The following is a 72,089-nucleotide window of genomic DNA, read 5'->3' as shown; positions in this document are numbered from 1 at the left end:
TACATCAAAGGAAACGTGCAATTAAAGAACAGGAAGCCAGCAAAATAAACACCTATCCGTAAGGGGGCCTCCTTGGCTCAGTTGGTTAGCGCGCTAAGTCAGCGTAATGACCCAATGCGGTTGTTGTGTGTTCAAGTCCAGCTTGTGCTGGCTTCGTATAAGTGAAATATTAGTATATTAGTAAGAATCAATAGTATATTGAGTACGGCGTAAAACACCAATCAAATAAACAAATAAATCAATCAATATCGATCACTTATTAACCAGTAAGTTACGCGGTTTTAATACTGCTTTCACTCAATCTACCAGACCATAACTTGTGTCTATAAACTCCAGTGAAAACTGTTGGCTGCTCCTCTTTGCATGACTTCGTCCTAATTTCGTGCTTTTTACACTTTTTGAGTCTTGTAGTGAGTATTGACCTGGGACGTCTATATTGCTTGATGGCTGATATACAAATATCCGTTTCGACACATATATTCCAAGATATTGAAGCGTGTAAATGTCTTACCACCCTGTTTGCATCTGTGCAACACTCCCCGCCCCTCCATCCCCGAGCTCTCCCTGTACATCACAACTGGTTTGCACTGACCATCTGAATGATGAATGGCTTTACCACCTAATTTCAGTCTATGTCCCGTGACTTTTACATGAACATAGTGGGGCTCCATGGCCTAGGGCTTATCGTGCCAGCGCTGTGCTGTTAGTTCAAATACAGTTCAACCTGGCTTCATGTACGGTCGTCCGTTGAAAGGTGTAAGCAGCCTGGGGATGGTCGAGGATTTGCACCCCCCCCCCCCCCCCCCCCACTTCCCTTTCTCGCCACCCCGCCTCACCCTCTGTCCGGTTTCTTAGAACCATAATACTGACCACACGTCGTATAAGTGACATACTCTGAAAACAAATAAATATCAACATCAACATCAACATAAACACAGTTCCCGTTAAAAAAGTTTAAATGTCTTTACAGCCGACTTGAATGTGAATCCCATGACCTTTTCCAGTACATCATTTTTGGTTCACTCTGACATTCTAACACATCCCAACGTGTAAATGTCGTTAAAGCCAATATGCATATGTACTCAGCGACCTCTCTCAGTTCGCTATGAATCCTCTGATGCTTTTCAAACATATCTCGGCGCGTGAGTCCCATTACATATCCACCATTTGCATGTGTACTCGATGACATTTTTACCAAAAGATAGCTTATTCAGTCAAACTAAGCCCTGGATGGTTTGCACAGTCTAACGTCAGCTGAAGACCACGTGTCTTCCACCAAAATGGTAGTCATATCTGTTCGTAGCAATTGATCCACACCGTACAAGCAAAAAGTCAATAAATAAATAAATAAATAAATTATTTAGTTATGCATCAATCATAATTACCAAGCAGAAGAGAGGTTTTTAACAAGCGTGTTTCATGTAATGGGGTGATTTCCAATGGACTGAACTGAAAGTTTTATAAAGGTAACATAGTAAGCCTGGTAAAGGAACAATAACTGTCATTCTATGTCTTATAGATATTTTAGATCAGGGAGCCGAAAATGTCGTTCTCAGACAGTATGGTGGTTAATACTGGGTTTTCCTCCACTGTCTTATATTGCAGTAGTGGAATTATAGCTTACACGTCTGCAGATTAGAAAACAATTTGTTACAATCAAAACCATCAGAAATGTTAAATATATCGGAAACCCAGACGATTATGCGGAATGATACAAAATCTTTAGCGATCGTCCACAATTTTATCAATTTTTTGTCAAAGTACGACAATCATTACATCGAGTTTTGAATTGTTTTTCCAAAACAAGGCCTTTGATGTCGAGGTAATATTTTGAATATTTTAGACGCTGTAAAGTCAGCTAACAAAGTAAAAAAAAGAACAACCACTTTGAGATAAATCACGTCGTCAGGCTTGATGGTTTTAACGGCAAAAAATTGGTATTAATGGTCTTGACAGCATTTGAAGTTAACTGAGCTTTCTCACATGTTATTACGCTGCATTACCCAGTAACTTCAAAACCGTATCTTTCTGGAACTGACTATAGTTATACGATTAGAAATGATCTTTGTGTCATGATGATTATCACATGAAGCACATGCCTTTTGCAGAGTACAATACGAAAGATGGAATCTCAATAAACATGCATTTTAGGGTAGCTTTTGGAATTTCTCGGATTTGACTTCCGAGTAAATGCTTAATTTCAAGGTACACAACTGAAGGCAACAAGTTCATCTACTCAATCATGGTGAGACGAAAGCTCTGAAAAACTGTATGAATTGTTAATTGCTCAATATTTTTTATAAAACTGGTTCTAATTTTTGACGCCAAAACTTGTGTATGTCAATACAGTTGGTTGTCCATTATATATCACACGAGCCATGCTTATATACAAAAGCATAGTAGACTCTGCCCTGCTGCCTCCAACTATAATGCTGGCCGGATTCACATCAGTGAAATACTCTTTAGCCCGATGTAAAACTCAAACAAGTGGCTCGAGATAATTTTTATTGATTTCTGTTCTTTGCTCAAGACAGGTACTGAAGATGCGCCTCGTGTGTTCTAGAGCTTGGATGGCAAACGTTATACGCTTATATACCCTATATGAGCTTGTGTGGACATTACTTGTAAGTTTATTGCTAGCGCGTTTTCAAAAATATCCGATTTATTGATTTATTTATTTGAAATGAGACGAAAACAGTTGCCCAGCTGCCAAGGCTCCCAAAATGCTATCATTTTCTTATACAGGTTTAGAAGCAATGACCAGCGAGCTACACATGCAGTACAAGTTGGACGTAGGTATTGAGAAACGCAAAACTTTTGATTTATATTGGGTTGTAAGATTTATGATGTTCTTGTGTAAATTTTTTATCCCTTTGAAGAGATAATTATGAAAATCATTTGTCCTCTACTTGCTTACATGTATTATAGTCAATGCGTCCACAAACAAGAATAGATGTTACAGTTTCAAGCAGATTGTCATAACAAACATTTTATCACGGATGTGGCAGGGACAGATGATTTTGTTACACGATCTATAATATTTAGCACGTGGTGAGAGCGCAGTGTTCTTTCACAAGGGTTAACATTCATGGGCTGTTTCGAGGTTCATTGAAGCTTGAATTTCCCATTTTTAACATGTACGGGAATTTCGGGAAACCATATATCAGTAGAGTATAGATATTCTATAGGGACAAATTGTGGTCCTCTTTTGGTTGACACATGCCTGTTCTTGTATGAATACGACTATATGCAGAAACTTTCAAAGATCAATCCTCACCAGACCCAATCTTTCTCGTTCTCTAAACGGTATATTGATATTAAAAAATATATATCCCCCTTCTGTGGATTTAAAGGAAACCACAGACTATCCAGATGGTACATCTTACATGTATCTGGGTGGGTTTCCTCTCTCGAAGACTTTATTAAGAGGTTAAATTAAGAGGTTAATTTCAATTTTGACATCCTAAATTCTATTTCACAAGTACACAAGAGCACCACGGTTATTCCATCAAACGCCTTCATTCTAAAGGATCCTTTGCAACTAGATCGGAAATCAGGTCGATTGCCAACCTGCTTTCAGCGATTTCTTGGAAATAACACATACTAGCTTTCCTAGTATGCTGTTAAAGCTGTTATGTTACAGATTCCGGGTGTTAAAAAGGCCAAGCTAAAAGAATCGTTGATAAAGATCATCCTACTGTATGCCATTAAAAGCATAGGATAATATCCTTTTCCGTCTAATGTTGATGTTTCAAACAAGTTTTGTCTGTAACAGACATTTATTACGAAGCTAAACTGATAAACAGGTGCTCGTTTTTCAGTGTAATTGTACGATATGCTCTTATCAGAAGTAAAGAGCATTAAGCTTTCATTGAACGAATATTGTATATAATCTGTACAGGTCCGCAATAATATATTTAAATTGTCTAGCATTTACATTGACAATATATGAAGAAATATAAAAAATTTCTTGGGTGGTTCAAATTAATCCCTTCTCCATCACCTTACTTTGTTAGGCACTAAAAAGTATGCAATTATAGGAATCGAACTCGCTATCCTTTCATCTCAACGGTTCCAAAAAACACGTTAGCGCTGGACCAATTCATTCTTTCCAATTTATTAAAATATGATTGCGTGAACCAACACGATAGTTCGATAAAGCTTACTATTCCCTAACTAGACACCAAATATGTGGAAATGAGTTTGGTTCATGTAGTCATATTTCTATTATGAAGGGAATTCCCGCATGAAAATGCCTTGATATAAGCAAAATCTGCTTTTGACCGCCGTTTTGTGTTTTGATAAAACAATAAGTATAAAGGTCCTGTCAGAGTTGCAAGAGATCCTTTGGTTAGATAAACAATAAGTATATTTACTTCAGGCTGAAGATGTTTTGGCTTAAACTGACGCCAAAATATTCAACGTTCTAACAAATAAACTCTCGTTCATACATGGAATACAATAAACGCTATTCAATTTGTAGAAAACAATGTGAACGTATATTTCGGATTTTCGATTTGCAATTGAAAATCGCAATCGGCTATCTTTGTCTAAAAGATTCTAAACTTTGTTACATCTGTTTACAATCTGTAGAGACCGTCTGTGTGCACGGTGGATTAAAATGATTTTAGTGCCAAGCTATTTAAAAGCTGAGATTACCTGTAATATTTGCAAAGAGTGGAAGTGTCCAGGTAACATAGTGCCTATCTCAGATACTTAGAAACTTTCATAGTAAACAGGTTTCAGCTTAGATTAAAGAAAGCGAAATGTTGTTTAAAGATTTTTAGTCTGAAGGGTGCTGTCAATGTTTAAAGTTCATAGAGGCTTTCCGCGACATGATAAGCTCCATTAACCCGAAAATTATGAAACACTTAAGACTGGCTGGTTCTAGAAATAATGGCAGGATTGGCGACATTCGAGGCACATTTTTTTTTTTAGAATTAAAATCGTCGTATTGGGAATTGGCCTCGTGATTATTGACCTGGAACGTCCTTATTGATTCACTGCCGCAATCGCATGTATATTTCGACGCATCAATCATATAAATATAAAACTGTGAAAGCGAGGTTAAGGTAAATGTCGGGGATGGTATCTTAAAAAGTACTAAGTTTACAAAGCCAAGGTTTTACTTTAAAAGTAAAAAAAAAAACCTTTACTGCCATGCATATTAATTACAGTAAATATAAAATATGACTATTTAGCCGTATCTGTGTTGTTCAAATCGTAGTTCATGTAAATATTAGGGTGAGTTTCAAAAAGTACTGCATCTGTTGAGCTCAGGTTTTGCATACACGTAAAAACTCGAAGGGGATGGTCTGCTTATTATCAGAGAAAATTTGTTCCCTATTTATTTTAGCTTCATATTAAAACTTCATATCTGATAAGAAGTGTTTTTATCTATGCCTGTAAAACAAAAAATTATGCACGTTCGCTAAGTTAAAAATGTTACCCCTACTGAAACAAGTCTTGGATATTTTTTTTTACATTAGAGGCATTCTTGTGGCTTAAACGACATAGTGAACTTCGAAATGATTTCCAGACAAAGGTTTTTAAGATGAGTTTTAGTGATTCATTGACTGATTGATTAAGGCTATTGTTTTAGGTTCATGTTCAGATTAATCAGTAGTATTTAGGTTTTATTTGTTTCACCGAGGTTTAATTTCGAACCGGAACATTTGTTAGTTTACTATGACGGCCGATGTCACACTGCAGCCTACATTTTGAGAACAATCTATGTGTATCATATTAAACTCAACAAATTAATGTATCAATATATTGTACCTCCATGTACTTCTGCCAGCTCCTTTATAATAATCGTAATTAAGTTTATCCATTACTTTTTTTTACATTTTTGAAGATACATCTGTATCTCTTGTCTTCTCTTTTTACATCATTATTGAGTTACTCTGCACCTCTACCAGATCCTGGCGTGTAAATGTCCTTACTCCCCACACACCCACCCCCATCTGTACCCCACGAATTCTCTGTGAACATCGCCCTACCATATCCCGTGTAAATTTCCTCACTCCCATCACCCATTCGTACCCCACGACTTTTTCTCTTTACATCATCAATGACTTGCTGTGACTCTCTACCATACTCTGATGTGTAAATGTCCTCACTCCCCTCTCCCATGTATCACATGAATATCCCCTGAACATCCCCCTGCCATATCCCCCACTAACATCTGTACACCATGACTTCTCTCTGTACATTATCCCTAATTTGCTGTGACCCTCTGACATATCCTGATGTGTAAATGTCCTCACTCCCCTCTCCCATGTATCGCATGAATATCCCCTGAACATCCCCCTGTCATATCCCCCACTAACATCTGTACACCATGACTTCTCTCTGTACATTATCCCTAATTTGCTGTGACCCTCTGACATATCCTGATGTGTAAATGTCCTCACTCCCCTCTCCCATGTATCACATGAATATCCCCTGAACATCCCCCTGCCATATCCCCCACTAACATCTGTACACCATGACTTCTCTCTGTACATTATCCCTAATTTGCTGTGACCCTCTGACATATCCTGATGTGTAAATGTCCTCACTCCCCTCTCCCATGTATCGCATGAATATCCCCTGAACATCCCCCTGTCATATCCCCCACTAACATCTGTACACCATGACTTCTCTCTGTACATTATCCCTAATTTGCTGTGACCCTCTGACATATCCTGATGTGTAAATGTCCTCACTCCCCTCTCCCATGTATCACATGAATATCCCCTGAACATCCCCCTGCCATATCCCCCACTAACATCTGTACACCATGACTTCTCTCTGTACATTATCCCTAATTTGCTGTGACCCTCTGACATATCCTGATGTGTAAATGTCCTCACTCCCCTCTCCCATGTATCACATGAATATCCCCTGAACATCCCCCTGCCATATCCCCCACTAACATCTGTACCCCATGACTTCTCTCTGTACATTATCCCTAATTTGCTGTGACCCTCTGACATATCCTGATGTGTAAATATCTTCACTCCCCTCTCCCATGTATCACATGAATATCCCCTGAACATCCCCCTGCCATATCCCCCACTAACATCTGTACACCATGACTTCTCTCTGTACATTATCCCTAATTTGCTGTGACCCTCTGACATATCCTGATGTGTAAATGTCTTCACTCCCCTCTCCCATGTATCACATGAATATCCCCTGAACATCCCCCTGTCATATCCCCCACTAACATCTGTACCCCATGACTTCTCTCTGTACATTATCCCTGATTTGCTGTGACCCTCTGACATATCCTGATGTGTAAATGTCCTCACTCCCCTCTCCCATGTATCACATGAATATCCCCTGAACATCCCCCTGCCATATCCCCCACTAACATCTGCACCCCATGACTTCTCTCTGTACATTATCCCTAATTTGCTGTGACCCTCTGACATATCCTGATGTGTAAATATCTTCACTCCCCTCTCCCATGTATCACATGAATATCCCCTGAACATCCCCCTGCCATATCCCCCACTAACATCTGTACCCCATGACTTCTCTCTATACATCACCGTTGATTTACTATGAACTTCTAAGATATCCCGACGTGTAAATGTTCTCACTCCTCAATTGTGCCTATAGCCCACGACTTTTCTCTGTACATCCTCCTTGATTTACTGCGTCCATCTGACATATCCCGACGTGCAAATGTTCTCACTCCCCACCTACATCTGTGCCCCATGGCTTTTCTCCGTGCATTACCGTTCATATGCTTAGACCCTCTAACATATCCCGACATGCAAACGGCCTCACTCCCCACCTATTTCTGTATCCCATGACTTCTCCTTATACATCATCATCCATTTGATGTGAATCTCTAAGATATCCCGGCGTATAAACAGCCTCTCGCCATACTTGCCAGTTTAACGACAAATGAAATGACTGTCGCCATTTGACACATACTTTTTCATGGAAAATGCATCTTTTACTTAACATGGTAGGACTCTGACCATCTAACACATTCTGACATACACATGCCATCTCGTTTCATTTACATTTGTGCTTTATGTCTTCTGTCTATATATTATAATTCCTCCCAACACCATACTAGTATATTTTTTAGTTTGTGTATCACCGCACATCTACACTTTGCATTTGATCTTGGTATCCAAAAATCATGTTAATTTTTTACGTATAATTTAAAAATACAATTTATTTAATATACAACGGCAGTTTTTCTTATGTATGTTATTTCCGGTGATTTAATAGTCAGTGAGATTTGAATTTTTTTGATAAAAGCAAAATTTTTGGTATCGCCCAGAAAATGTTGATTTACATCTTGGACTGTAAAACGAGAACAAGGTCCAATATTTATCGTAGGATGTACGAGATAAAGCGGCTGAAAGTGACATTTCCAGACAGTTTAGTTAAGTATTAAATGCGTAATTAAAGATCGTTCAAACATTTCCCCGTCAGATAAGAGATAGTAAATAACATATCTGGTCTCCATTTGCTTACATCACCGTGATCGGACTCTAAATGGAGGTAATATGTCCAAACATAAAGAAAAAATCTCAAAACATGTTACATCAGAAATGTTAAATATACCAGGTCTAGATGATTTGATGGGATGATATGCAATCTTCACCCTTCATCTGGAAGCTCGTTGGATTTAAAGCGATTTTATCTCAAAGCTAAACAATCTCTGCCTCGATTTTGGATTTGTTTCTCTGTAATATCAAGCCACGTCACCAAATACATGAACTGATTCCTGATCAGAGCTGTTTAAAATTGTATCTAGTTTAATTATCGAATTTTTGGCCATAAATGTTGGCTTTTTTTGTAACCAAAGCTTTTGGCTTTTAAGGTGAATAAGGAGAGGGTCTACATGTCAGTATATATAAGCGTCGTCCGATATTCGTATACCATTTGCAGTCCATAAATGGCGTTCCAAGTCGATAATCGCAAGATCCATTGATGTCAGTATTTGTAGCTTTTCACTGTATACCACACAAGCCATGCCCATATACAATTACTTGTGGTGGGCTCTGCCCGGATTGCTACCACCTTAAAACTGACAGGCATTGTATAAGTGAAATATTCCTTGTTACGGCGTAAAACACAAATCAAACAAAAAGATAAAAACAAAATAAATTGAATCCATAAAAAACAAATTCCAGAAGTTCCTTGTGAAAGGACGGGGTTGAACCTGAGCTTTGATGACAAGCGTGGCGTGCTTATATTCCATATATGAGCGTGTGTGGATACTGGTTGGCTTCACGCAATCGTCATCAGGTTTGCAAAATTAACTGATAGCAGTACATGTGAGTGAATATACTTTAACTTATTTGACGTGAAAACAGCTGCTCAACTGGCACTGGCCTATTATGTCCTACCATTCTCTTGTTCTACACCGGAGTCCGTCGTGGGCAAGGTGTCTTTTGATATCCAGGTTTACATACAGCTACACTTGTAACACAAGAAGAAAATACATGTAACAACATGTACAGTGAGTTCTACATTATAACATGGTAGTGTATTGTTATGTATGACTATTTAACCCTCTCAGCCCGTATTCGCGATAAACCGGGAATGTCAGACTCCACTCTCTGCCGAATTCCCGATATAGCGGGATTGGGAAAACCCTCTATTTAAACCAGGTCAAACTCTAAATATACCAGCCAATCAGATCAAAGATAGGTCGCCCATGCTGCAGGATTTGTCTAAAAATGGCGGCAGTATAACCAGGGCAGTTTTCTGTGTATTTTGACGCAGTTTTTTGGAATATTTTCATCATGAAGCGAAGCTCGCCGCAACCAAGCGTGTCAGGGGAGCCAAAACAAAGGCGTAGGCTATTTACAACTGAGGAAGTGCTGCATAATTTGGGTGATTCTGACGGAGAAGAGCTTGAATTCGACCAAACTTATCCCGAGGACGATTTGGATTCAGTTGACGATGACAATTTTGATTTAGGCAGTGACTTTGACATTTCGCAAACGGATGATTCGGACGATTTTTCGGAGACAAGGGGGCGTGGTGCTTCGCCAGTCGCCATTACTGGGGCAGGAGATGCAGCGGACTTTGCAGCAGGTTGGAATGATGTGTTTTCGGAAGCAAGTAATTTACAGTTTGACAACAACAACATCGGACCACAGAATATTCCCGGATTCATAACGGACGAAAGTAAAGCTGGTGACTTTTTGTCTTTATTTTTTGATGATGCATTTTGGGATGGATTATGCACTATGACAAATTTACGGGCCCATCAAACACGTGAACAAAAGCCCAACTCGTATTATGCTAAGAATTTTTCTCCTGTCTCCCCACCTGAAATGAAAGCTTTTGTTGGCCTAAGACTATGTATGGAATATCTGGTTATCAAACCAAGCTATAGAGACTACTGGAAAAGTGAAGGTAGCGACTTCGTAATGTTCACACCTGGTTTTCGACAGGTAATGACACGTGATCGCTTTCTAGCAATATGGACATTTCTACATGTAATGGATGAACAAGACCCAAACATTGATAAATCTGACAAAATATACAAAGTGCGCCCAATGTTGAATGATTTGTTGGAGAAATTTAAACTGTACTATAAACCTAGTCAGCATCTCAGCCTTGACGAGGGTATGATTCCAACAAAGAACAGACTAGCTATCAAACAGTACATCAAAGATAAGCCAACTAAGTGGGGTATAAAGTCATTTTTATTATGTGATGGTGACACAGGATATGTACTCAAGGCTGAAATATATATGGGAAAAACAGACATTGTCGAGGAAAAGTTAGGCGTGATAGGGAATACTGTTGTTCGCCTAATTACATCCTGTGATCTTGATGGTAAATCCCATGTGCTCGTTATGGACAGATACTATAACTCTGTACTTTTAGCAGACTATTTACTAACTGTCTTGAAGGGTGGGGGTGTTATGTATGACTATTTAACGTGTCAAGTACTGATGACTGGTTTATGTGAATTTCAGCGGAAGTCACGTTTATTGGTGTTCGGATCTTTATTATGATTATACAGTGTGGACTGTGTAATTTGTTTAACACGCTGACCTCACCTGACCGACAAGGTCGTCAAGGACTCTAAACTGCAGTTTTCAGTTTTGCAAAGGACGTTCGTTTTGCCACAAGGTGACATTACTCTACGTCTCTGAACGGCTCGTTTGTGAGCTTCTGCGGGAGCTGTGACTGATCTGAAGTGGATTATACCTCCATGCCTGTATTTACCCTGTGTTGTGCTCTGCGGGTGTGACGTCATTCAAAGGCTTGACTGTTCCAGTTCTGTGTACTGTGTTCGCGTTCGCTAACCTGGCGAAGTACCTGTCTAGGACAATTTGTGACTTGTGTGAATTGTGTGTTTATCCCATGGTCTTTACGTTGGATCTCCTGGAACACGTTCCTTGAGAGGCAAATGTGAACTGGAAACTTTTAAAGACCGGTAATACTGATGTGTATGTTTTTTATGTTGTTGTTGTTGAACTGTCTGTAAAACTGTACGTCTCATTTTATATATAAAGCATTGTTTACATTGTAATATTGAGTCACTGAGTCTGTTTTCTGTTGCTGTTTTTAAATACCGTAACAGAAATTGGGGGCTTGTCCGGGAACTGATTGTTTCCCTTTTGTTTTGCACCGGATATTTGAAGTTAAACACATGTGAGAAGCGATTGCTTAATTTTAACGGTGAATGATTCAGTGGCTAAATATTTACAATGGGAGATTTTGATCCTAAACAGTTTGTTAATGCGCCCGATCAGGATGTTTTTGAGAGTTTAAAGAAGGAAGACTTGGTTAAGTTAGGGACATTTTTAGGTTTGTCCATAAAGTCTTCATGGAGGAAAAGAGATATGCAGTATACTTTGTTGCAACATTTAGTGGAGATAGGGAAGTTTGATAGTTCTGCATTATCTGATTATGAGTTCGAGGGTCAGTCTGATGCCGAGCTTAAGTTTAAGCAGTTTGAGTTAAAGTTGAGATTGGAGAAAGAGGAGAGAGAGAAAGAGAGGGAACATGAGATAGAGTTAGAAAAGTTGAAAATGCAGAGAGAGAGAGAGGAAAGAGAGAGGGAAGTGCAGAGAGAGGAAAGGGAGAGGGAAGTGCAGAGAGAGGAGAGAGAGAGGCAAGAAAGAGAGAGGGAAAGAGAATTGGAGTTCCAAATGAAAAAGTTAGAGGTAGAGAGAGATGAGAAACCGGGTCCTTCCGGTAGACAGGGTACAGGATTTGATGTGACCAAGTACATTCGGTTAGTTCCATCCTTTCAGGAAAAAGAGGTGGATAAGTATTTTCTGCATTTTGAGAAAATTGCAAATAGCTTGAAGTGGCCTAAAGAGTTCTGGACTATGTTATTACAGAGTGTGCTAATTGGAAAGGCCAGGGAAATTTACACTCAGTTAAGTGTAGAGAATGCTTCCAATTATGACTATGTGAAAGAGGTAATTTTGAAGGGTTATGAATTGGTGCCTGACGCTTACCGCCAGAAATTTCGTAACTGTGAAAAAGGTAGAGATCAGACATACGTTGAGTTTGGTCGAGCTAAGGAGCAGTTGTTTGATCGCTGGTGTATAGCCAAGAAAATAGGCAGGGATTTTGAAAGTTTGCGTCAGCTTGTGCTGGTAGAAGAGTTCAAGCGTTGTATTCATAATGATGTAAAGGTGTTCATTGATGAGCAGAAGGCGAGTACACTTGAAGAGGCGGCTAGTTTAGCTGATGATTATTCCTTGACACATAAGGTTACATACACGGGTAAGCCATTTAATTCATTTATACGTAGAAATACCCAGTCACATGCAACAGGTAGAGGTAGCTCTATACAGAAGAGTTCTACACCAGGCTCCAATGGTTCTACAGCTCATGGTTCACGTAGTTCAGATTGGAATGGTAGTCCTCGAAATAGGGTCACTTGTAATTTTTGCAAGCGGGTAGGTCACGTGATGAGTGAATGTTACAAGTTGAAAAGGATACGGGAAGCTCAGAATGAGTCTAAGCCCACAGGTCTTTGTGTTGCAATGCACAAAACATTGCCAGAAGTTACATCAGCAGTTAAAAGCAGATCTGAGTTAGCTGATACGGGATTGGATAAGATTCCCAAATGCTCTATGGATAGCTTCGCTCCGTTTATCAATTCTGGTTCAGTGTCGCTTAGAAGCGACATGTCTTGTGCTACCCCTATAAAGATATTAAGGGATACTGGGGCATCTCAGTCTCTGTTGTTGATGAATACTCTGCCCTTTTCTGAAGAGTCATACTCTGGGGTTCGTGCCCTTATTAGAGGCGTAGAGTCTAGTGACTTTGTCAGTGTTCCCCTTCATGATATTTATTTGTCATCAGATTTGATATCTGGACCTGTCAGGGTAGGCATTAAGTCTTCATTACCTTTTGAGGGTATTCATTTGTTGTTGGGAAATGACTTGGCACATGATAAAGTTACTGTTGATTCCTTAATGGTTGATAAGCCTTTACTGAATTCAGTCACAGAGCCAGTTGAAAGCGAGATAGCGGGTTTATATCCGTCCTGTGTTGTTACAAGAGCTATGTCTAGAAAAGTCAGTACAGACCAGGGTAGTACTGTTGATTTGAGTGAGACTTTTCTCAACAACATGTTGGATGGAGATTCTTCCAAATTAGACAGCCAGCAGGAAGTAGATACTAATTTTGTTAGTGGTGATCAGCCATTTTGTAGGACTGAGTTGATTGCTGAACAACACAGTGATCCAAGTATTTCTTGCTTGTTTAATGACGCAGCTAAAGATGGTGAATCTTTTTACCTGACCCATGCTACTACTATGTCAAGTCTGGCATATTGATGCGGCAGTGGAGGCCTCCCGATGTTTCGTTGGAGGATGAATGGGCAATTAAGCATCAGGTAGTTGTGCCCAAGTCTTATCGTAAAGACATACTGACCATAGCGCATGAAACGCCGTTAGCAGGTCATTTAGGTGTTAATAAGACCTATCATAAGGTTCTCAGTCATTTTTATTGGCCAGGAATAAGGAAAGATGTTACTGAATTTTGCAGGTCTTGTCATGCATGTCAGTTAGTGGGGAAACCTAACCAGACAATCCCCAAGGCAGCCTTGAGGCCTATTCCTGCAATTGGTGAGCCATTCAGTAGAATCTTAATAGATTGTGTTGGTCCGCTACCTAAGACAAAGTCTGGAAATCAGTATATGTTAACCATAATGTGTACTTCAACTCGTTTCCCTGAGGCAATTCCACTAAGGAATATTACTGCCAAGACTGTAATTAAGGCTTTAGTTAAGTTCTTCACCATGTTTGGTCTGCCTAAGTCAGTACAGTCAGACCAGGGTTCAAATTTCATGTCTGGTGTTTTCCAACAAGTTATGCATGAGCTAGGTATTAGCCAGTATAAGTCCTCAGCTTACCACCCACAAAGTCAAGGAGCACTAGAGAGATTCCATCAGACACTGAAAAGTATGATAAGAACTTACTGCTTTGAGACAGGGAAAGATTGGGACGAGGGTGTACCTTTGTTAATGTTTGCTGTAAGAGAGTCTATACAAGAGTCACTTGGATTTAGTCCATTTGAGCTTGTGTTTGGCCATACTGTGCGTGGTCCACTACAGTTGTTCAAGGAAAAGTTTGTGTCTGGTGATAGTGACAATGTTAACCTATTACAGTATGTGTCAAGTTTTCGTACTAAGCTCAACAGAGTATGTGAGTTAGCCAGAGAGAATCTTGCAGCTTCTCAGAAGAGTATGAAAACTAAGTATGACAAAGAGACAGTAAGACGCAGATTTGAAGTTGGTCAGAAAGTACTGGCCTTACTTCCAGTTAGTGGTAAGCCACTTGAAGCTCGTTATTTTGGACCTTATGTAGTAGACAAGAGGCTAAGTGATCTCAATTATATTATTTTCACTCCTGATCGGCGCAAATCTAGACAACTTTGTCACATTAACATGTTAAAGCCATATGTAGACAGAGATAGCACTGATCTCAATGTTGTACATCCTAGTGGAGTTGCTATCTCTTGTTTTCCAGTGCCAAGTTGTAAGAGAGAGTTAAAGCGTTTTTTGGGCATGGCAGGTTATTATCGAAAGTTCTGTAGGAACTTTTCATTTGTTAGTGAGCCATTAACTCAGCTGTTAAAGAAAGGTGCTAAATTCTTGTGGTCCATTGAGTGTCAGAGATCTTTTGATAGATTAAAGGCCATGCTAAGCAGCGGCCCCATACTTGTAGCGCCTGATTTTAATTTACCATTTAAGCTAGCTGTTGATGCTAGTGATATATCTGCTGGGGCAGTTTTGTTACAAGAAAATGAAACAGATCACGTTGATCACCCTGTATGTTTTTTTTCTCGCAAATTTGACAAGTGCCAGAGAAATTATTCGACAATAGAAAAGGAGTGTCTTTCCTTGATTCTAGCATTACAGCATTTTGAAGTGTATGTGACTTCGTCAAGTTACCCCATTGTTGTGTATACAGATCACAATCCCTTGACCTTCTTGCACAAACTAAAAGGTAAAATCCGAAGATTGTTACGGTGGAGTTTGCTTTTGCAAGAATTTAATCTAGAGATTAGACACATAAAAGGGAAAGATAATGTGATTGCTGATTGTTTGTCACGTTTCTAGTTGGTTTTCTGCAGCTTTGTTTTTATAGACTGTGGTAAACGTTATTATCATTCATGATTATGAATATGTTAAAGAAAGTTTTATGCAAAACTTTCTTTCCCTGAAGGGTGGGGGTGTTATGTATGACTATTTAACGTCTTCATGTACTGTTAGTCTGCGGACCTTTGTGAAAGCATAACAGGCCCTGTTATATATGTACAGCGCGGACCTGGCCGAAAGCACCTTGTTCAATGCTCTGTTTATTTAACTGGATGTTCATTGGCTGTTAATTCTGTGTCTAAGAATAGTTGAATCCACCTTGCACGTATATAAGCCGTGTTTTCTGTGCAGAGGGAAGGTATTTTTGCTGCATCCACTGGGAGCCAGGAGAGTGTGAGACGCTCTCGTATCGAGTCCATTTTATTTATATGAGCTGGTGATGCCAGTTTCATTTGGGAGGACAGATTTTTATGCCGGCACCGTTTGTGTACCACAGTAGTACTGATGTCTGGTTTATGTGAATTTCTGCGGAAGTCACGTTTATTGGTGTTCGGATCTTTATTATGATTATACAGTGTGGACTGTGTAATTTGTTTAACACGCTGACCTCACCTGACCGACAAGGTCGTCAAGGACTCTAAACTGAAGTTTTCAGTTTTGCAAAGGACGTTCGTTTTGCCACAAGGTGACATTACTCTACGTCTCTGAACGGCTCGTTTGTGAGCTTCTGCGGGAGCTGTGACTGATCTGAAGTGGATTATACCTCCATGCCTGTATTTACCCTGTGTTGTGCTCTGCGGGTGTGACGTCATTCAAAGGCTTGACTGTTCCAGTTCTGTGTACTGTGTTCGCGTTCGCTAACCTGGCGAAGTACCTGTCTAGGACAATTTGTGACTTGTGTGAATTGTGTGTTTATCCCATGGTCTTTACGTTGGATCTCCTGGAACACGTTCCTTGAGAGGCAAATGTGAACTGGAAACTTTTAAAGACCGGTAATACTGATGTGTATGTTTTTTATGTTGTTGTTGTTGAACTGTCTGTAAAACTGTACGTCTCATTTTATATATAAAGCATTGTTTACATTGTAATATTGAGTCACTGAGTCTGTTTTCTGTTGCTGTTTTTAAATACCGTAACAGTATGCTGATTTTCTTATTTGCAGAACTTATCAAAACTGCGAAAATTAAACACACCAAAACGTTTGTTCTTTGTTTTTATGAATTACAGATAACACCTCCGCATAAAAAGGGGAAAAATCAGAAAATAATATAAAAAAACTGTTATATTAGAAATAATAACTGTGGTGCACATAGACGATTTTGATACACAGCACATAATCTTCAGCGCTAGTATAGAAGCCTGACATGCTTTAAAGACGATTTTGCGTGATAGTTATCTTTTTTTGTTTTTCACTTTTTTTAAGCAATGCTTTGATACGTTGCACAAATCTGTCGTGTCGAGGTAATAAATTGCCTAATCTAGATGTTAAAAGCCAGAGAAAAAACTCTTTGAAACCACTTGGGCGTTAATCAACCAAAAAACATTAAGATCGATAGATACCTGTGTAAGAAGAACATTTAACGCAAATGTGAGGCTAATATTTGATGTTCAGGGGGCATTTTCATGTACTTTTGAGCTTCATTCGCCATACACCTTTGACAAACTCGTGCCCTTGTGGTGCCCATGGGAAACGATCAAGAACTATGCTCTTTCAAAATTACCGTTATTTGAGGCTGAAACGTTTGTATTCGTATTAATGTGAAAGCGGTCGTCAGGGTTATCCCACTGTTTTAGGGAGGAGATGCTCTTCGAAATATTTCTTTATGTTTTATAACGTTCTAGAGTAGGATTCAGATAACGCATGGGATGTAATTGCGATTTTAAATGGAGGCTCCTCAAATGATCACCATTGCCCAATCTCCAACCTTTTGTTCAAACGTTTCCACATGACATATACTCAGCAGCTTTTTCACTCATTAAAATCAACTATTCTATGTTTTCTGGTTGCCAGAGGCCAGTTTAATTAAGCTCATTAAGCTAAGCTACCCCTTATCTAAAATGACAACGTATGTTGTAGACATATTAAGTGTACTTAGCTAAAGGCAAATTAACGCTAAGTAAGCTTCGTGGAAGCGGTCCCTGATAACATTGAATGAGTGACTGAGTGAGTGACGAATGTCTGCCTGATTATTCAAGTTACAGACAAAATTGTTTACGTGCAGTGCTGTACAGCTTATAAAGTGAAATACCTATATTCTTGAAAAAATACGTGTTAAAACGTGTTAAAAAGTTATTCCTTTAATTAGTTGAGATAACTCGCGGAATGAGAGGGTCATCGTAAAATATTGCTTAGCATCAATAGCCCCAATCAATGGGGAACTGGGGACAGCAGGCCCTGTCAGTTGATAATGTATGCTTATATTCTTTTATCTCAATGTCGTTTACGCCATAGGCCTAGTCAAGAATTATTGACTAATTCCATGGCATTGAGTTTCATGAATGAAGAAAAATAGCATGCCCGGTGTTAACCATCGATCTTGGCCTGGTTATCCTCGCACTTTCTCACATAAGACACTGAGAATAAGCTCACCATACTGGTGGAGGACAAATGGTCGTCAATCATTAGTAGATCGCACATGTCGTCACAGAATGGTTGTTTACCGCCTATCTTCTGCCAGCCCCTCCGAACAGTGAATGCGGGGATTCCACAAATTCTTTGTCCAAGGCCGGGGTTGATCCCACACCCCGCGAGACATAGTCAAGTTTTGTTGGCTTGTATACTGCGTAGAAGTTTGCGTCAATACATGTTGACCTGACACTATAGCCATCAAAATTACTGTACAAGTGCATATGATAACAACGAAAATTGCAACGTAAAAAGAGATGCCCAGCAAGTACATACGTAAACCGTAGGCTACTAAACGACAGTTGGCTAGATTTCTGGTGATCGTCACTATTAGATGTAGTACAGCCTTGTTTTGCTGGCTTTAATTTATGTTGGGTAAAAAAATATACAAACGTCATGTCTTGTCAGTTTGAAGATATAATAGACAATACATTTTGGAGTATAGTTAATACGTCTACAAAATACCAAAAAATCTCACAATATCCTAAAGATGTTACATCAGGAATCCTAACCCTCCTACACCTATCCGTTTTTGTTTGACATTTCTTACACAAACGTCTTTTTTGACACCATTTTTTGTACAATGATATGTGAACATAAATGCAGTTGTATTTCATGTTACCACCTCAACGTTATACACTAAATTTACATAGTGTTCAACAAAATAGATTCTCATTGAAATATTTGTGTATTTATTTGATTGTTTTTTACGCTGTACTCAAGAATATTTCATTTATACGACGGCGGCCAGCATTATGGTGGGAGGAAACCGGGCAGAGCCCGGGGAAACCCGCGACCATGCGCAGGTTGCTGGAGCTGGAGCGCTAGGGTGTTAACCAACTGAACCACGGAGGGCCCCTGTCATTAAAATAATCCTTTTTGATATTTTTGTTTTGAACCGCGTGACTTCATAAACAAAGGATATCTCGTCTGCGGCGTTCTGGTCGAAAGAGTTAAATCCCGCTCAATCAATTGAAATAGGTGAATTGATTGAAAGATTAAGAGGCAGAGTTTTTGGCCAAATTATTAGCTGATTGATTTACTAACTGACTGTATGTTGACTAAATGGCCAATTGATCGATCAATAGGTTGATTGATTGATCGATCGATTGATTGATTGATTGATTGATTGATTGGTTCGTTCAATAAATGAATGAACACCTGATTGATTGCCTGATTGGCTTTACTGACTAAGTGGCAGGCCTCTTTGCGGAATGAATGATTGATGTTTGGAATAAATGGATCATCGAATGATTCGCTAATCCATTATTGGATAACGGCATATCGAGGAAAGTTTGAACTTCAAAATGAAGGAGGGAGGAGGGGGAGGTTGGTGTAATGAGTGGAAGTGGTCGGAGTGCAGTCATTCCTAAAGCAGCAGTCATTTTACCTGCACCACAGGGCGTTGAAAAGGCTGTCGTTGCTAGATGGCGCATGAGGGTTAAACTTGAAAACGGACGCCTTTTAAGACGAGGTTTGACGTGTCGTAAATGCGGGGCTGGTGTGCCATTAACGAATAAATGATACCTGGGGTGTTGTGTATGCGGGCGAGGTGAGAGGTAAGAGACGATGATGACACCAGTTTTCGGTCGCAGACATTGTTTAGAAAAAACTTATTGGACATGGCGTGAATCGGTGTATAGTTTACCATTTGTTGTCCTTAGATATATAATTAATTAAATTAGATAATATACCCGCCAGCCCAGTATAAAGAGAGGGGTTAAAGTAGCCACCTGGAGCAAAGTGTGGATCATTTTCTGTGTTAACTCAGTTTGTTTTACTATACATTCAAACGTAATGTATTCTGTTTCGTGGAATTTCCTTTGTCTTGAATATCAGTTCAATGTAAGTTATTTGTGTGATGTAGCAACCCAAAACAACCAGGAGCACCTCGGCTATGATGACTTTAAAACGCTGTTTTTTTTTTAATTTCATCCAACTGTGCCAGAAGATCAAAAGGAAAAGTTGGGAGCGTGTAGATGTGATCAAAAGATAATCTTCAGAATTTCCTCGAAACTCCATTATCTTAAAAAAGCCATTTTACGGTTTGTTACATCCAAACTGAAAATCTTAGAAGAAGAAAGAAAACGGTTGGAATGTGTAAGTATGCCACACGTGCATGGATTTTGTTTTGAAAAGAGGAGTTCACATCGGTAAGTCGTCATTTCCACCAGCACATTTGGAGAGCTGGTTGAGACACACCTTTCAATGCAGAGAGATTCTTTGGCATGTAAAGGTAAGGCTTGTTATAATTATTGTATTGCTGTTACAATGAACAGATCGTTTATACGACATTGATCAGTACATGTATTTACATTTATAACAGGAATAGCAGGATTGATATGTATCTTATGTGTGTTATCTTCTGAACTGACTCGGAAAAAACACACTGTTTTTAGTTTTCGTGGTGTGGCTTAACGTAAATTTTGTCTCGTTCTGTTCCCAGTTGGTCAACCATCAAGTCATGACTCGAATCCCTGTATTGCTTTTCCTGTAGATTGCCACAGGTATGTTTGATTTCCTTACGTACTTAAGTGTAACTGTATACAATACTTCTGTCTTACTTATTCAGGACCTCCGTGGTCTAGGTTTTTACGCGCCAGCGTGACACAATGATTCTCGGGCCTCTTACCAATGTGGTCACCGTGAGGTGAAGTTCAGCTCATCCTGGCTTTTCCGGCCGTAAGTGCGAAGGCCCTGTCACATCCTTCGGATGGTCCATTAGTTTCCCCTGTACTTTGCCCGTTTCCTCCAACCACAATGCTGGCCGCCCGTTGTATAAGTGAAATATTCCTGAGTTCGGCGTAAAAAACACAATGAAATAAATAAATCAATCTTATTTATTAATTCCCATCACTGCAGTTAGTAGTATGTGTACGAAGCAGTTGTTTTATTGTTTCACTCAATATTCAAGATTTTTCACGTCCATGACATTGTTTGTCATTTGTACAATAATGTTTGTATAAATGTATACAATTTTCGGATGACCGAAAATGTCAAGCCTAACATGCTTTGTTTCAGTGTTGCTGCAGGATGTCAGCGCACAAGGTGAGTACAGTGTGGAAGGTGAGTACATGACGTGTAAATCATTAGCACAAACAGCCGGGAAAGGAGGTAATAAGTCATAGATGAAGTTGCGGTTATATTGTGTTCTAGCATGTAAAATCTGTGATTTTTTTGACTTGTTTCAAGGACTTAATACTGGACAGGAAATGTTCTTTTTAGTTCGAATGGAAAAGGGATTTTGCTTTCCATTTGTGGAGTCGGTAATATATTTTGTTTGGAGTAGTAAATTGTGTGTTTAGACTGTTATGTTTATCACTGATAGGTAACATTAGAATTCTTTTTTCTAAACAGATTATCAGAGAGCCAAAAAAGTTCCCTGAGATTTGTTGTGTTGATTGAATTAGAATAGCAGTTACTGAAATTGTTCGTATATAAATTTTGCTTTATCGGAAAAGCGGTACATCCTACTCATGTCAGAAAGACTGTGTGCAGGGGAAATAGTCCGGGTACTGGGGGAAATAGAGAGGCCTTAACAGAGACTTATCTGTGGTCCATCAGCCAAATGCTAAATAAGGAACACGCCCTTGGTGCATCTTCAGGCCTGATTCAATGCAACATTTATCTAGCGCTATAATGTCTTTATAAGTGATCTGATCAGATTTTGCAAGGCAATCTTTATTCTTTTCGTTTGGAGGCGTGTTTTCCCTACATTTCTTTCCGTGTGTCCCTCATAATGTTTGATGTCTATCCCAGGGCCCCGTACACAAATAACATTCCCAACAATCACACCCATCTAACGGTCTTGGATCAGATATTTGAAGCTTCTAGTCGCTTTCCCTTTCAGTGTCTTGCCCACCAGATTTTCCTCACAGACATGCGGATTGCTGTTACTCAATTGAAAATTCCAATCTTATGGCGTTCCAAGAGGCTACCGATTTTTGTCAAGATAAAGGTGGAGACTTAGCGTCTGTATTTGATGAGAGTTCCATGGAGTTCCTTTGACGTATATTCATTGCCGAGGGTATATCACGTGCCTGGATTGGGTACAGTGACAGAGGATATGAAGGTATGTACTCATTACAGGATGTAGGCTTCATCCACTGAAGTAAGGTGCCTAGAAACGTTTTGTCGTCACAGCCGACCAGCCTCTCTAGCCAATGAAATCGTCGCCCAATTCTAACGGCTGCAGCTGTAAATCAATAGGTTCCCCAGGTAGCTGTTGAGACGGGATAGTTTACTCGGGGCACTCCCTTGTAAAACAGTGCACACAATAGCATAAATCAACTAGAGAGCTTCCAAGCAATCTTCTCGAATGGTTTTCAGCTTCTGGTTCAGTACAAAAGAGTTGGCGACATTACGATGTCGAGGCAGGCATTCAGCACAGGGGCGATTCTGACAAATTAACATACATAGCCCTTTTGGAGAAAAAATGGACAGTTAAATAGGAAGCTGAAGAGCATTTGGTGGCCTAGTAATCTGCTTAGTCTAGGTTAGCATAAAGGGGCTTAAATTTCCACTTTTGAAACAGTGATGTCATTTAAACACATATAGCAAGAAAAGTATCTCCTGAAGGTTAAATGGTTCAACCACACGTTAAGAGCCTATCTAGGGGCTACTATTTTTGTACAAAGTATAAATTTCTGGCTATCATAGTTTTTGATCTACAGGGTATTGAATTTACGTAATTTCAATGTCCTAAAAATAGTTTTTTTGTCTAGAGATACTTCCATGAAAGTTATAAAGCTTTGAAAGAATATGAATGTCTACTTCAGACTTTTTATAAATGGTATCGCTCTACACATATTTTAAATTGTCTGAAGCGTCCATCGGAAATGAGGTTTTTTAATCGTCCGACCAAAACAAAAAGTTGACCTCCAGTACGCTTAAATGTGGCGGTATATGAAACATAAAAACGAATACTTTCAAGTGTAGACTCACTGTCCTTTCAAATAGATATATATTAGTGGCGTGCCATACCGGAGCGTCTTTTTAATAGTGGATAAAACTGGCTATTTGTTGTGGAAAATTTACCGCAAATAAATACCGGAGCTTATACGTGGGTTTTTGTCATGCGCTCGATGTGCGTCTGTGGGGCAACACATTTGTCATCACGGACGTCTGCAAAAGTGCTACAAACTGACTCGAATACAACATACTCGTTCTGTTCTTGGATCTGCGTTTTATATATGCTTTGTTTAATACAAATCATGTTAACTGTTCTTAGGTCAATTCGTCTGGAACGACAACACCGCGTCTGACTACACAAACTGGAGGGATGGGGAGCCCACAGAGATCGATAAACACTCAAGAGACTGTGTTTGTCTTGAAAAGACCACAGGGGCGGGTTACACCTTCGCAGCGCGTAAATGTAACCTACTATACGGATTTGTGTGTAGCAAACGTGAGTTAAAGACGACTAATTTTGTTTGACATATGAAATGTGACGTTGAAGATATTTTACATATAGTTCACTGATATTAATATCAGGTTTCTGTTGTTGGCTTTCGAACGTTGACACGCATGTTACATAGTACTGCAGATATGTAGGAAAATTGGGCATTTGACGATAGCAACATGAAACATGGCACACAGTTGTAGTATATTGCCAATTAGATTTCTGGAGGTAGGACCATCCTGCATTTGCTATGTGATGGCCATCCTCCAAGATAGGTGTGAAGTTCCATTCGAAACAATGATCGGTTAGGAAGAAAATCCAGTGAAATCATCTGAGGCAGACTGACGGATTAACGGGCTAATGAACTGACAGATGACGGGTAGAGCTATAGTCCGCCTGTGGTCACTGTCATTCCTTATTTCCATTATAATGACTGATGGCAAAATTTGAATTGAGTTATCAGAGATAAAAAATCTTGAATTAAGTTATCAGAGATAAAACCTTTTCCCCAACGCCAGTTGACTAAAATCTGCTGACTGCCCCTTTTAGCATAAATCCGTCTTAATTTAGTACTTTATGAACTTTCTTTGTTTTTGATGGTATGTGCTGAACGTTGTCCTTGGGATTAGTGACCTGGAATATCCATCATGGCTGACGACTTGTATACAAATGTCTGTTCTGACGCCTTGTTTCAGAATAGAGTCCACCCGACCTGACGTCAACATGGCGATATAAATTACCATGCATGCAACTCAGATTTTATCCGTCAGTTTTGTTATCATTTACATCACGAATATCCTTACAAATAGTCATATTCAGTGTCTGCAAAGTTCATGGGGGAATGTTATGAAAAGTACATTAAGTAGCTGCCACCGCTTACTTGTATCGTCCACGGTATCTCTTCATGTGACAGCTTGGATGACTACTGCTGAGGTTACCTCATTCCTTCTCAACATTGTTCCAACCCGTTTGCTGTGAAACGTCATGTTCATCGTTTGAGTTTTAGGGTGACGTGCCTGATCAGGCCACAAGAGGGCCGCAGCATGGTACACGATTTGAATACTGATTTTACTCAGTCACCTAGAACATACCTTGCGTCTTTCCACATCACTGAAAAATGTGACTGCTTTTCTTTGCGTGATTCCGTTCTATTTCGTACTTTTATTTTTAGTGGTTTGTGTTATATCTCGTTTTTTGTGGATTTGGCTTTGCCATTAAAAAAAGGGGAGCGTTCTTTTTTGTAGAAGGTTGGTATACAAATGTCTGTTTCCAGGCACAGATTTTTGTTGGGTGTAAAGCGTGTAAGGTCTGTGTTTTTGAGGTAGTTGTTGACGCATTCCTGGATCCTGGTATGATCGTGCATGAATACTCTCAAAGTGTTCCAGTCGCCTTGCCTCAACAGTTGCAATCAAAGATACATATTTTATTATCCACAACTTTTATAATAGCACGATTTAAATATTGACATCACTCATTCAACTAAAGTATTCCTTAACATCATTTCAATCTTACTGCTTCTCTTTGCATGATTATGGACTAAGTTGGCACTTTCTTGGTCTTACTAAGTATATTTTCTTAGTCCTTTTGTGGTTTGTGGAAAACGTTGTTTAGTGAACTGGCCTTGCGGTTGTTGACCCGGAAGAATCTGTTTACATTGACGCCTGGTATACCAGTGTCTGTTTCGACACATAGAGTCTTGATCATGGCTGAGACTGATAGAATGAGTTATTTACCAACTGTTTGTGCGCCAGTGATGGTGAAAAAGGTCAGACCCGCTTGGTTCACTGAGTGGAAAGTGGACAAAGTTTTAATGATGGTTTCATTTAATATCAATGCGAACCAATGCCAAAAAAGAGACTGGAACAAAACCGTCATGGTTCAAATAAATCTGAATTTGCATTGAATATGCCCCTCCTCAGCATGTTACATGTAGCGGCCCTGGTTGGATGAACAGCGCCATTGCCATTTAGAGTGCGCGTGCGTTTTGTGCCTGTAGTCAAAAAATCAGAAATCCATACAATTCCTAGGATGCTTTCGACTCTTTTGCCCTGTTGTGAAAAGAGACCAAAAGCTCTGTATTACACTGGGGTAATAATGCATCCCGTACTCAGTTTGACAACCATTGGCTTGTACTACAATGTGTGGACGTACTGCTCAACTGAAATGCCAACAACAACATCGCTTTTTGTTGCATGTATGTCTCATACTCTCCACTTAACATATATTTTATATATTATATTTTTATATATTATATTTTATACCAACTTTTGACAATAATGGTAAACATCTGAAGAGAGCATTCAGAATGTCTCAAAATGGCGCATATTTATTCAGTAAGCTAGTGTGAATTTTGCGGTTGTTTATTTATTTGATTTATTTATTTCACTGGTGTTTTACGCCATAATCAAGAATATTTCATTTATACGACGGCGGCCAGCATTATTGTAGCAGAAAACCGAGCAGAGCCCTAGGGAAACCCACGAGAATCCGTAGAGTGCTGGAAGACCTTCCCACTTACGGCCGGGGAGGAAGCTAGCATGAGCTGGACTTGAACTCATAGCAGCCGCATTGTTGAGAGGCTCACGGGTCCTTACGCTGCCCTTGCGCGCTAACCAACGCTAACCAGGTCGCGGTTGTGATATATTAGGCGATGTGTTAGATTCTATTATTTATGGAATTCGTTCCTGTATGATTTACCTATCTGCTGTACTAACTACGGTAATAATATATATATATATCCTTTGTTGGTAAAAATGAAAATCACTAAAAACTCTCAGGTCGCTGGAGCGTCACATTCAGACTAAACTTCCTTTAAAAAATAGCGTTTGAACGTAGTTGTTTTTGTTTTTTATTCCCTTATGGCTGAGAAGCGTCAGTATTTAAATGTCGGTTGAATGTAAATTTTATTTAATTCAGCTTTCAAAGAAACTGTCTGCCCAAAAGGATGGCAGAGGTTTGGGGATTCGTGTTACCACGCCTCACAAGAAGAGAGGTCGTATGTAGGGTCCTACATACACTGCACCGCACTCCACGCAAACCTGGTCTCTGTTCTGTCAGAAGAGGAAGAGGATTTCATTAACGACAGGTGAGACATTTTTATGTTGTTTGAGTGTGGTGTTGAGAGATCATCACATAAGTCATGGTAGAGATGATGACAATAACACATATGTAAAGTCAGAGTCAGAGTGACCCATCAATGGCAGCCAAAATTGGACACCAAAAACCACGGACACTTCAACACTTATTACGATTTACTACATCAGGTCAGTGTATAAGTGAAAATTTTATGAATGCGACGTTAACCATTAATTGGTCAAGTAAAAATTATTAAAAATATATCATAAAATCCGTAAATGTTGCAGGTGTGAAAATGCAGGAAATATTCGTAGGTGCTAACATATAAACCTCGATGTCTTTACAGTTTGCTGAATGGAACGTTGGACACAGCGACTTGGTGGACTGGTTTGTCACGAGAGCTAACGTGTGGTGGATGTGACAGTCAGTATACCTGGTCAGATTTATCACCTGTGGATTACCTGCGCTGGGCAAAGAATGGACTAAATCAGAATACAACCGACAAATGCGTGTCCCTTGTCAAAGAAACTGGCTTACACGCTGTGAATTGCAGCTTTAAAACGAGGCATAACAGGTATGAACGCTAGCCGCACAGGGATGTCTCGTGTCTCGTTTTCTCAATATTATAGGCTTACTCACAATTATTGCTACAGAATGTATATCCATATGAGTTGGTAAATAAACAACGGCATAAATATCGATTCGAAAGGCCTGTTAAATAGGGGCCAGTTTACAGTTTTACACCGATAAGTAATACACCCCGTACAAAGAGAAAGCATGTCATCTGACAACTGGTTTCTCAGTATGAAATAGCACATAGCTGTGTTAACACGGCTCGGTGTATTAAATTGAATTCCTCTTTATTGCATTCTGATTCACGGTCTTGTTTAAGGAGAATTTTTATTTCTACAAATCATATCTCCAGTATTAAATTAAACAGCTTATGTTGTCTTTTCGGGTGAAAGTTTATATTTTGCTTCCATCTGGCCGAGGACCCAATGATCATTGTATTTCGACACACCAGAGCTTTGGGCAAGTCGCTAAGCATACAGGTCTAATGAAACTAATTTGGTTTGTCCCTGGTAAAACAAATTTCAGTGAAGGGCTTACCTGCTGTAGAGGCGTTGTTGTTTAATATAGTCGTCGCATCAAGAGGCGGTACATCATATACTGCTGCCAAAAAGGCTGTTTGTTTGCTTTGACGAAAAAGGCTTTGTCGTAACTTTCATGAAAGAATGGATAACACGTGACCAAGTGTGTAAACACATTACGGCCAGAACTACTTTTGCTGAGCTTTGTTATGTTTAACACCATGTCCAGAAAATAGTGTTCATGTGATGAGAAATATCGCTTCTCGTCGTGAATTTCGTTAAAAATAATGAGACGTACACACTCTTGCTACTTTATCCGATAAGGTGCAAGTCTCGAGATTTCGTCTTTCGTCAACCGTCGAGACTCCCATATATCGTGATATGGTATTGTTTTGCTTTTAGCTATGCTATTGTGTCCAGATCGCTCAATTCTGATGGGGGAGAAGTGTGTTCGGGTATACAACCAACGTTCATCCCACATAGATTTTGAAAGGAACTGTGAAATAAGGGGTGGCAGCCCGCTCAGCATTCATACCCAATTTGAACAAGATCTTGTTCAGGCATATCTGAACACGTAGTTCAGAGGGCCAGTTGCTTGGATGGGTAAGTCAGTGAAGTATTGCAGGAGGAACTATTTAGAGATGTAAAATGTAATTATAGTTCGGGAAATTTATTAGAATACGGACTGGTCTTTGTGTATTGTAAAATTACGTCCAAGAAATATTTGCAACTCTAACATGTTTCGTTTAAACCTGGGGTCCTCATGGTACACATGTATACAAAGCAGTTTAAAATTAGAAAGATTTCTCAAGTAGATCACTCCTCAAAACAGAAGTAATCCTCGCTGAAAATATACCTACATGTTTGGTTCCCAGGGTTTCTTACTTAGCTAAGCATGTTCTATAAAGTTTTATAGTTTTTTGTTGTTGCCCAAGTTAAAGAACTTTCTGTGGGAAATTGCTTTGATATGCGCTAGGATATAGAAAACCGATTGTGTTCCTAAGAATCTTTAATATCGCTTTAGATGACTTTATATCATTCAATGTACAAGAAAGTAAAGCGATGATGAGAAAAAGATGTCTTTCGAATGTGGCATTTTCGTGCAGTGTTACTAGCTATAAGTACTTCGAGTTTAATTAGTAATTCCAGTACGGAACACTCTGAGCTTTTCTTAAGACGAAGTGTGAATTTGTTGATAGTTAACATGGTTTGTACATTCATGAACCGTTTATAACAAAACGCTGTATGAAAATTAAATATTGCGGAATATTGGGGTATCTCTGGTGTTAATATCGTTGTATATGTATAGGACTAACGAGGACTGAAGACGAATATACATGGTCGGACATGTCGGACGTCAACTATTTGAATTGGCAAGACAACCCGCCAGAAATCCCGACGTTCTCTGGTGGACTACTAACTGGCGAAAATGTTCCATGGGTTATTGTTTATAACCCAGAGCTTTTTGCTCACGCTTGCCAGTTTGGTGAGTGACTATTATCCGTTAAAACATATTTAATGCATGGATCAGTAGTCTGGGTCGTCGCTCTGGCATCGGATGACGGAAGGTTTACCAATATTCTGGATATGAGACAACTCCAGTGTTTTCCACTTGAACTCTACTCCACTTGTTATAATACGAATGAATGAATAAATGCTTGCGGTTTAACGCCGTACTTTCAGCCATGACACCTCGCCCAGTCACATTATACTGACACCGGGTTAACAAGTCCTGTTTCCTTACTCTCTCCTCTCAGTGCTGAGCACCAAGCCAGGCAGCAGCAATTACCATTTTTAAAATCTTTGGTAGGATGTATTCAACCGGATTGCTCACTGTACCGTAATTGCCAGTCATACATGCGATTCAACGAATAATGCGATTCAACGAATAATGCGATTCAACGAATAAAGCGATTCAACGAACAATGCGATTCAACGAATAATGCGATTCAACGAATGCTAATATACTTCTAAAAGCAAAATCGGATAGGTTTTATAACGGGAAACGAGGTGCACGTTCAAACCCATCCTTGGGCAGAGTTTCTGTAGATTTCCGCTTCTTGCGGCATGTGGATGTTTGGGGACAAGAAGCGATCGATAATGTTGTCCATTGCGCAGTCTAGCATTCGTTGAATACCACTTATCTTCTTCAGTCAGTACGTCATAAGTGACAAATTTATCAGTCCACCTCGGGCACTCTACTTGGGTTTGCCCTACCCTTATCATTTAAGACTTTGTTTTCCCCTGTACATCCCATTATCTTATTTATTGGCGTCGGTATATTTTGGATAAATGGCACATAAAATGTATTGCACGTTATTTGTGTTTTATTGGTTTGAGGGACGACATTATATTTTGCCATTTTGCCATTTCCACATCGTACTATAGACTTTTTTTTATAGAATATTGTTGGCTCCATCTATTTTACAGACGCCCTTGCAAACTCTTCTAAGAATTGGTCTTATGGTTTTGCCAGGGACAAGTGCGGTATAGATGTTTGCAAGTGCGTAGACCCATGTAAGGTAAGCGAAAATGAGTAACGGAAATGACGTATACATAATCCGTCGCTGGGGAATTTGAATACGATTTTCAGGGCTAGGGGTTACGATACTTGTCCTTCAGTCCCACGGCCACACTGGATATTAGTTCAACTTCATTCTCGGACAGGGAGTCATTGAGATTTCGCTCCCTGCACTTTTCTGGGCTCTTTGGTGACCTTAGGCATTCTGGGGCTCTTCGCGGGCTATTGAGCTGGTTAGCACAAATTTCCTTGGACATCATTAAATCGTCTTCCATTTATGTAGCGTACACACAAGCATTTATGTAGCGTACACACAAGCATTTATGTAGCGTACACACAAGCATTTATGTAGCGTACACACAAGCATTTATGTAGCGTACACATAAGCATTTATGTAGCTTACACACAAGCCTTGCCCTACCCATTATATACTGAGCCTCATATTCTACATACACTGGCGATATATTTATTTGTGATTTCTGTTTTACCCAATCACTCAAGAGTATTTCATATATCTGACGGCGGCCAGCGTTGTGGTGGAGAGAAATCGCTTAGACCATCCGCAGGCTGCTGGCAGGTATACTCACGTATGACCGGGGAGGAACCCGGCATTCATTAATAAATTTCATGAATGAAGATCTGCCTGGAAATCTGATGTTTTCCATTGTTTCACTGGCCTGAAATGGATTTGTGTACTTGGCTTACTGCGTGAATGAGGTCGACAGTCAAACTGTATCTATGTTTTCTCTCCCAGTCAAATTAACCGATGTGTCGTGAGGGGAATGCTCTTGTTAATAATGTCAAACAAAAACCAAACCGGCGTAATGTTAGATTATTTCTGTTTTCTATAATTTGTTTGTCAACATCCTACATCGTATATCATTTTTCCCCTTTACTTGGATTGATTTCTGATTTCAGGACGTGGTGTGTGGAGCTTTCGAAGTTTGCAAGTTTGGAAAATGTGTCGGTATGTTCAGCGTTATCTTCCGGGAGGAAATATATGTTTTTGTCACACGGGCTTCCTATGTTTCATGTTGACAGAATGCTGCTCAATATTTCGTTCACTACGACCAGTTTGAAACGATAACCAGAGGCTTTATCTTAAACATGAACTTCATAAACATGAACTCAGCGCGTCATGATTGCTCTTACCTCCTTACAGATAATAAATTGTTAACTCTGCCCCAAGTGCCCTTTCAGATTGTTCGCTGGACACAAATTTGCCATCCAGCGCTATTTTGCCTTAGTTTATAAACTGTCGATGACCTTCATGCCATGGTCCCGGGAAAGTAAACACGCTCTCATTGTTGTACACATTGCCAGGCCCTGTATGTCCAAAATGTGAGTGCCAGCCGTGTAAAACTGGCTATGTCATCGACAAAAATGGCTGCCCAACGTGCCGTTGCAAAGACCCGAAATGTGAGGTGAGAAAAATGACCCAGCTCTGGGGTCTTCCTTGTTCCCAGATATACTGTCTTGCGTTACAGATACGTCGTCCATAGCTTTGGTATGAGGTCATAACAATATAATAACTCTGATAAAAACAACAATAGTAACAAAACTAACGACGATGCTGATTATGACCCTAAGGTAAATAATATCACAACATTGATTTTATTTGGAACGTATCTTTCTATTGACTTTTATGAAGTATTTATGGGGCTATGTTTGTCTGCTTCTTCACAGCGGGTCACGTGTGAGAGGGGATGCACTTGTATTGACGGAAAATGTACGTATATACTGTCACTAATATGGCCACTGATATTAAGCTTACGAATTAAGCCCATCTGTAGTATGATACTGCCAATTAAAGAAAGAATGGATGTACCACTGATAGCTCTAGGCCGGACTTGACCGTTTTACAATTGTTACTGATAGCTGTCGTTTAAAAGTTATCTCTGAAACGAGACTGTTTTACAAATATTACCGATAGCGTTTGGTTGAATGTTGTTACCTTGGCGACTCCTTTCAGAAATACTGTAGACAAAATCATTACCAGGTCAGTGCCTTAAAAACTACATATATTAACAGCTCTTGAAGAGGCATAAAGAAGCTGACTTATGGATAGCAACTTCTGATCTATTTTTACCGATGTTCCGATACACATTCTAACATGCTTAATAAAGAATGTACACCAAAAGGTCGGTAAAAATAAATCAAAAGTTGTTATCCATTAATAAACGTTGTGATGTATTAACAACATGGAATAGTATTCATTTTTTCAAAATCTTTTCCTGCAGCCCGTAATTCTTTTTTTAATACTATTATGTAATAGGCGAATGCCCCATTGTGGAGAAGCAACGGATTTAATAAAACCGAAATATAGAAGCGATATGCAGTGAGTCGTGGCATCCAATTTAGTAATCGTTCTAGTTAAATGTCTTCTACATTCTTTTAAAGAGCAAAACAGTCGAAGCTCGGCCTTGTGACAGGGCTATAGAAATGTGCCCAGAAGCTTCTCTCAGTATGCATAAACTCACATATTTACAGTGTGTGTTCAATACCATTTTCCAGGTTGTCCCAACAGCGCGTTGTCTCAGCCCTGTGAAGATCCGTGTGCTCACTACCACTGTGGCTTCTTCAAAGTCTGCAAGTGAGTAGTCTCAGAGACATTTTCAGCGGATGTAGGCTCTCAATGTTGAGAACAATAGCACTGATCCTCACCACATTGACAGAATCCCTTAGACATTTTTTGTATGTCTGACATAAATCGCTCGCATTTCAACAGTAGTTTGGAGTTTACGGCAAACGTCGTCTTCGGTCATTTTACCTTTTGAAGATCACATGGTGTGACAAAGATGTGACCGACAGACATTCAATACCAGCTACTGTAGGCGCTTGCGCTCAGATGGTAGATTCGTTTAGCCAAAAAATACATATTGGTGGCAATAAAACGACAGTCAGCCATGTTAACTTAGCAGTGACTGATTTTATTCTAAGGGTATGCGGCATAGAGGCCTTTTTAACTGCAGTAATTCAGACAAGAATACTTAACAATACATCCTTATTCTTTTCTATTTTCAGACGGTACTGTAACTGCTTTGCCAAGTGCGTCCGTCGCTTTCCACGTAAATGGGGCCGTGGTCGACGTCACCGTGGTTACAAACGTCACCGTGGTTACAAACGTCACCGTGGCTACAAACGTCGCGGAGGTCGCAGACGTAACAGACATCAGAGGCGCCACAGCCACTGATATGACCGCAATCGTTCAAACCTCCGACTGGACGCTAAGAGACGTTCGTAGGTATATCTGTCCTGTAATAAACATGACATTGACTACTGAGCATTCAAACTAACAGTCGTTGTCCATTTTCCTCCCAGCGTCCACGAGTTAATGCTTCTTCATATGATTTATCTTCAAATGCTTAGGTTTGTTGGTTCGAAAAAGACCCACTGTTATACATAAAAGACACGACCACCTGTTTCTCTGTTCCACGTGCGTTAAATACCTACAAAAATAAAAAGAGTTTCAATCAAACCGATGAAAACTCTCTCCGGTACCACTGGTTTCCTACCGATAACACCGACATATATGTACAACGTATCCATGACAATAATTGGGCCAGAGTAGAACGTGTTGTGAACTACTTTATCTAAGGCGGGTGAGACTAAAACGACGGTTATCTGCCAAAGCGATGCGGTTTCCTTGGTTTCCTTCCGGCAATTTAACCAATCGCCGTTGTTTCTGCGTAAAGAAAGTGAGAGTTATTATTAACAAATACCACATTTGTGATTGTCGCTGTGAAATAAGGTATGTACGCTATCTAAGAGGAATCGTTCCTGATCACCAAAGGGGTAGCGGGCGTACACGATTCAGACAAAGTTTACGCGCGTCACATGGATGCATCTAATTATTTTGGGGAACATTTAGCAGGGGTGCTGCTTAGTGTCATACTCAAGAATATTTCTTCTGCGATGGCGGTCAGTTTTTGTGACTTGTCCCCAAGGCCCTTTGGACAGTGACAGGGAATCTATACGTTCTGAAGAAAACTATACACATTCAGGACTTTATTACCGAAAACATAAAAAAAAACACATGAGCGCCTTACACAATTTGTTGAGGAATACCAATAAAAATGAAGGGTGGGTCATTAAAAGAACTGAATGATTATATAGCCGATATAATTAAATCAATACACAGGTCGTATACCATGATAGTTGGTAAATTGTCATTGATAAAAATGTGCAAGTCAGTGCTCTATTGATTGACTAACTGACAGACAGATTGAATTCATGAGTGGTCAATTGATGGACTCACGGACTGACTGGCTGACTAACTGACTGGTTGACTGTTTAGCTGAATGACCGACGAGCTGACTGACAATCTGTCTAACTGGTTGACAGACTGACTCAGTGACTGACTGACTGCCTGGCTGATCGTTAGAATGACTCTAATAAATGACTGACTGACTGACTCACTCACTCACTCACTCACTCACTCACTCACCGACTGAATGGCTTATAGATTGACTAGCTGACTAAATAACTGACTGGTTGACTGGTTGAATGATTTACTGGGTGATTGTTTGACGGCCTGCTTGACTGGATGGCTGACGAACTGACTGGATTGCTCCACAGACCACTGATAGCACAATGTCGCCAAGCACACTGCACCCCTCTATGATAGTATTGCCAATCAAGTAAACAAATCATCCAGTTTGTTGAACAATGGCCTTAATGGCACAAATTAAGGGTGGATCCTTAAAACAACTGGTCGAGTATATAGGCGAAATAAATATTTATTTATTTATTTATTTGATTGGTGTTTTACGCCGTAATCAAGAATATTTCACTTATACGACGACGGCCAGCATTATGCTGGGAGGAAACCGGGCAAAGCCCAGGGGAAACTCACGACCATCCGCAGGTTACTGAAAAACCTTCCCACTTACGGTCGGAGAGGAAGCCAGCATGAGCTGGACTTGAACACACAGCGATCGCGTTGGTGAGAGACTCCTGGGTCATTACGCTGTGCTAGAGCGCTAACCAACTGAGCCACGGGTGCCCCCCGAAAGAAATCAATCAGTATCCAAATCGTGTACGATGGCAGCTCATCAATTGTATCTTAGATAAAAACGTGTAGTTCAGTGACCTGCACTGACTGATCGACTCACTGATACGCTTGCTGAGTGACAGGCTGACATATTGACTGACTGATTCCGGTGACTCATCGAACGGTGGACTCACTGACAGGCAGACTGACTGACTGACTGACTGGCTGCCTGCCTGACAGACTGGACGCTTGACTCATCGATCGGTGGACTCACTGACAGGCAGACTGACTGACTGGCTGCCTGCCTGACAGACTGAACGCTTGACTCATCGATCGGTGGATTCACTGACAGGCAGACTGACTGACTGACTGACTCATCGAACGGTGGACTCACTGACAGGCAGACAGATTGACTGGCTGTCTGCCTGACAGACTGAACGATTTACTCATCAAATGGTGGACTCACTGACAGGCAGACTGACTGACTGACTGACTGAACGCTGGACTAATCGAACGGTGGATTCACGGAATGGTAGACTGACTGACTGACTGACTGGTGCCTGCCTGACAAACTGAACGCTTGACTCATCGAACGGTGGATTCACGGAATGGTAGACTGACTGACTGACTGGCTGACTGGTGCCTGCCTGACCGACTGAACGCTTGACTCATCGAACGGTGGATTCACGGATTGACTGACTGACTGACTGACTGACTGACTGACTGGCTGCCTGCCTGCCTGCCTGCCTGCCTGCCTGACAGGCTGAACGCTTGACTGATTGATCGGTGGATTCACTGACAGGCAGACTGACTGACTGGCTGCCTGCCTGACAGAATTAACGCTTGACTCATCGATCGGCGGACTCACTGACAGGCAGACTGGCTGACTAACTGCCTGCCTGACAGCCTGAACGCTGACTGACCGATCGGTGGATTCACGGACTGGCAGACTGACAGAGTGACTGACTGACTGACTGCCTGCCTGACAGACTGAACGCTTGTCTCATCGAACGGTGGATTCACGGACTGGCAGACTGACTGACTGACTGACTGACTGGCTGCCTGCCTGACTGACTGAACGCTTGACTCATCGAACGGTGGACTCACGGACTGGCAGACTGACTGGCTGCCTGCCTGACCGACTGAACGCTTGACTCATCGATCGGTGGACTCACTGACAGGCAGACTGACTGACTGACTGTCTGGCTGCCTGCCTGACAAACTGAACGCTTGACTCATCGATCGGTGGACTCACTGACAGGCAGACTGACTGACTGACTGGCTGCCTGCCTGACAGACTGAACGCTTGACTCATCGATCGGTGGACTCACTGACAGGCAGACTGACTGACTGACTGACTGGCTGCCTGCCTGACAGACTGAACGCTTGACTCATCGATCGGTGGATTCTTCGACAGGCAGACTGACTGACTGGCTGATTGCATCACAGACTGTACGCCTGATTTATCAATCGGTTGATTTACTGACTGGTAGACTGGTTAACTTGTTGACTCATCGGTTGACTTACGGACACTCTGACTGTTTGACTTGCGGACTGACTGGCTGATTTGCTGACTAGCTGACTGGATGAATGACTGAGCGCATGTATATTCGTTTAATCGTTTGATTCAATTTGACCACTGACTGACTGGCTTACTGATTGAAAGACTGATTAATTGGCAAGTGTGTGAGTGAATGAGTAAGTGGGTATATAAGTCAGATTGAAAATTGACTATGTAGGTGAATGAGTGAGTGAGTGAGTGAGTGAGTGAGTGAGTGAGTGAGTGAGTGAACGAATGAGTGAGTAAGTGAATAAATGAAGAAGGGAGGGAGGGAGGGAGGGAAGAAGGGATGGAGTGTGAGAGTGAGCGAGTGAAGACTAATGAGCAGTACAGTACAGTGTAAGTACATTACATTCTCTCTCCGAACAGCAACCTGCGCATGGTCGTGGGTTTCCCCCGAGCTTTCCTCGGTTTCTTCCCTCCATAATGTTGGCTGCCGTCGTATAAATGAAATATTCTTGAGTACAGCGTAAAACACCAATCAAATAAATAAGATAAGTACATTGCATTCTAGAATGGATACAAGTTAAAACTCCATCAAGTCATTAATTAACTTAAATAACTCACAAATTAGGAGAACCATTGTAAAATATTACTTAGCATCCTTACCTCCATTCTTTGGTGTTCATAGAACTGGGGTTGGCATGCCTTACGAGTTACTGTGCATGTAGCCTAGTCATTCATTTTAATTTATATTCAGTGGGCAAATTATCCTATATGCGGTCTGTTTGAAGACGTAATAGACAGCACACTTCTAATGCTTATATGACATCGGTCGGATCATTATTAATACGTCCATGAGGAGAAAAAAAATTGATTTATTTGATTGGTGTTTTACGCCGTACTCAAGAATATTTCACTTATACAACAAAGAAAAAAAAAAAAAGCTCAGAATATCCTAAAGCTGTTAGATCAGAAAATCTTAATTAACGCTGTTGCACACTAAGCCGATTTTTTTTGGTACACAATTTGCAAAGATCTCTTAAGACAGCGGTGGGTTTTTAAAACGAATTTATCTCATAGTGGCAAGATTTTTTCGTTGATTATTTTTAACAATATCTTGATCATTCACAAGGAACTGTCGTATCGAGGTAATGTGTTGCATTATCCAAACGTTTAAAAGCTAAAGAATGAACACCTTAATGTTTAATGAACCGGCTAACATTAAAATCACGTGATGGATGCCTATCATGTATAATTGCCGGAAAAGTGCTATCAGGATTTGATGTTAAATTTACTAAAGAGAGCATTTGCAGGTCTTTTCTTGCGCTTCACTAATCTTAAGCCTTTGAAACGTAACTATACTTGTCATAGGTAAACGCTCGGAAGCGATGCTGTTTTGATTTTTTTTTTAAATTTAATACATTCTTTTTACCAAAACCCAACTACATACAGAATAAATTCTGACGACAAGAATGTAGAAACATGCTAATCAATTTTTCAAAAGCATTGCACCTGATTATTGTGATCTTATGTATTTTTTTTTTTCATGCCATTAAACCCTTGTCAGGGTTGTTCCTTTTTGAAAAACAAACACCATGCGATGTACTCCTGTAACTTTTTTGGTCAAAATGTTCTATACGTGTTGTTGTAGACAGGCGTCTACTTTACATGATGATTTTAACATGGTTTGGGCGAAGCGCGCCGTGGTCTAACGGCAATATGCCTCGATAACTCCTGTCTGGCCGTTTGTTGAATACAACTTGTCTTCCACAAGTATGGAACACACTTCTGTATTAAAAAGTCTAGGAAAGTTTATGAGTATTTTTCCAAAGTTCTTGGGTTTACATTGCCACCCCGTATTCCTCTCCTCCATGAAAGTGAATACTTCTTGATTATTGCCTTAAACAAGATTTAAATAAAATAATAAGTTCATAAATATTGAAGAGATAAAAAATAGGCGTTCTGGAAGAAACGAGAGAGTGCCTGTTAACGACCAATGACATTTGAAAAATCTTTGATAACCTTTACCAGAGGCAATTCGAACGTTAGATTATGCCACGCAAGTGTCGTCAGCTCCTTATTGTCATCACAAGCGGTGAGAGTGAGGGTGTTAAAAAATCTCCGACAAAGGCCGGGTTTGAACCAGAAAAGTATAACAAATTGTTCAACTGGTATAGGTTAACAGAGTGTGATGTGTAACACGAGTTGATCCTGTTTAAACTGGTAAATCTCCCGAGTTTCATCAAAGGATAATATTGGCACCGTCGTGTTGGTGAAAAGTACCTTGGATATTCGTAAATCACAAGTCACGTTGGTGGAACGCTGAAATTCGGTCGGTGAGACCCGAGTTCGAATCCGCGTGTAACCCACTTGGTGAAATCCTTCAGCCATTACACTGGTGCCGTGACCAGGATTCTAAGATGGCACGATCAATAACCACTTTGAGCAGGTTGTCAGGTGAAATAAATGGGATTATAACGAAATATCAAGATCAGTTGTTAACCCAGAGAAAGTGGTCTTGACAGTTGTTAATACTATAGATAAACCTGTGCACCTTAGAGAAGGTACTGAGGCTCCCGATTGGAAGCCCGGTAAAACCCATTTGGTCAAACTATAGATGAATACGGGTGATGCCAAACCGATTAAAATTAAGTTAAGAAAACTAAGATTAAAAAGGGGTAGCAAACTGAATTTGTGCGACACAGTGCTACGCATATATCAAAAAGGGCCATCTATCAAATGACTATCACCACAAAAAAGTACCAGTAAATAAAATGGACATCACTGGGAACATCTTTAATGCAGGCCCGTCCCCCTATCCCAGTATGCCACACTGTAGCTTTGCATTCTGGCAGCAACCTTCGGATGGTCGTGTGTTTCCCCGGGCTCTTTCCGGTTTCCTCTCTCCATAATGAAGTATTTATGGTTGAAGTGTCAGCAGGAATGGTCAGAAAAGGCTTTTTTTGTCTCAGGGGCAGTTGTGAATCCGGCGGAAATGGTCTTGACTGTTCTGGTGTGAACTGTACGCGGTTCCTTAAATCGCAGAACGTCTCACTGAAGAACTAGTGGGTCAAGTACACGTACAGCATAAGGACATCTCTAGTTGGGTTTTCTCCACACTCTATATTACAATCTCTCACAGACTTTCACAGAATTTGACAGAATTTCACCAGTAATTGAAAATGCATGATTTAGTTTATTTATTTGTTTGTTTGTTCATTTATTTGACTGTTTAGATCTTAACCAAACATTATAAATCCACGTGTGCCACGTGGTTAATGTGCCAGTACGGCGCAATGCCTCAGGAGCCTGTCACCCATGCAGTTGCTGCAAGCTCAAGCCCAACTTTTGCTGCCTTCTTTCCCAGGCATTAGTAGAAAGATCTGCAAGCAGCCTGCGGATCATTGTGTGTTGCGTTCTGTTTTCTCTCACCATAAGACTAGCCCCGTTGTACATCTGAAATATTCTTGAATATACAATAAAACAACAATTAATTAAACAAAAACATAAATCCATGTATGTGGGCTTGTTGTCTACATACATACATAAATATACAAATTAAATTTGTCAACATTTATGATAAACAGTAAATTGATAATTTGTTTATGTTTTCATTAGGTGACTTTTTTTCAAGAATTAACCACTGGAAATGTAAACGTTACAACTAAGTATGGAAGCCTCAACTGCTTTCATCCTAAAACATATCTATACTAAAGCCAAAGCATCAAAACCGGATGTGGAAACTCCATAAAAGGGGTAAAACTGAACATAATTCTAGTTCATATTATATATGCTCTGATATGTATGCAACCAGATCAGGATTCCAATATACAATGTCATGTGTTAGGATTTAGACTTGTACATAAATGCTGTAGAATTTCGTATTTCTTGATAAACTATGTGGTGCTGCAAACTGTTAGAGTAATGTTATATTCACTTGTTAATATCCCTATGGAATGAAAATCCTTTTTTTGGACAGTTATGTTAAGGGGTTTAGACATAGTTAGACATAGAAGGGGGGGGGGAATTTTTGCTACCCCCCAACCCCCCCACCCCACCCCACCTATGTAGAATGCATTAAAGCTAAGCCTAAAGAATTCAAGATACAAAACACATTCTGTTGGCCTGGAGGCAAAGTGTGAAATGTATCAGGTCCAGTTTTAAAGCAAATCAAAGCTGCCCCCACATCCCTCTGAGTGGAGGTGGGGGAGAGGTAAGTGGAAGGAAGGAGAGGGGGGGGGGGGGGATAATTAGTGGTCAGGTAAAACAGGCAGGACTTGTTTTGTTAAAACTACAAAAATAAAAGGTTAAGAAAAAGAATTTTAAAATATATTGGGAATATTAAGTATATTAATCTGGGCACTACATATGAACTCAGACTTTCAAAAATTGCAAATGCCAAATCCATGTGCCAGCCACAAAAGGACACTACTACTTTTCTTTTGGTATTCTCTTATTCCTGTTAACCATTTGTGCTTTTCAAATAACGTCATGTTAATATCTCTGGGTTGGGTGAGTGGGTGGCTAAAGTTGGAGAATTGCAGGGGCAGCGTTTGTGAAATTACTGCTCACAGTCACGGTGTATTCACATTTGCCAACACAATGTATGCATACACAGAGTACGTCATAATCATCTATTAACGTGTTACCAAATGAAATTTATAAATATATTAAACTGTGAAAATATCCCTTTCACTTATGACTGCAAAAATGTTTATTTTATTAAATAAATGGCAAAATACAATTTGTACTAAAATGCTTGCAAGGACAATAATAAAAAATGATGTCCACAATGAGAAAACTTAACTTAATAGGTTAGGGCAAGGAAACATGACTGGTTGGCCAGCTGTCAGTATAATGAGACTGGATGGTTTGTCGTGTCTGGTGCCTTCGGCATGATGCTTTAGTGGTGGAAGCACTTTGACGGCATGCGCTCGTGATGTCAAAAGAAGACTCAGTATATGCACACACATGACTGAAAAATTGTTAAGTACCACGTTAAACCCCAAGCATACATACATACACACATACATACATACATCAGCTTCACATTCGGCGTTTTTCAAACACCTCCTCAGAATGGTGGGCAAACGTATTTACTCAGTAAAGCCAGTAACGCCTACTAAAATCTAATTGGACTTCAAGGGTAACATTGTGAGCTCACACAATGTACATTCTTAATTGTTCCCGACAATCATAGTTTTACATGCCATGTTGGCTCGACCCGGTATTATGATAATGTAGTGTGACTGGTTGGGCATCTCTTTGGGTGTCGGACACATGCTGTTCCAGTGAGAAAGTACTAACATCTCCGTTTACCCCGCGTTCAATAGCATGTGCATAAAAGAGCAGAAAAATGAAACATTTTATGGCAATATGGTAAATATTAACACAAAACACAACTGTACATCTTGAGAGTTATTGCTACACGTACCTGGTGTATTTTATTTACCTATTTATTTGATTTCACCCGTTATTTGTGGCTTTTTACCAACTGATACTCTCGTCCCTGTCCTCTGTTTATTCTTTATGCTATAGTGCTTCATTTTTTCACATATGTATTTATTTGATTGGTGTTTTACGTCGTATTCAAAAATATTGCACTCATACAACAGCGGCTAGCATTATGGTGGGCCCTGGGGGAAACACACGACTATTCGGAGGCTCCTGCAAGACCTTCCCATTTACGGCCGGGGAAGAAGCCAGCATGAGCTAGACTTGAACTCACAGCGACCGCATTGGTGAGAGGTACCTGGGTTATTGTGCCGTGCTGGCGTGCTAACTCCCTCGACCACGGATGGCCCCTCGTATCTAGTGTAAACTGGTGAAGTAAATGTCAACACAAATGCCACTGACAACTCGAGAACGTTCATTCATAAAGGGACGTCGTCATGAAATTCCGCGTGACCTAATTTAATAAATGTTGTCAAGATCGCGAGTGGATGTGAGGTGGGTCGGTGAGTGCAGAAAGATAGGAGACAGTGGGGGGATAGGGGGCAGGATGCTCAGGTATTAACCAGTATGGTCAGAATATAATTAAAGGATCGAGGTTAAACCAGAGCAGCGACGCTCGTCAATTTACCTGAGTTGTATTTTTATTTTAACTGTTCCTAAAAATGCTATATCCTATAAATAGTAGCACCATGGCTTAAGCAGATTTAGGTTTTAAAAATGCGCTGATATTAATAGTAGTTTATCAGAAGTCATTGGTCTAGAATTACTCTAAACACTGTGTTGTCATTACATTTAACATACAATAACATTAAAACAATGCAAAGGGACTGGGCTCGGGGATGCTTTTGTCCACAAGTAGAATCTTTACATATATATTTATATAGCTGAGATGGCATGCTAAATCAGCGCACTCTGCAATAGGTGTACGTGTAAACTAGTTGTGCAATCGTAAATCCGGGTCGCTGGCCTCAGCTTCTGTCTAACAAAAATTAAACACATGAGCCTCGAGGACTTAGTTAACCATACTTGCCATATAATGAGAATGTGTAGTGTGTAAAGTGTGTGGTTCCTAAAGACATTATACTTTGTCCGTTCTTAAAAATGGCAAAGCTATCGTGGAATTGAGCTTTTACACAGAAATGAAAATCGTGCAAATAAACAACAGACAAACACCAAAAGCGCTGTAAGTTTAGGGCTGATTTCTTACACCACCTGTTTGGAACCTGACTGAGGCAAAAGCTCGAAATATGTGCCAGTCACATTCCCCTGCATTTTATACAAAACGTCTAAATGGGCATCCTAGTGCAGGTAATGACAAGACATTCCCGCTATGATCAAGGCTCTTCATCTCATCAGCGTTGATCAGGGTTAGTGTTGGAATGCTGGTTTATGGGTGTCTTCCCATGCGGATATCACGTGGAGTAAGATCAGCACTTTAATTCATACATTTTACATTGATAATTAATTTCTGAGTTTACATTGATTTATTTATTTGATTGGTGTTTTACGCCGCACTCACGAATATTTCACTTATACGACGGCGGCCAGCATTATGGTGGGAGAAAACCTTGACGAGCCCGGGGAAAACCCATGACCACCCGCAGGCTGCTGGCAGACCTTCCCACGTACGGCCGGAGAGGAAGCCAGCATGAGCTGGACTTGAACTCACAGCGAGCGCATCGGAGAGAGGCTCCTGGGTCATTACGCTGCACTAACGCGCTAACTAACTGAGCCACAGACAGTACAATTGACATCATGTATTATCTATTTATATATGCACATTATGTTTATGTGTTTTTTTTTTAAACATTATATGCTTTGGTGATTCGTATACATTAAAGAATGTATTTACTTGAGAGTAAGAATTATGATTTAGAAGTAACAAATGAGATAAATAACACACGTGAGATATGGGTACAGATACAGAAATAACAGAGCTTGCTGGGTAATTCGAGTTCATATACACGCAGAGCATTTGTACCAATGAACTGTGAGGGCGAAACGCAGTGTCCGTCTTCCGTGCACCACGAACCTAAGGCTACATGATGTCGCAAATTGGGTTTCTATAGGAAGAACATGTGGCTGAAGATTTGTGCTGAGAGATTTGGTTGTATGGCTTAGTTAGGACTAACCCGTTGCTGATGTCAAAACTACCTGCAGTGTTTAATGACACTCACGGCAGCCCGGCGTCAGATCCGCATGGCTTGGGAAAACGAAAACTTGTTTCAAACAAAACACTTATAGATGTGACAGGAAGAGAAATTACCCCATGCATTAAAAATGACATAGAAGATTTTATTTTTTGATTGATTGGTGTTTTCAAGAATTGATTGGTACACCGTACTCAAGAATATTTCACGTATACGACGGCGGCTATCATTGTGGTGGGAGAAACCGGAAACCGCTTTGGCAAAGTAAATTGATTTGAACTCTTTGTAAAGTTTCTTTTGGCTGTCAGTTTATGAAATGACAATATACTCGTAAATATATATGGTCTGTTCCATACCTTAATGGAAACCTCAGAAGACAGTGATTGTAAAACACCTGTAGGATTTTTAGCCAAAAAATGAAACTGGAGGACTCACTGAAGACAATGTTATCACTGATTTTGTTTCACTGTCGTACTGATATGTATAACCTGACGTATGATTGTACCGTTGTCTTCAAAACATTAAATAATTAAAAAAACTAAGAAAGCGCGACTCGACGATGCACATATCTAAGTAGCTGCTCACGAATTGAAAAAAACACGATCTACAGGGTATATGAATCAAGGATACGGATATCCTGTTAGTTAGCCGTTACGGTTTGTGCTATAAAGATATTGATGTGTTGCATGTCTATTGCACAAGGTTAACACACATCCTGTTATGTACCCCTTTCTTCAAAGCGGATATTCCCGACTTTAGATAAAAAATATGCACAAACTACAGCATTTTGCACAGTCAACAAATCCTAGAACATCGACTATACCGTCCCATAACAGTGTTAACAAAAAATGGAGAAAATATTATGTCTGCTGATATCAATTTTTGTCGTCTTCATCATGCCATTGGATATTTCTGGTAAGTAACTTTCTTAGCTTTCGAAAAGACTGTCGAGATTTTAGGCATGACATCAAATTGAAAATGTATTGTCGTAAGTCACGGATAATTCTCAGATCAAGTACAGAGATAGTCGGGCTTTGTTTGGAACTGTTCAAATAAGCACATGGATGTAATGAGCATAGCTGCATGTACAGCCACTAATCTTGAGATAAGGAGAATTGACGGAACTATGGCACAGATCAGCAGATCTGAATGCTCTATCCATCAGGCAAAAACATCACTCTCTTGGCGGTGATAGTTAGATAACACTTCAGAAACAATATATTTCGAACCATATTTGCCATCTGACTCAGACTACATGTCTATTAGCAGGCAGTGCCTTAAGTGGCGTAACTGACAAATGCTAGAAAATAAACAGACTGTGTCAAATTTTCCCTTAATCTACTGTACTTGCTAAATTGGGTCACGTAATGTAGAACGGAACTCATCCTAGTGTTCCTTTACCCAGCTGATCTGCTTAACGAAGCGTTTTTGTATTATGAAATGCCTTATTGAACTCAGTTGACTCGCTAGTCAGATAAGTTTATAGTTGAAGAAGAGGATTTTTTTATGTGGATTCTCCTCACATTAGATTTATTTATTTATTTATTTATTTGATTGGTGTTTTACACCGTACTCAAGAATATTTTACTTATACGACGGTGGCCAGAATTATCGTGGGTGGAAACCGGGCACACCCCGGTGGAAACCCACGACCATCCGCAGTTTGCCGGCAGACCTTCCCACTTATGGCCGGAGAGGAAGCCAGCATGAGCTGGACTTAAACTCACAGCGACCGCATTGGTGAGAGGCTGCCGGGTCTTTACGCTGCGCTAGCGCCCTTACCGACTGAGTCAGGGATCCCCCACCCCCACCCCCCACCCCCCACCCCAACCCCTCACATTAGAGACAGACAACAGCACAACGGATATTTTGTAGGTGAGTTATCTGAAGTACGTTTTACAATGAATACATGTACACGCAATATTTGGCTGAATTTTACCACTGAGAAATACTTTACAAAATAATGCCATTAGGACGCACAACACAGAGAGTAAAACCACAGCAGCGAAGACAGTGTTATAGATGTACAGCAGAGAGAGTAAAACCACAGCAGCGTTGACAGTGTGATTGACGTACAGTAGAGAGAGTAAAACCACAGCAGCGAAGACAGTGTGATAGACGTACAGTATAGAGAGTAAAACCACAACAGCAGCGAAGACAGTGTGATAGACGTGCAGCATAGAGAGCAAAACCACAGCAGCGACGACAGTGTGATAGACGTACAGCAGAGAGAGTAAAACCACAGCAGCGACGACTGTGTGATAGACGTACAGCATGGAGAGTAAAACCACAGCAGTGACGACAATGTGATAGACGTACAGCATGGAGAGTAAAACTACAGCAGCGACGACAGTGTGATAGACGAACAGTATAGAGAGTAAAGCCAGAACAGCGACGACAGTGTGATAGACTTACAGCATAGAGAGTAAAGCCAGAGCACCGACGACTGTGTGACAGACGTGCAGCATAGAGAGTAAGACCAGAGCAGCGACGACAGTGTGACAGACGTGCAACATAGAGAGTAAGACCACAGCAGCGACGACAGTGTGACAGACGTGCAGCATAGAGAGTAAAACCACAGCAGTGACGACATTGTCATAGACGTACAGCATAGAGAGTAAAACCACCGCAGCGAAGACTATATGATAGACGTGGAGTTTAGAGAGTAAAACCAGAGCAGCGACCACAGTGTGATAGGCGTACAGCATAGAGAGTAAAACCAGAGCAGGGACGACAGTGTGACAGACGTGTAGCATAGAGAGTAAAACCAGAGCAGGGACGACTGTGTGATATCCGGCAAATAGTCACACGTAACCGATGAAATACGGTCTCTTATTAATTTACTTTGAGTTTGTTCTGTCTGTTTACGTAAATACTTAATTAATGGCAAATGTATTTATTTAATTGATTGGCGTTTTATACCGTACTGAAGAATACTTCACCTATACGAAACCGGCCAGCAATATGATGGTGGGAGGAAACCGGGAAGAACCCGGTGGAATCCCACGATCATCTGCAGATTGCCGGCAGGCATTGTGATATACTGAGGAAGCCAACATAAGCTGGACACGCTGATAGCGACAGCATAGATGAGAGGTCCCTGAGTGATTGCAGCATGACACGCTAACCACCTCTGCCCCACATAGTAGCAAATTGCGCCTCCCATATAGCCCTTTGGCTTAAGCAGAATTAATGGAAAAAACAAAAACAATTCAGTGAAGTTACCTGCAATTTACGAGACGTGACTGGTGTAAAATTACTCAAAATGCTGTGTTCTTGTTGGATTTCACGTACAGTAACATGAAAACAATGCTAAGGAACCAGACTTAGAGGATGCTTAAAGAAATAAAATAGTTTTTACCAAAATATATTGTTCAAATACACGTATCTGCAATAGGTTTGCGGAATTGAACTACCATTGCCTTGTGTACACTCATTTCAAAATTAACTTCCCATCATGTGCCTAAAGATTTCACTGTTATTTGTGCCTTTACTGCACTTTGGCTGGACAGTCATGAAGCAATGTCTGGAACACCGTGCCTGTGTAACCCAATAACTGGCTGTGAATGTAAACGCAAAAAATGAATGTGTTAAATTAAACAGAAAGGCTATTCTGTCAAATTAAACATAATGCCATGTGAGTCTAACAGAATGGTCACTTTGAATTGATAGAATATGTGTGTTATATTTAACAGATTGATCTGCTGCAGTAACAGAACACATTGTGGCATTACTCAGATAACAGAATTTCTGTTAATTTTAACAGATTAGTTTTTTTTTAGTGTACAGTAACCAAGACTGATCGCAAAATATTTCTGTAAAAAAATACTAGATTGTTTGAACAATGCATTTAATCGTCATCCATGTCAACAGTCTACTTCAGTTGTGTATTCACAGAATATAATATACTGTCGAACAGGAACTGTAGCGTTCTTGTCGTGGAATTAGGGATTTTTTTTTGGACTGGAGTTTGTAATAAAAAAAATGTAATATATCTGAGGCCGGTCAATTTAATTTTGCTTTGTTTTCTTTTTTTATCGTATCCCTGCTGCTGATGTGAACACATATAGGTAATATATAAATATTGTCTTATTTTCATGATTAAACATTAAAATTTGAATATGTTAAATTCTAGTTTGCCAAAGTGCTGAAGGAAATTCTACATGAGACCAAAGGTTATACCAGATAGCCACCTCGCAATCCTGCATGTAGGCCTCTATGTATTTTCGGTTGTTTCTTTTCCTTGTAAAAGAAAAACAGACGAAAATAAAAATATCAAGTAGAAAATAACATCAGAGAAATAAATTATCGGCCACCCCTACATGTATACGGTAAAATGACTTTTTTGGAAGTTAGTTAGAGATCATTTGATTCCACAAAATAATATGACATACACCTAGAGCTCACAATGGCATCGGGTGGACAGATGTTCGTCACCAGTGAAAAGATTTGTCAGTTTCTAGCCAAAAGCTGGTGGCTGCCTTGGGTACAACTATGAGTGAAATATTCTTAAGAGCCATCTTAAGCTGTAATTTTTGATCGCGTTATTAACAACATCCTTTACCTGTAACTGTAACAAGCAGTCAACCAATCCGTCTCTATAGGTCAATGTAACACCCATCGCTCTCCCTGTGAACTAACCTGCCGCTGTAACACGTCCGAGAAGAATTGTCTGCCTGAGCATGTGATGGGGTGTGGGGATCTGGGATGTCAGCCGGGGTGGAGCGGTCCCACGTGTCAGAGGGGTGAGTACAACATAGATCTGAGATCTGTTTTTTCTCACGTTTTTTTCGCTTGTGCTGTTCTCAACATGTCGAAGATGTACGATACAGAAACATGTTTCCTGTAATGCTTCTGCTGTTCTTACTTCATGACGCCTTGTTATTCCTAAATAATAGAGACCACAACGTCACAATTAACACAAATGTACCTGTTGCATCTATAGCAAGGTAAACGTCGCTAACCGCCATTTTCAATTTGAGTCGGCCGCACTCGGCATTGTCTGGAAAAAGATATTGTAGTGGAAAGATCTGGTTGAAATCAATGAACTATATCCGATCTAAAAGGAGATTGACAAATTGTTTGGAAGTCTTAACTTTAATTTACGTGTTAATAATGAACAAAAAAGAAAGGAGCTATAATCAACTATTGTGAAAAAAGTAGATGATCTTACATTTGGGAAGTGCACCCGAGTTTCACCATAACAACGGAGTTACGTGATTCGAAAATGGGCAGTTTGCGAAGTTCTGATACTGTCCGAGGGGGGTAGATTTGCGTTATTTGCCATGTTGTGGTCCTTATTTATACCCGCATAATGGTTTACTTCAAGATCATGGGACACCTCTTTTTGTGGACCACAACGTTGCGACTTTGAGGACAGCATAGGCGAGAGGACCGAGTTCCATGTTAGCGAATGTAACGATTTAGAGCGGGTTGTTAGTATAGAAGCTAAACCGGGAACATGGCCACCCGATCTCAGAGCTAGAGTACAACTATGCTAATCGTGTACTTCTTAATAAGGGACAACACCTATTTTACTGTATACACAAGAAATAGGGGCTTTCGTGGCTGAGTTGGTTAGCGCGCTAGCACAGCGTAATGACCCAGCGGTCGCTGTGAGTTCAAGTCCACCTCATGCTGGCTTCCTCTCCGGCCGGCCGTAAGTTCTGTCAGCAACCTGCGGATGGTAGAGGGTTTCCCCCGGGCTGTGCCCGGTTTCCACCCTCCATAACACTGGCCGCCGTTCGTATTAGTGAAATATTTCTTGATTACGGCGTAAAATACCAATCAAATGAATAAATAAATAAATAAATAAACTCACGATATAACAATCTGTTTCTTGTGACAGAAAGGTCTGTTGTCTTGGTGATGCGAGCATGCACTCTTTATGTTATTACATTATGTTTGCCATAGACTTTGTCATGTTCAGCATAATATCATGTCGGTGTAAAGCAGTCTTCATGTTGAATTAATAGAAAATCAATACTATGTTTAACAGACTACTCTGGCGCAATAATAGAATACATTCTGGGATCAAGGAATCTTAACACATTATTTTTTGGAGAGTAGGCCTACGTGACAAAGATGTGATCGGACATGTCGGGAATTATGTCGTCTAGAGACTGCACGAAGCCTGCTGTATATTTATTATCCCTCAGAGTACTTTCTTTGCTGTCCGGTCAATTGCCCTCTGACCAGAACTCTTATTGGGTGTCTCATACACCCAGATCGGCAAAACCTCCTTCCTAAACACCCAATGCGGCAGATATGCCACTATGGCGATATTTGACGTATAGCCCGGTCTAGGCCTCCTTCGCCTCGGTGTAGCACAGAACAACAGCATAGTTAACACTCTATGAACGTTTTCATCTTAGAAAAGGCCATCTTAGAAAAATGAAACTTTCAATGTATTTTACAAGATTGAACAGATTCTAATAAAATAAGTCAAACTGTCACTGTGCATTGAGTTTAACGGTTTGCTATCTTCCATATACTTAACGTTAGTGTCTTCTATGGCGTTAAGGCTCTTCGCCCCAAAGAAATATTTACAGTGCGATGATGATGATTATACAAATAGTGTTAGCCTTTCCTATAAAAGAAATCACACCGTTGGGGAGAAGGTATTAATGTAAAGGCATTGCTGAAAGCTATGTACATACAACTCTACAAACAGCCGCGTCCATCAAGAAAACAAGAATCATGTAGTCATGTTTTGGTGCATGTTAACCATGTGTACGACCTTTACAAATGAACGCTGTTCAACTTATTTTTTCGTGATACCTAAGAAATTCCTATTGAGAAACGTGTTCGTAAACTGCTTAAAAAGAGTTGTTTGTCACCATATTAAATTATCGAAATTAATATTAAAAATGCGTTCAAGTCAGGTGTGAGCTAAAACAGCTCTGTCATTAAACTCATTTGCTATAAATACGTGTTCAGAATCTCCAAATGTTTTGAAACAAAATATACCAAAATATGTTTAAACTGCGTTACGATAAAGTTAGATTACAACATTTTAGTACCATTTTGTAAATTGTTAAATTTGAATGACTTTACCCAGTGTTAATTTGGCAGTATAAACGCTTCTCCACCCCCTTCACCACTGAGAAAATGTTGGATTTATGACATTTCAATTTAAGATTGCACCTTATACGGTGACACGAATATTAATAACTGTGAACGTGGTGTAGTTGGATGGTTGTAAATTCTCTGACAGAATGAAAATAAATCAATAAATAAACACAGCTTATATTCTGACCCAGAAAACCGTCTGTTTTATCACCTGGTGGTCCTGGTGCGAAGTACATGTACAGTGTTCGACATCGCTGTCAAAGAAACTGCTTGAGCATTGTAGCCCTAAAGGTTCTTCACTGAAACCTAAAGCTTCACAGAGAACATATGACAGATCTTCATTTCCGAGAGTGCACCTGTTGCATGCAATTCTGCAACTATTGAACACATGCAGTCTCTCACCAATGCAGTCGCAATGAGTTGGAGTCCAGCTCATGCTGTCTTCCTCTCCGGCCGTAAGTGGGAAGGTCTGGCAACAACCTGTGGATGGTCGTGGGTTTCCCCCTGGCACTGCCCGGTTTCCTCCCACCATAATGCTGGTCGCCGTCGAAAAAGTGAAATATTCTTTAGTGCGGCGTAAAACACCAATCAAATAAATGAAATCAATCGTAAGTAACTTGCAAAGTCGGTGGTTTACGCAAAGCAAAAATGAATAAAATTTCGTAGCACAAAATAACACGAGCCCTCATTAACTATTCACTATTAACTAAAATGTGACATTTTTTATTCTTGTTCTACAGAAAACATTGCTTTTTTGCAATGGAATGTGGATTCCAGCAGCGAATTTCACATAGACAACATAGACTCCATGGCTTTTGACGGGAACTTGTCCACGGTATTTCGTTCTCGGGAAGAAGCAAACCCGTATCTAACAGTGTGGATCAAAAGGTGGAACTTTCGTACTACTATCTATTCCATGAGGATATATAACGGAGGTACAGTACATCAGATCTTCAATGCGAATCTCTTCCACCTTTGAGCCGAATCTGTGTAGTCTATTGTTTATTTATTTATTTATTTATTTATTTGATGTCCAACGCTGTAATATGAATATTTCACTTATACGACGGCGCCAGGTTGAAAGGAAACCGGGCAGAGCCTGGTAGAATCCCACAACCATCCGCAGGTGGCAGGAAAACATTCTTAACCACGGCCGGAGGAGTCAGCATGAGACAGACTTGAACTCACAACGCAATTCCGCCTTTGTCGTGACGATTTGCCTGCACATTGGTATCGTAGTAAACCTTTACTATATGCTAATACATTTCATTGGTGTTTTACATTGTACCCAAGAGTACAGTATTTTACTTGAACAATGGGAACCAGCATTTCGGTGGGAGGAATGTGGGCGGCGCCCGGGGAACCCCCGAACCATCCGCAGGTTGATGTCAAACCTTCCACTAAGCCACGTAGGTCTCCAACAGCGATCAGAGTACCTTGGACCCGGCGCGCCATTGCAGAAATTTATATCATTCTTTTTTACTAAATTTTAATGATATATGGTTCGTGCTTAAATTGTAGGGACGAAAAGATTTCAAGGAACGTGGCGTTCAATTTATTTATTTACTTGATAGGTGTTTTACGCCGCACTAAAAAATATTTCACTTATACGACGGCGGCCAGCATTATGATGGGAGAAAACTGGGCATAGCCCGAGGGAAACCCACGACCATCCGAAGGTTGCTGGAAGACCTTCCCACTTACGGCCGGAGAGGAAGCCAGCATGATCTGGAGTTCAACACACAGCGACTGCATTGGTGAGTTCAGTGGTTGCAGAATTGCATGCGACAGGTGCACTCTCGGAAATGAAGATCTGTCATATGTTCTCTGTGAAACTTTAGGTTTCAGTGAAGAACCTTTAGGGGTTAGACTGCTTTAGCAGTTTCCTTGACAGCGATGTCGAACAATGTACATGTACTTCGCACCAAGACCACCAGGTGATAAAACAGTTCACATTGTAAGAATTGATTAAAACTTAATTTTTTGGCGTACTGAATTTTTCGAAAGATTTGTTTTTTGCCTAATCACATTGAATAAACTGTTTTATTATAATTTACCTGTAATATTATATGCATCATTTTCGGATAACGTGAAACAGAAACAAAAAAGAAATAGATAAATGAATACACTTCATAAAAATAAAATTTGGGGTGACAAAAAAAATTTGCTTTCATATAAGTTAAGCAAAAAAAGATCCACACAGCCATTTATTGTTTCCACCCCCTTGTCGGATAATTTTAGGAAGAATAGCGTTAGATAACAATGAAATAAACAAATATTTTCACTTACAGTTTTGCATGATCCACCAGTGTCGACATGTCGACACTGAATCCGGCCTATTACAGGAAGGCACGGTCGTGACTTTGGCATGGTGTTCGCCGCAAGCATGTTGTGATATGACTGAAATAATGTTGAAACCTACCTGAAACCCTAGTCAGCGGACCAAACAGGCAAATCAATGAAACAACAAGCAAACCAATCAAACAAACGGTAACATGAATGAATGCTTTGGGCGTAACGTCGTACCTAACAATTCTTCAGTCATATGACGACTACAGACTGTCAAATGTAGGTATAGTAATATGCAGCTTTTAGGAAAAGTTGATTAAGCTAAATTATAATAAACTTGGACCTAATGAGGGAGTAGGAGAAACGACGGAGATATGTACATATGTGCAGTTTGGTGTCTCTCACGTTTTAACATTTTTGTTATGCAGCCACAGACCTGAACAACATATCCGGGTTTGAGATTTACGTCAGTGAAACCAGCGATTTCATTAACTCCAAACTGTGCTACAGGGATAACACAACTATTGGCCAGTCAGAATACGTCATCAACTGTACTCAACCCCTGAATGGTCTATACGTTAAACTACGCGTTCCCAAGACAACGAGCCTTGCTATTCGCGAAATGGAAATATACAGTGAGTAAATGAATGCGTAGATCTCTATTTTTTTTTAAATTCAATGTATGTGATTGTGTCACGCACGGTTCATGGCAGCACTGACTGTGTCATACAACATCAGATATGATATAAAATGTGTGAGACTGGTGTTATAAATCTATAAATGTCTATATCGATGGCTGAGCAAGCCATCGTTCGGTTTTTTACGTTGCAATCAAGCAGAAAACACGCACGTGTTCTTTGAATGTTATCACAACATCGATGGCGGTTGCCTGATGAAGGAGCGGCATTGCTTTTGTGAGCGTGACGCTGCCTTACTTGAGTGCGTGGTGGTTGTATATCATGTTTCCAGGAACATCATTTAACCGTGTGGACATTACTCCAGGAAGTATAATAATGTGTATTGTAGTACATTATTTAGCGAGAGAGTGAGTGAATGCATGTAATATGTCTCCTTGCTGCAAGACGAATTCCCACCGCTCTTTTATCTAGTGCTGTTTCACTGAATACGACTTACCAAAGGCAAGCAAGGCGCCCCACCCGAACCATTATGCTGATACGGGTCAACCAGTGGTTGTTCTTTCCTTTAATGTTTAACGCCAAGCGAGGAAGTTATAACTTACTCCTTTAAAGTCTTTGGTGTGACACAACCCAGCATTGGCCCTGGATCTCACCCGTGAAGCGGACGATCTAACAACTGGGCCATAGGGGTCGGATTATAGCACTTATTGCCTATATCCAGCTGTCATCAGTCATACTTGCTACGAAAATTTCATTTAATCAATCACACGTAACACAAGCCCTACACATTGATGCATTGTACATCTATATTATTGCAAGTAAAATACAGTTAGAATCCTTTTTCTGTTTCATCTTGCTAAACTCCATGAGACTGATCTCAACATCAAGAAATCATTGCCCCGGGGGACGTCATAATTATTCAAAGACAGGTGGAATGCTGGGGAATGGGCGTGGGGAGTAGTTTGTTTTGCAATAGCTAGATCAGCATGCAGTTTGAACAAACTCCATGCAGTAATACAGTTACACTACTGTCTCAGCAAAGAGACTGCATTGTTTTTTGTGTAACAGAATTTCATGACATGCAACCCTACTGCTGTGGGATCCTATACTACAAGAGACAAAACAAACCTCATTTATGATGGTTATATTATACCAAAAAGTGCAAACGTGCAAATATGGTAATGTCAGAAACAGGGTTTAAATTTACTCCGCCCAGTATCCAGCATGCCACTGGTTTTGATGTCACCCGAAGTAATGATTTCTTGGTGCCTAAAAAGGCTTGGGAAGAATTATAAATTATATTATACATTAGAAAAAGTTCTCTTATTCCATTTTCTTTGCAAGAATATTGACTTCCAACATATTGATGGGTGGAGCTTTCGTTCCTACGTCTTACTGACTAAAGGCGATTTTGGTTGTGAGAATGACTGATATATAGAGAGCTGAATATAGGCGACTTGTCAAAAGAAATGGATCATAATATGCTTAATACAGCGAGTTTTTGTTGTCGTTGCTCAATACAATACTTGTTTGTCCGGAAGTTAAGAAATATAGCCCATGCGCACGGGTAACAGATAGGTGCCTTGTCGTGAAGTTTAATAATTCTCTTGCAGTTATCTCCTCTTGCCGTCAAATTGTCTGTAACGGTAGGGCGATGGATTTCTCAAGAAAGCCTCGGCAAACAAAGCTAGGAATTTAACCTGTCGACAGACGTGAAAATTCTTTTTTATTATTAAACTTTTTCTTCTCGGTAAAATTAACTATACAGCCTGGAAACTGTCAGCTCTTGATAAGAAATTTTCCACAGTCACTAAACACCTCGAGTCATGGTCGACAAAATACCTAGACCAAATTTATGATGGTTTGCGAGATACCCTGGGAGCTGTTGTTAATGATAAGTAGGTAATAAACGACCTGAAGATAGGACTCTGTGTCAAGTCAACACACAAGAGTCACAATTTATAGGACGCACCAAGTGTACACCACTGTGCTGATCTGTCATTAATATTGTTGATGACTTCATTAGAATATTTATCTTACCATGGTAATTATGCATTTCTGGGATATACAAAGCCGAGTTGTCGAGAAAAAAAATCCGTTATTTCGTTGTTTGAAAAAACACCTAAAGACTTACAGCAACGTTTAAACGCTTGATAAATACAGATGTACTGAATTACCTCCCTTGATTTCACTTTTTCTAATTTTAACTGTATGTACGACGAATGACAATGTCCATACTGTAATCATAGTTCACCTGTAGTATTCTCTCTGTAATCTTGGAAATTGTCTGTAGAGCGATGGAACATTTTCAAAGTTTACCTGTCGCCAGATACGATTACTGGTAGTGGTACCTGTGTGTGAAGTATTTTAAATCCTGCCTGTGTCGTGCAGGTGCCATATTGATCATGTCTATTTGCCAGGGTGTGGAGTGTTCTGGTTTGGCGACCAGTGTGACCGTCTTTGTAACTGTCAACCACATAATCACAACTGTGATGGAATAACGGGAGATTGCTACTATGGATGTCGATCTGGATTCAACGGAACCGACTGTTATACAGGTAATTGAAGTGTCCAAACCACAGCTCAGGCTGCGAAGAGGTAAACAATGTCCTTATACCGATTATGTTCACAACCTTGTGAGCGAAGCCGTCAATCGGTAGAAAAATATCAAAAGTACAGTTCTCAAAGCCCAACTGTGTTAATAAAATTAGAGTTAGATAGTGACCTTGTTAACTAGGTAGCCAACTATTTCCAGTCACCTCGGAGAGATATTGCTGTATGCTATCCAACGGGTCAAATCCGCTACATAGCCAATCATATTTCACGTTTAATCATTGGATGGTCCGTTTATGAGTTCACCAAAATGAGATTTATGAGATCTTGGCACAAAGCAAGACGAGGTGTAAAGCTATCTCAGTAACGCTTTTATTGTAACTGTTCGCATAAACACGGTTGAGATGTTAGATGGCCCTACATGGTCACCTTTGTAATGGCTTAATTGAGTCGTTAACAAAATTTTGTTAAATGAGTTTTTCCCAAAAGTGCTCTCAAATCTCGTCGCCTTGTGGCGAAGTTATAAATCTTAGGCATCGTCATTTAGGAAAAAAAATACGGGAAATGAACAGCTAGGATTCATGCAGGGTTATACCAAGCAATTCTTTCATGTGTTTTTTTCTCTGTTTTGCTCAGAATGCCCAGAAGGTACTTTTGGATTCAGTTGCAACTCTGTCTGCCATTGCAAAAACGAGTCCTCCTGTAACAAATCTGACGGAACTTGCGATGTCCAAGGTTGTGCGGCCGGGTACAAGGGACACAACTGCCAAAGTGGTACGCAGCGAACAACGGATAATAACCCACGCACACAATCACAACTGTACCACGTTTTTATAAAAGTAGATAATATTCAAAGTTTTTACAATACCATCTTGACATGAGATAGATGCACTATCTCAAGCAAAGGTGTGTTCCACATGTACTCCATTTCCTTCAACCGCGGTATTATATTCACTTCATATCACAAGCAGCTCAAGCCTAATTTGCATAAAACTCGCCCAAAAACATACCTAGCCAACACGCATTGTTCACACTGACAGTTGTCATGGTAACCGAGAGTGTCTTAGATTTTCCAGGTTTTTGTATTTTAACAAATGTACGCAAGATGGTGCAAATTAGCCTATCAGAATTATATCCAGGATGAAGATAACTTCTGTGAGTATCTTGCTGACATGTCGACAAAAAATTGAATCCTGTTTGGATTTTTTAAAATTTAATTAATTAAGAAATTTTAGGAAACAATGGTTTTAAAATGTCCATAGTTAGCATCTCCTTGATTATTATCATTATCGACGGATCATTTCATAATGTTTAGACATTGCTCTAATAGTATGCAAAGGCTAAAGGCATAATTATTTTGGATTCTGCTCGGCATAATTGAAAGAAAATAGGCTTATATTTCCGTTTGTTGCGGCAATTAAATACACGAGTTACTCCCCTTGAATGACCCACAATCTGTTAAACGTCTGCTGCTAAGCTATATACGTGTGTCCAGCTTACATATATGTTCGATGTCTAAAATCCCTATGTGTACCATCCACATAAAATAATTTAGCAAATCCTTTTAATCACATAAAATGCATTCATATAGAGTAAATATGCATTGTCGTAAACTGTCGATGTTGTTCTTGTTCCCATAAAATCACGATCGCGATGAAAGAGTGACGTAAAGTCATGTATTATTCCTGGGTCTGTGGTGACAAACTGACGATGGCATAGGCTAATTGAGAAGAGCAATCGTTATAGAATAAAGACTGACTTACAATTTAACAAGTTAAACCTTTATTATTTATTTAATATGACTCATTGTAATGGCGGGGATTCCCCAAAGCTATTGACACAGGCGACACCTGGTGGCCAGATCAGCCTCCGTCTGCCGTGAGTTACTGGAGATAGACGACAGTTGTCGGAACCAAAAGAGTCAAAAGCGACATTTTTGTACAATGTAAGTACATTTGCAACATGTACTTACGTTCATTAAAAGCAGAAAAGTGTTTTGCGCCAGTATATGTATGATTCAGTCAATGAAGGATGGTTATTCTACTGACTTGAGAGTATAGGCCCTATGTATATACATTTATTTTATATTTGCTCCGCATGCGCAATTTAATTAAAGCGTACAGCGACTGTTGTTGGACGAGATGCCATCAGCGGCTTTGCTATGTACCTGCACCAGGAGAGGTGACATTAAAAAGTTTGTGTGCTACCCGGACCTGAAAGTGTGAGGTCAGCTGGTTTTCCAGGTGTCTGGATCAGCACAGGTGACGTCACCAAGCTTGTCTGATACCGACACCGGTCGAGGTGATGTCAGAAGGTTTGTTAGGTGCTTGCACCAGTAGGGGTGACTTCACAAAGTTTGTCCGCTACCGAGTCATTACAAGCTGACGTCAGAAGCTTCGTCAGGTACAGGCGACAGGGGATTCAGTCAATCTATTCTTTTGCAGAGTGCTATTATGGTGAGTTTGGAGAGGGATGCCAGGGTAAATGTCACTGTTATCCGAGTCATTCAGATTGCAACAGAACCACCGGGCATTGCGGGCGTGGTTGTTACGCAGGATACACAGGAGACAACTGCCAGCAAGGTATTTGTCTTGTTTTTATTCTTACTGTTTATTTACTGTGGCATAATACAGACATGGACAAAAATTAACCAGTCTGGGGATTTTTATCGTTTCAATAAAATACTCGACGCAGACCGAAATGAAAGTGACATTCTTAATTATATTGCACATATAAGCTTTCTTCGATCGGTATGTTTATTCTTAACTCGAAGTCTCACAAAAATATGGTAATTAGTAGATCGGCCCTCTGTAAATTGGCCGCGTGGTTTGAGGACCATTGCGAAATTAAAAGCCTTTTTTCTCAACAACTATTGAACTGATTTTCCTAAAAAAAATTTATATTCTTGTTCACTCTGACCATAGGTACATAAAGCTTGAAAAATTGGCGTTGACAATCAACGATTATTCTGCTGCATTTAAGGCCACTGATTTCCAATTGCTCATTGTTTTCACCTGTGTTGTATAGTTTTTCATGAAATTAGCAGCAAATGTTTTCAAACTGCTTGACAGTCTCTCATGTACTTAACACGGGAGCTTCGTGCCAGACTGCATCAAACTAATTACAGGAGTTCATTGTGGGGATGGGCGTTAAACTTGCAACAGCGCTTTCTTTCTGTCTTTCGCTCTCGGCTGTGAGAAGAAGTCTTAGTATTGGACCTAAAGTATGCGTTACCTGGAAGTCCCGGGTTCAAATCCAGTATTTTTTCGTCTCTAATTTTTGCTTTTTAGAGCAGTTATCATTGATATTTGCACGGCGTATAGAGCCGACCCTCGGAATCGCCGTCCGACTTTATTTTCATTCTGTTGTAAAAAATCAATTCCATGTAACGAATGCCACAAATACACACAAAACACTCCTTCTCAGGAAGTTGAGAAGAAAAAACACTTTTATCCCTTATTCATCCTTGAGAAGTTATATTATTTCTCTCCACTCACACACAACAATTCTCCAAATGCTTTTAAATAATTTCAGCCTCTCTGCACTTACACAAAACAGTTCTCCAGAATTGCAATATGAATTATGACCGACATCAAAAGACTACGTAAAAGGCCGTTCTGAACGACCATAAAATAGGTAAATCATATCATTTTTACTTTCTTCTCTTTGTTCTTTTTTTTTTCACTTAAACACGATTGTAGTATGTGGAAATCAAGTAAATTTTATTATGTGTAGACGAAAACTCCTTCGCCCTGAATGTTCCAGAATGCGATACAGGAAGGTACCATGTGAATTGCCAGAAAATTTGCCACTGCAAGAACCAGGAGTCTTGTAACAAAGTTGACGGAACCTGTGACACACTTGGCTGTGAACCGGGATATCAAGGGCGTTCTTGTGATAGAGGTAAGTCACATTTGATGTGGGCTGTGACACACTGGGCTGTAAAGCGGGGTACCAAGGGTCATCTTGTGATCGAGGTAAGTCACATTTGATGTGGGCTGTGACACACTGGTCTGTGAAGCGGGGTACCAAGGGTCATCTTGTGATCGAGGTAAGTCACATTTGATGTGGACTGTGACACACTGGGCTGTTAAGCAAGATACCAAGGGTCATTTTATGATAGAGGGTAGTCCCATCTGATATGGACTGTGACACATTGGTTTGTTAAGCTGGATACCAACGGTCCTCTTGTGATCAAGGTAAGTTACATTTGATGTGGACTGTGACACACTGGGCTGTTAAGCGAGATACCACGGGTCATTTTATGATAGAGGTAGGTCACATTTAATATGGACAGTGACACACTGGGCTATTAGGCGAGATACCAGGGGGCATCTTGTGATAGAGGTAAGTCACATTTGATGTGGACAGTGACACACTGGGCTGTTAAGCGAGATACCAAGGGTCATTTTATGATAGAGGTAGGTCACATTTAATATGGACAGTGACACACTGGGCTATTAGGCGAGATACAAGGGGGCATCTTGTGATAGAGGGAAGTCACATTTGATGTGGACTGTGACACACTGGCCTGTTAAGCGGGATACCAAGGGTCATCTTGTGATAGAGGTAGGTCACATTTGATGTGGACTGTGACACACTGGGCTGTTAAGCGGGATAACAAGGGTCATCTTGTGACAGAGGTAGGTCACATTTGATGTGGACTGTGACACACTGGGCTGTTAAACGGGATACCAAGGGTCATCTTGTGATAGAGGGAAGTCATGTTTGATGCAGACTGTGACACACTTGGACGTGAAGCCGGACATCAAGGGACACCTCGAATTTGTTGTAGACTGTAATATACTGAGGTGTGAAGCGGAATAGCAACAGCCATCTTGTGATAGAGGTAAGTCGCGTTTGACGTGGACTGTGACATAATGGGATGTAAGCCGGGATGTCAGGGTTCTCTTGTGGCATGTGCAGGTCACACTAATTTAAGGCTGTCACATACTGGTTTGTCAACCGGGATTTCTAGATTCTTGTCGCATGTGTGGGCCGAACTCATTTAAGGCTGTAATACGATGAGTTGTAAGCCAGGTTATCCGGGTTGTGCCATGTGTAGGCCGGACTCACTTGGGGCTCTCATTCATTGGGTTGGCGGCCGGGACGGTGGGAGTCTTGTAAATGTGTAGCATAAGGAGGCTAGACTCTGGATCTGTCGTTCGCTGTGTTCTCACCATGGAGATCTGTGTTCTCTGCTGACAGACAAGACTCAATGGAGGCTGACATGGATACAGATCTGTCTCACCTGTTCATGTGACACTATGAGTCATGAGTCTCTATATCCAAAACTTTTGCAAAAATTCGAAGATCGAAGCGTTTGAACACAGATATTGGGGACAAAGCAAAAGCGAAGTCATACTTCTTTTACCACCTGTGTCGCTGAGCTCACTATACATCACTGTCACCATGAAGACCAGTAGAGAAGCTTGGACTTAGGAGATTGCTCGACAAACATGGGCTTGTTTGAACATCATTACTGATGTCCGCACGTGTACATTTAATCAACACTCTAAAATAAAATTATTTAATGTGTCCGTGTGCACCTTTGTGAGATTTAGATAAAGAGAATGTACATGTGTATCAAGCATTATTAGAAGAAAGAGTTGAGAGAGAAAGAGAGTTTTTGTGCTTTCTGACATCAATTCCTGCCCCATCAAAATGAGCACAGTCACTCAGAGGTAGTGCAGGATTTCTGTTGAAAATTTGGCAGTGATGTAAAGCAAACGTAATGAACGGCGCATGCGATGTGAGGAGTATGTAGATAAATAGCCTATGAGTCAATGATCAGAGTGCTGCAACAAACTGAATTTGTAATATTGACGACGCACACGGGAAACGATTCTTTAGAACATTGTGGAAAATTTTCCCAGGTTTATATTTTTTGTACACTTTTTTTTTCATTAGCATGTGAAACCGGTCGGTTTGGAGAAAAATGCCAGTTCTTCTGTCACTGTAAGAACGCTACCTCGTGTAACCATGCCAACGGAACATGCGATGAATATGGGTGCGCTGCTGGATACAAGGGAGATAACTGCCAAGAAGGTTTGACCATTTAGGAATACTTAGTCAGAAAATTATAGTAACAGATAACATACACACAGACAGTCGCATGCGCACGTGACCACACGTGAATTTGGGTGCTATGGCATCATTTGTGTTTCATTTTATCTTCTCAGAGCGAAGCCAGAAAACAAATATAACAAAGAGATTGTGCTAACTAATATCCAAGCATTAAAATGTTGCATAATTATATAATAATTATGATGTTCAAGTCACTGTTTGTGATGAATGTCTGGTTTGATGAGAACGATGAATGTCTACTTTGGTGAGAACAAAGAATGTCTGATTTCCTGAGAACAATGAATGTCTACTTTGGTGAGAACAAAGAATGTCTGATTTGATGAGAACGACGAATCTCTGGTTCGTTGAGAACGATGTCAATTTTCTCTTTTGCACAAATGGCACATTATTTTTCCACGTACTTGTATATCATTGTCTTGTTTTAGAATGTGCGACCGGCCGTTTCGGAGATAAATGTAAGAACGAATGTCACTGTAAAAACGTTTTCTCTTGTAACCATATCAACGGAACGTGTGATGAAAGCGCCTGCGCTGCCGGATATAAAGGAGACATCTGCCAAGAAAGTAAGTTTGACTACTCGAAGATATGATCACGTTCTGTTAAATATTTGAGGCCGGTGAAATGGAAAACGAACGTGATATCGCCTGTAGGCCTAACTCGGAACCAAGATGTCGATTTACGAGTCAGATGGGTTTTTTTTTTCCTTAGTTTTCACAGAGATGAAAGGCGAAAAGATAGAACAACGTAATATCATATATAAGTATCAACCTTTGTATGACGATTCTAAACTTGTATACAACTGGCGGAGAAAGACGTTTCACCCATGGTGTAGGTTACAGTGTACATAGGTGTGGACCTTTGACAAACCCTGTGAATTTTCAGCCGTGCGATATACCGACATGCGTACCGTATACCTGCAATGCAGTTGGTGTTCAACGAGGCCTTGGCTGCGCAAGCAATGAGCAAGTGTAAACAAAACAGTGAAGGCTGGAAGTCTATACACTCCCTCTGTGAATCCCCAACTAGCACGTCCCAGACATTTAAAGGCAAGCACCGTCGACTACTACATCACCGCCAGCTGTTTACCGCCTACATTAGACAAATAGCAATTCCAAATGCGCATGGTAAATTCTAACTGAAATACAGCAATCAACCATGACCTGTCCTCTTGTAGCTGTCAAATTTCGTTAAATAAGTGTAAAAAAAAACGCAGCAATAAAAGTGATTTCTAATAAGCACAGTATATTTAAACAACCACAAGTATAGAAACTCCCCTTGCCTTAACTTACGCATTTTATTAAACATATTGGACAGACAACACGTAGACTTCACAAGGACAGGTATGAAGAACATGCCACTCGACGTGAAAAATGCATGTACACATAAGACACGGTGAAGGACAGCGATCGCGTACAGCAGAGAAGAGCATTGCAGTTGACTGTGACGAGTGCCAGCTTTACATGTATTATATTTGTAAGAAATGGCAATCACTACTTCGTTAAATACTACCCTTGGTCAAACAAATGCCAAAGGTCAATGCTTTTTACCCAGGGCATTGCTCGCCCATTAGACTGACCTTTATCATATACGCAAAACTAGATCTTACATATGGTTTTAAACAGCAATTAAATAAAAAATAAATAAAGAAACATAATCTGAATGTAATCATTAAGGAAGTTTGCTTTGAACTTAACAATTTGGCTTTACAGTGTTAGGAAAACATTCGTGTTTCTGCGCTTCCTAAAACATGTAATTGCAAACTGTATATCCTTTGTTGTAGCGGTAGATAGACCTACTAACTCTAAAAATCAACGGTCATCGAATGGTCTTCTGACTGGCGTGATTGTAATGGCGGTAATTTGCGCCGCGGTGATTTTGTATGCAGTCATCGCCACTGTCAAGGGACACCGCTGGTACAGAAGACTGCGTCAAGGGATGAATCCTTTTTATCGAATCACTGAGGTAAGAGTACAACTGATGTGGCCCTTGTGCAATAAACCTCATCTCCTTTCAAAAAACACTGGTCCTCGAATGCTTGTTAGGGCACTGTTTTTTCTAAGATATTTCTATATTCGTGGATGATCAGTTTGCATTGTTGATGAATATGAAGCGTCAAAGCCTTGCATATTACGCGTTCCGTGAAGGAAATGAAATCGGAGATGTAACACTGACTTCTTGACTCCAACCAATATGTGACCAAGACTCCCTTGACACTTTGACTCCACTGAACTGGTGATCTGATGATCTGATTCCGTGACTACTGTTGGAATCCCTTGACTCTGTGATTACTACAGGACTCCCTTGATTCCGTGACTACCACTGGTATTCCTTGACTTCGTGATTACCACAGGACTCCCTTGATTCCGTGATTACCACTGGTATTCCTTGACTTCGTGACTACCATTGGATCCCTGTACCCCATGATTACCACTGGACTCCGTTGATTCCGTGACTACCACTGGCATCCCTCAACTCCCTGATTACCACTGGAATCTCTGGATTCACTGACTACCACTTGAATCCCTTGACCCTGAGGTCACCACTGGAATCCCTTGTCCGTGACTGTCACTAGGATACCTTGATTCGTGACTACCACGACTACCACGAACTAAAGACGAATGTAAGACGCAAGCGTTAGGACAGGGCAAATGTGACGTCAATGAAATGAGGGACAAACATGATCGAGGAATAGAAAACGACAAACGTAATGTGAGACTATGAAGGAGCATACATAACATTAGCCCAATGAAGTTAATGTCAGTGGACTGAAGGACAAATGTCACGTGTGACGTCAGTGAAGTGTTTGGAAAATCTGATGTTAGATAACAAAAACACACAAAACACATATGTGACGGCGGAGCAAAATGACACATGAGATTTGGAGGAAGACAAAAGTGATGAGAGAGTAAGATGACAATTGTGATGTTAAATTAGAAAAAGACAAAAGTGATGGCAGAGTAAAATGACAAATGTGATGTAAAATTAGGCAAGGACAAAAGTGATGACAAAGTGTAATGAGTCATTTGATGTGTGGAATGGAAAAAAAAAACAAAAATGATGACTGCTTCAAATGACAAATGTGATGGTAATCTAGATTCAATAAGATGTAAAAGTAGGGAAAGCCAAATTCCATCTGTGTGTAGTTGTGACAGTTTTAAGGAAACTAGAAATTAAATACTTTATACTTCATCTTCAGGTGTCCAAGCAGACGGAAGATGAAAGATCGTGAAATGACCTAGCAGACCTACAATTACGTCTCTTATCCCCACCTCCCCCACAACGTTGGGTTTGTACTTCCATATCTTTGTTTTACTGGAATATTTAATCGCTTTGAAATCCTTCCGTGATTTGCACATACATGTACATAGTAAAATCTACCGGAATAAAACAAATTACTCAGCCGTCGTAAGCTTTGTATTTTCATGCCTTGGTTTTAATGCAATACTTAATCTTATTGAAATCCTTCCGTGATTTGCTTTAATTTCATGACAGGTGTAGTCAGGAATAGCATTAATATCACACATTGCCACCATTTGCTTTAATTTCATGACAGGTGCAGTCAGGAATAGCATTAATATCACACATTGCCACCATTTGCTTTAATTTCATGACAGGTGCAGTCAGGAATAGCATTAATATCACATATTGCCACCATTTGCCTTAATTTCATGACCGGTACAGTCAGGAATAGCATTAATATCACACATTGCCACCATTTGCCTTAATTTCATGACCGGTACAGTCAGGAATAGCATTAATATCACACATTGCCACCATTTGCCTTAATTTCATGACCGGTACAGTCAGGAATAGCATTAATATCACACATTGCCACCATTTGCCTTAATTTCATGACCGGTACAGTCAGGAATAGCATTAATATCACACATTGCCACCATTTGCCTTAATTTCATGACCGGTACAGTCAGGAATAGCATTAATATCACATATTGCAACCATCATACTTGATATTCATATCTTTTTGTAATAATTATGGTACATATTTATTCAGGATTTGTTACATGTACATTTCTAAATGTTTGTTAAATAAAACAAATGAAAAGAATCTTAAAAGTTCTGGCTAAGATAGATATAAATTTCTGATAGGATAGAATGGCTCCATTGTTTTCTCGAATCTATCTATTGCTGTGCCAGCAGGGGATTTGGTTGAAGATGTTTGTCACGTGCATGGCGAGGGTTGTATGGTTTACTCCAGTCACCCAGGGGTCCTCCATATACCAGGACACTTTGGCAATGATACATAACCACAGATACATGAAACAACAATGTTGTTTCTTTCAAGCCACTTAAAGTTCATTATTCAAGGTGAATTAACTTTTAAGTGAAGATAAAGTCAGCCATTAAAACTGAATTATTTAATAAAGTAGTATTCCAGAGATGTTATAAAAATATTTATTTTAAAAATCTACACTTTTTATCAACACAGTAAATAGCGAACTATCCCCAGTACCTGGGCTCTCAGTACTGGTGACGCCATTTTGCCAAGTTAGAGCTATGTAGAGTGACGTCACAAAACCTAGGCGCTCTCCCGTACTATCGGTGTTAAGCTATGTGACAATGAGAAAATACAAAAAATGCCTGATACCCAGCCAATGAATTCCTTGTTTAAGGGGTCGATTGTTTAGTTTGGCGCTCTTTCAGGTTGATGATTGTGCACACAAGCGTCGTAATTTAGCGGTTCTGCATGGGTGTATGAATTTGATCTAGCTGACTACACCGACTTCAGGGAACTGCACCGAACATAGAAGTACCTCCTCAATTATAACAGTCTTTCATTCAGATTTTTTCGTAAGAAGTCTGACTTTTGTGAACAAAAATAATGCAAAGTCACAATATTCTTGTTAAGGCAATAACTGTCCAGAGGCGGTTTTCTTGCTAGCTCACCCTGACACGCTACTGCTGTATCCTACCCAGTTGTGTACGCATTGTGACACGGCCAGAAGTTCGCAGTTCCCTGCTCAAAGCTGTGTGATCCAAAGTCTGTGGAGCAGAGGGTCAAAAAACGCTGCCTAACTGCAACGGTCAGGCCCTTCATCAACGACGCTGTTGTTTGCTCTTGCAACTTCTACTGCCGTTTATTTCAAGAAGCACCTAACAAGAGGTGAAGAAATTTGTACATATAGCTGACTTTATCTGATTGCGAGCAATCCTAGAATCTCTCGTTGTAAAGCTTGCCGCCTATTATGTTTGAAAGTTTAAAACTCATTCATTTCATAGAGATTATACACTGCACCTCCGTCAAGTCATGAAGATTATACGCCCATTCGTGTCATAAAGGTCATTCCTCTGTCATGTAATAAATGTTATACCCCATTTATGCCATAAAGGTTATACCTCTGTCATGCCACAAAGGTTATAATCCGTTCATGTTATAAAGGTTATACCTCTGTCATGTGCAAAATGTTACAGCTCATTCGTGCCATAAAGGTTAAACCTCATTCATGTCATAAAGGTTAAACCCCATTGATGTCACAGAGGTTACAGCTCAGTCACGTGTTAAAAAGGTTATACCTCAGTCAGTCAGTCGGTATACTGTGTCAGTGTGATATGTCATGTCTGGTGTCTACGGCATGATACTTCAGTGGCAACAGCAAGAAGACACGGTATATGTACACACACAATGACTCCTCGTTGACATATGAAAATTGTTCTTTACCACGTAAAACCCCAGGCGTAAATACTTAACTCACTCTGTTTAAGCCAGGGGCTGTATACATTGTCAGTTTTCACGGTATAATGAACAATCAGAGCAAAACTATACGGAGCCGTAAATGGGACATAGCGTTTTTTTTTTCTTTTCAACTGTGCGTTTTAATTTCTTTCTTTTTCCTTCTTTTCAACTGTGCATTTTTATTTCTTGGTCTTCTGCAGTCGGAGTCTTTCAATTTATAAGCCCCCACTTTATCAGAACCAGAAGAATCATAACATCATATCAGAAAAAAGACAGAAATTGATGCAATATTGCGAGAGCCCCCTGCACATTTGTATTCATGGGCTGCCCTCGTAACATTTGACGGGTTTGTCTTTATACCGTTGACGTGGAGAAAGAACAGCATTTTCTGTGCGATGAATGATTGTTACTGATTCCTGACATCTTCTGATAAACTGCATTTTTTAAAATACAGATGTTTTAAAAATTGTGTACCGATGATGCGAAGATGAGTACAGAGTAGCTAGTTGTCTACAGAGTACGGAGCGATGGACGAGAATATGTATGTGACGTCAGCTAACAGTAAGCGTATATAATACCGCTGAGGTAGGATTAGCCCATATCCTGGTATGCTTTTCCTTTCCTTTTAACCCGGGTATCCCCAGTTGCTGTTAAAAGTGCGCACATCTTAGCACACCTTAGCACGCCTTGCTCAATCGGCATCTACCACAGCCCCAGTACCTATCTCCTTACTGTTTAACCAAAAATGTGGAAAATATGCTGTATGTCAATGCCAAGCCTTACGTTATTTATCATATCATCGCGTGTTTCAAGTTAGTGACTGTTATTTTTTACGTTTTCATTCTACTTATCACAACAGAGAGCGCGGCGCAATGACCCAGAAGCCTCTCACCAATGCGGTCGCCATGAGTTCAAATCCAGCTCATGATGGCGGCCTCTCCGGCCGGCCGTACGTGAGAAGGTCTACCAACAACTTGCGGATGTCCGTGGATTTCCCTCTGGCTCTGCTCGTTTCCAGTCACCATCATGCTGTCCGTCATCGTATAAGTGAATTGTTCTAGAGTACGGCGTAAAACACCAATCAAATAAACAAATAAAATATTATAACTGACTACTTGCGTTTTATAGCCTGTATACTAACTTATGATACAGAGTTATTGCAGTAACAGGTACATTAACGGACAGTGCCTCTACAGTGTCTGTGTTAACGCTTAGTAAATGAAATGCCCGGCTTCCCTGGGCTCACTTTTCCAGCCCTACATAGACTTAAACATTAATCTGTCAATGTTAACAGAAAGTCTGCTATCTGAGTGATGCCAGAATGTAAAAACAGAATACATTCTAGTATCACTCAGACATCAGACTCCATGTTAAATTTAACAGACTCATTTTTTGAGTGTAGATGTGTCAGCTTAGATTCACTCGTTGAACTACAACGTCACAGCCATTACCTTTACTAAATGGAGGAGAGCACGTGATATAGGCTGGAAACCATCCTCTTGTTCATGTACTTAGTTGACATTTTTTACGAAGTCTTTTCATGCCCTGAAACGCTTGTCTGACTCATTGGTTAGAAAGAGTTTTTTAAAACAGGGATTGTTTACATTAAGAATTACACCTGACCGCCTTTTACATACTTCTTAGGTGAGTCATCTAAATTTCGCACTGTACTGTATGACGTTTCCCTGGTACAACTGGTGATGGAAGACAATGAATCTGTAAAAATAACAGCTCGGACCGGTTTTAAATCTAACAGAAAATTTAAAGCACATATAATGGCACTCAGTTCAGCTGTAAAAACTGAAATTAAATCAGATAAACTAAACGATTTATTATACTTTAACTCTGGTTTGGTGAAGGATGCATCCACTAATCAGGTATCGGGGCATCTTGAAGCGTCTGTAAACACGTGAAGATATTTTGACCAATTACAATAAAATTGATCCTTGATCTACCACAGGAGGAAGTGAGGTACAAAAGATAACTGAAGATTTAAATCCTTACACTGCAATAAAGAAGAAATTTGTTTGGATCTTAAACTGAAAGGCACTGCATGAGAATCCTGTAAATCATATGAACAGTCATAACATGAAGATTGAAGACCAGCAGACTTATTAACAAACGACCTAAGGACGAGAGGGAATCTAACGGATGTACAAGGGCCACTCCTTACAGAAAGCCCGCATGACGTTTAGTGGCGTCGATCGTATACACCCGGTACAAATCCGCACCGCACCGCACTGAATCGAAACCAGCCCACCCTTAAGTGTCTTACAAGCAGAGTCATGCGCTTCCCGGCAGTTTTCAAGTCGAGAACGAATTAAGGAACGATATAGTAAAAGAATGTATTATCTGTCTGCTCCCCTCCCCCTCCTCCAGGATTTCCCAGATACACTTCTCATGATATTTAATACTTGATGAGATTTATTAATTATTTGTTCTATGTTGGTATTTCAAGTTAAATGCTTATCGAGTATTGCCCCAAGATACCGGAAAGAACCTATTTATCACCTCATTCAATGATGGCATCTATTCCTTGCTGAATATATATTTTGCAAACATTGATATTTCGAGAATGAATCCATAAAGCTTTATTATCAGCAAACAATGAACATTTAATGCTAGGAGGTATAGCTTCCGGGAGATCATTAGCAGCTATATTAAAAAGAGCGGGTGACAAAACACTCCCCTGTGGCACCCGATTCTCTCCAGGACGAAGATGAGAGAAATGCCGACCAACACGAACTTAAATTAAACGATCAGATAAAAATCCTTGATGCATCCTAACATTTTCAGTTTCATCAACACACCCGTCCTCCAGGCCGTACCCCAGCAAATAAATACTCTTTAACTGAAAAACAATTACGAATATCGGTTTCGAGTGTTATCACATGTCAAACCTGAATCCACTCTGTACGGAGGTCAGAACATTATTTTTAGGTAAGAAATATATTAGACAGGAATTAATCATTCTTTCCATAGTTTTACAGATGCATGACGTCAGAGCTATGGGCCGATGTGAAGATGGGAGAGAATCATCTTTTCCAGGTTTAGGGACCGGAGTGACTACGGCTCTCTTCCATGTGGACGTTAACTTCATGCTTGATCATACAGTATTATACAACAAAAGTAAAGTGTTGAGACAGTGGTCAGGTAACTTTGTAATCTTTGAATACATAATGCCGTCTTCCCCAAGGGAAGAATCCGCAGGTAAAGACAAAGACTGATTCAGGCCTGTAATGCTAAAGTCGTCAGTAATAGTAAGGTATTAAACGCTATATCTAAGGGTGCATGTCTTCATGATCATTTTTATGTGGGACAAAATCTAGATTATAGTTGTCCGAAGAGAATACAAAATAGAACGTATCAACCAGTATATTAACTTTGTCCTCACTGG

The 72,089-nt window shown here is 40.2% G+C and overlaps 1 protein-coding gene and 1 long non-coding RNA gene across 2 annotated transcripts; both read left to right on the top strand.

Moving 5' to 3' along the window:
- Positions 1-45,164: 45,164 nt before the first annotated feature.
- On the top strand, positions 45,165-52,362 carry LOC135463173 (uncharacterized). The gene is made up of 3 exons (XR_010443533.1): positions 45,165-45,277; positions 48,967-49,107; positions 52,174-52,362. It is a non-coding gene; the product is annotated as an uncharacterized LOC135463173 (long non-coding RNA).
- A 1,582-nt stretch (positions 52,363-53,944) lies between these two features.
- Positions 53,945-67,171, top strand: LOC135463172 (multiple epidermal growth factor-like domains protein 11). Its single transcript, XM_064740491.1, has 9 exons — positions 53,945-54,357; positions 56,781-56,918; positions 57,550-57,687; positions 59,358-59,495; positions 60,679-60,816; positions 62,824-62,961; positions 63,426-63,563; positions 64,781-64,962; positions 66,197-67,171. The coding sequence occupies exons 1-9, from the start codon at positions 54,345-54,347 to the stop codon at positions 66,227-66,229; spliced, it is 1,056 nt and encodes a 351-aa protein (XP_064596561.1). The 5' UTR covers positions 53,945-54,344; the 3' UTR covers positions 66,230-67,171.
- Positions 67,172-72,089: the final 4,918 nt, after the last annotated feature.

The sequence above is a fragment of the Liolophura sinensis genome, chromosome 2, assembly GCF_032854445.1.
Source record: "Liolophura sinensis isolate JHLJ2023 chromosome 2, CUHK_Ljap_v2, whole genome shotgun sequence".
Classification (NCBI taxonomy): domain Eukaryota; kingdom Metazoa; phylum Mollusca; class Polyplacophora; order Chitonida; family Chitonidae; genus Liolophura; species Liolophura sinensis.
Note: the sequence above shows the minus strand (reverse complement) of the source record. Positions and strands in the feature narration are given on the sequence as shown.

Coding starts and splice junctions, on each gene's coding strand:
- LOC135463172 (XM_064740491.1), top strand. Junction 57,688..59,357: donor GGGACACAACTGCCAAAGTG/GTACGCAGCGAA, acceptor ATTCTTTTGCAG/AGTGCTATTATGGTGAGTTT. Junction 62,962..63,425: donor GGGAGATAACTGCCAAGAAG/GTTTGACCATTT, acceptor GTCTTGTTTTAG/AATGTGCGACCGGCCGTTTC.